Source organism: Dipteris shenzhenensis, chromosome 11 (assembly GCF_047967505.1).
Source record: "Dipteris shenzhenensis isolate YYH24624 ecotype China chromosome 11, Dip_SZ_1.0, whole genome shotgun sequence".
In the NCBI taxonomy this organism is placed as follows: Eukaryota; Viridiplantae; Streptophyta; class Polypodiopsida; order Gleicheniales; family Dipteridaceae; genus Dipteris; species Dipteris shenzhenensis.
In genome coordinates this window covers 8,346,445-8,418,533 of record NC_141606.1, presented here as the reverse complement: position 1 = coordinate 8,418,533, position 72,089 = coordinate 8,346,445, and the positions used below count along the sequence as shown (strand labels likewise).

The following is a 72,089-nucleotide window of genomic DNA, read 5'->3' as shown; positions in this document are numbered from 1 at the left end:
TTGCACACATACCTAATGCATGCACATACATACATACATCTACCCACATGCATTGCATACATATCTACTGCATGCACATACATACATACATCCACCCACATGCATTGTATACATACCTAATGGGCCAATTTTGTATTTCTTTAATATTGCAAGCTTGAGCAATATATTTAAGAGAGGACATAAATCAATTTTGGGCCCAAAGAGGTTGTGTACAACAAATCCCTTCTTTTGGAAGAGGGACAATTTTGGCTCCTTGTGCTTTTATGAAATATTATAAATACTCTAGATGAGGAAGCGTGAGCCACTCATCTAGGGGGGGGAGATTGTACCCAATTTGCTGTTGCTACCATGGTGTGGTTTGTGTTCTTCTCCTCCGATTGATCAAGTGGTGAATATTGTGTGGAAAGATCTCCCTTTTGGTTTCAGTGGTATCAGAGCTTTGGTGAAGCTCTCATGGAGGAAAAAAGAAAAGAGAGAAGCTCCCTCATGTGGAATTGGAAGAGAGGTCTTAGGGAGGACTACTCAAGTCTCGACCCTTGTGCTATACCTGTGAGGCTGTGACTTCTTTACTGCGTTGCACCACGGAATTTTCTCTCTTCCCGTGTGTTGCATGCCATCTTTCTCTGTCCATGGCGTGTACAGTCCAGTGCTCACCAAACCCAGTTGAGCATATAAAATTCCCGGCTGAAATTGAAAAATCCCGGTTGGCATTGACGGTTGCCTTTAATTTTAAGGACCAGGATTTACATATTTTAGTTATAAATCCTGGTAACACTATAAATTTTTATGGACTTTTATAATTTCACCCTGGTTAGATCTTCGTGGTACCTTTAATTTTCAAGGCTAAAAAAAACATTCTTGTCGAGCACTGGTACAGTCCACTTAAGCGCATCAAGCCTGAGACAGTCGTCATATGCCAGCGCTGTCATCCACCATCGCCTATGTATCCTCTGCCCATAGGCTATAGCCTTATATTAAACAGGCCCTTCCTTTACTTCTCCACCCGCACTATGCAGCCCTTGATCACTGTCAATCATCCCTACAGTCTTTCTGCAGCCCTCTCGCCGCATGCCGTCCATTCGACTCCATTGTATTGCCTGAAGCCCAAAGCGTTGTCATGCGCACTGTATTTCGTGCCTAAAAATTCCTCCTGGTGGCAGCTGGCTGATTCTGGACTTCAATCCGTGCATCGGCTCCCATCGCCTCTGCGGCCTTACCAAAAGGATAACTCTGAAATTGCCCTTCAAAATGAAATTCTAGGGTACCCTTCAAATTTGAGGGTTACCTCTGCCCACTAGACTCAGCCCTCAAATCTGCGAGGCTTTGCCCACTAGAGTGTCTTTGCCCACGTGCCTTTCTCCTCCATCTTCGCGCTTAGCATAGCCTGCAGCAGCGCTCGACAAAAATGTTTTTCTGAGCCTTGAAAATTAAAGGTACCACCAAGATCGAACCCGGGTGAAATTATAAAAGTCCATAAAAATTTATACTCTTACCGGGATTTATAACTAAAATATGTAGATCCTGGCCCTTAAAATTAAAGGCAACCTTCAACTCCAACCAGGATTTTTCAATTTCAACAGGAAATTTTATATGCTCAACCGGGTTTGGTGAGCACTGGCCTGTAGCAACCGACGCGTGCGCAAAATCCAGAGGAGTTTAGGGACTTGCCCCATCGAAGCAGCCCCAGCACATAGAGGCTGCTTTTATTACTCTACTAGCTGTCTGTACTAGCCTGTATCGTCGCCCGTGCCTATCAAGTCTTGATCTCCGTGCCCGCGTTGAGCCAATAGTCTTTAGTACCTACAATCTTTAGTTTGGCAAGATCACAACTATGCATCTTGCCAAGTCAAAGATCCCTTTGACTTCATACAAAGGAAGGGTAAAGGAATCAAAGATCTATATTTAAAGAGAGCCCCAAGGTTCAAAAAAGGCTCTTTAAAGGAAAATTTTCTCCAAGGAAATTCAACAAGCTACCAGGCCACTCCAAAGATAAAAATTTCCCAACAAGGCGAAGACCACAACCAAATCTGAACGCTCGAATCAAGGAGGGGATTTGGAACCACAAAGACACCTCGCAATTAATTGGAGAGCGTTTGAGCACAAAGATGATTTCAAGCAACATCATCGGTCACATATCTCCCACTCTAGTCCTTTCTATGTTTGATCAAAGAGCGAGAAGTGATTTCTTTTTCTTTATATTTCATACACTTAGTATCATCCGCCATCCGTTTCTTACAATACAGTCAAATTACACTTTTCATTCGTTTAAATTTTCATACACTTAGTATTCCTATTTCCCTCCGCTCCGCTTTATTTGTATTTATTGCATTATCATGGGAGATCAGCCACAACCACCCATGCTCCAAGAGAAGTTGGACGCACTTCAAGCACACTTGGTAGATGAGCGTGAACAAAGGGAGAGATTGGAAAAGAAAGTCAATAGTAAGAAAAGGAGGCATCATTTGACGATGATTCCAAAGATGATCCTATTATTAAGATAGTCAAAGCTACACTGAGAGCACATAATTCGAAAAAGGGGAGTAAGATAAGTAGAAAAGCTTTCTCATTTCAAAATTTTGATGGAAAGAAAGATGCACGCACTATCTTTTCTTGGATAAGTTAGTTAGATGATTACATTTTCAAGGGAGAAATTCTCTGAAAAAGATAAAATTAAATGTGCTACAAATCATTTAGTTGAGAGTGTTGTACTTTGGTGGAACATTACTAAGGATAGTAAAAGACGACCCAAATCATGGAAGTCTTTTCAAAGGCTTATCAAGAGAGATTTCCTTCCCTCACACTGCAAAGCAAAAGCCAGACAACAGTGATACTTTCAGGCAATTCAATAAAGAAACAATCTCCACATACATTGATAGGTTTTGGCAAACATTGATTTAATTACAATCCTTAGAGAAAGTGAGTGAGTGAGATCAACAAAGAAAGTATGTGGCAGGTCTAAAATCTAATTTGAGAGCTGATATTAATATGTTCCATCCTCGTTCACTGAACGCTGCAATTTCTCTTGCAATGAATTGTTTGTGAAAGGAAAAATGGAATCCCAAAAGAAGGGAAGACCTTGGAACAACTTGTACCCTTCTATAAGAAGAGGAGGTTTGATAAAAACAAAGTGAGTGAGTGAGATCAACAAAGAAAGTATGTGGCAGGTCTAAAATCTAATTTGAGAGCTAATATTAATATGTTCCATCCTCGTTTACTGAACGCTGCGATTTCATTTGCAATGAATTGTTTGTGAAAGGAAAAATGGAATCCCAAAAGAAGGGAAGAGCTTGGAACAACTTGTACCCTTCTAGAAGAAGAGGAGGTTTGATAAAAAGCCTTTCTTCAAATCTAAATTTGAACAAAGCAGCCAAGCAAGAGGGAGATACGATGCCAAGCCACTCCTAAGGTGGAGATAAGTATAATTGTCATGCTCTTTTGAAAATGAAAGGTTTCATTGATGTGGTAAAGAGGTTGTTATTCTACATGACGATGGTAGTACACATGATTTCATTTCAGAATGATCTTTAGCAAAGCTAAACCTAGAGTCATTCCCATCTCAGTACTATAAAGTTAAAGCTACTTTCACCAAGACGAAGTATAATTGCACTAGAGAAGTCAAGGATCTAGAAATTTCAATCAAACCTTACAAGGATAGATGAGACTTCCTAGTGGAACCCCTACAAGGAGTTGACATCATCTTAGGATTGCCATGGAGACATCAGTATAACCCTAAGATAGATTATGACTCGCATTAGATGTGGATTGAGAAGGAAAAACAAGAAATATGTTTGAAAATTTATATGAAACTAAAATCAGTCCTTTACTCAACCATCCCAAGCCAAGAGAGCAAAGCAATTAGGAAACGCAAGAAAACATATTTGATTTTGGTGAATACGGTAACGGCTACTCAGCCAAACACTAAGCCTACACCAAAAGTTTCTTTCTCAAATTTTTGATTGTTTCTTAGAGGATTTACCACCCAGATTACCATGTTCTCAACTTGAAGATCGTAGGAAAGAAATCCTACCGGGTAATACTCCACCTTGCAAGACTCCTTATAGAGTCAACCAGCTAGAACAAAAGGAAATTCAAAAGCAAGTGGAGGAACTAATACAAAGAGGATTGATAAGACCCAGTAGTTCTCCTTATGGAGCACCTATCTTATTAGTCAAAAAGAACAATGGAACCTATCGAATGTGCATAGACTACTGTGCACTAAACAAAATCACAGTGAAGAACAAATATCCAATCCCTAGAATTGATGATCTTTTGGATAAATTGAAAGGGCCAAGGTATTTAGTAAGATTGATCTTAAATACGGATATCATCAAGTCTGTATATATATACAAGACTACATTTAGAACTTAAACGAGACATTATGAATTCCTAGTTATGCTTTTCGGGCTAACTAATGTCTAGCTGCTTTCAGTAGGATGATGAATCGAATAGTTCTTAAACACCAAGATTTTGTGGTAATTTGGTGTTTCGCAAAGACATTGAGGAGCATAAGGAACATCTAAAGTTAGTCTTTTCACTCTTGAAAGAAAATAAATTGTACATAAATCCTGAAAAGAGTAGTTTCTTTCAAGATCAAATAGAGTATTTGGGTCACATTATATCCATTGCTGCAGATGGGATCTGAGTAGATCCAAAGAAGATTGAATGTATAGTCACATGGCCTAAATCCTGAGACACATCAATCAAGATCATTCTTAGGATTGTGTAGCTTTTATAGGAAGTTCATCAAGAATTTCGCATTCGTTACACATAAATTGATAGACCTTCTTAGAAAAGATAAGCATTTCTTATGGATCGAGCATCAAGATAAATCTTTTGTAGCTTTGAAAGAAGCTCACTCAAGCTCCTGTATTACAACTATCAATTTCTCTAGATCATTCTTTGTAGTTGTAAATTGATGATTCAATATCATCCTAGAAAAGAGAATGTAATTGCTGATGTTCTTAGCAGAAAGCCAAGTATTAATCACATCACTTCTGTAGAGACCCAAAAGGGATAAAGAATTCTTACCAAGAGGATCCAGACTTTTTGCCCTTTAGACAAATTGTAATGAAGAAATGCACCAATCACCATACATGGGACATAGGGGATTGACTGCCATTTTACAAGTGATAGCAAGAGAATTTCATAAGCCTACTATAAGAAAAGATGTGGCTAAGTTTGTAGCCAAATGCATCACTTGTCATAGAAGATCAAGAGTTACAAAGGAAAGCCTCCTGGATTTCTAATGCCTTTGCCTATTCCTACGCAACCCTGGGAACAAATATCCATGGATTTCATAACATGTTTTCCTACTTCATCAAATCAAAATGATATGATATGGACGATAGTAGATCGCTTTAGTAAGCAAGCCTATTTCATCCCATGCAAGAATAATTTCACAGCTCAGCAAGCTGCACAAAGCATATCTTTGTCCATCATGACTTGCCAAAGATCATAGTGTCTGATCGAGATTCGAAGTTTTGCACTAATTTTTGGACTGCATTATTTCATTATCTAGGCACTAAGTTAGATTTCTCCTCAGCTTTTCATCCAGAATCCAATGGTCAAACTGAAGTCACAAATAGTACTATTTTGGATATGCTAAGAGCTTGTATGGGAAGTCAACCAAAGACTTGGGACAAATATCTTCACCTCTTACAGTTTGCTTATAACCCGCTTATAATAATACTCCTCATTATGCAACTGGAAGAGCACCCTTTGAGATCATCTATGGGAAAGTCTTTACCTATTCCTATCACACGATTGATCCATAGAGTTGAGGCAGCAGATGCATTTACCCATGACTATCAAAATATTCTCAAAGAGGTTCGAGAATCCATTACATTCGCTCAAGAGAAGCACACAAGACAAGCTAATAAGAAACAGAAACACATTCTTTTAAATGAAGGTGATTATGTACTTCTACATATTGAGAAAATAAGATTGAAGAGCAATGAGAAATAGCCAGTAATCAAGATGTCCCAACGTTTTTATGGACTTTTCAAGGTGATTGTTTGGATTTTAGTACCTCAAGCTGCACTGTTATTGAGGTGTTGCCTCTTTTGAAGTTGTACGTGAGGTGAAATTCATTGATCGTTGGGAATTGCCCCAAGATTGGGGGTACATTTTGAGGATTTGTTGCTTGATTCCCGTTCACAAACTTGCATTGTTCGACTACTATGTTGCACAGTTGGGTCAGTTCCTCCTAGGCGAATAAGACATGTGAAAAGTGAGTCTTTTCTAGTGAATTCTTCCAAGCAGTTGACAAAATGTCAGAATATAGTTGTTCATCTAACACTTTCCGTTTGAAGGTCAAGAAGAAAAAGGCATTCAAGATGTTATGTCCTCGGAACCCATTTGTTCCTAACCAACCTTTTGTTCCTCACCATGAACTTCATGTGGTAATCCTGTTTGGACACAAAGTGAATTTTCACCAGAAAATTGTGAACTTGTTCATCCCAGAACGCCTTGCTAAGGTTTTAGCTTCCCCTCATCCACTCATCCTCCCAATCCTAGATTATCAAGAGACTTGGGACATATGTGTCTTGGTGCTCATATGACATCGGCTTGGGTCTTACACTTTGATGGTGCCTATAGACCTTCGACAAAAGCGGCAGGGGTAGGAATGACGTTGACTTCACCCCACGTAGAAAAGTTTTTGTACGACAGCCCCGTGGCAGTAGACACTTGCAATCAGGCCAAGTATTCCACTTTCATTTTTGTCTTATAAAAAGCCAAAGAACATCAAATCACTCAGTTGGAGGTACAAGGTGACTCACAACTGGTATGCCGACAAGTGAGTGGTGAGTGGAAAGTGAGAAGTGAAACCTTGACAAGCCACTATCAATAGGCCACTCAACTTTGCCAAGACTTTGAAGAGATTCAAGTGAAGCATATTCTAAGAACTCAGAATAGCATCACGACTCACTAGCACGAGCGTCTTGTGAATCAAAAGGAGACACCTCTTCAAAGGAGTAGAAATGCAAAACCACACCCCGCTAGAAGAAATCTCATGGAGACAACAAGAGCTCGAGGATGCTGAAGGTGATGTGCAAGCCCTGCATCTTCTTACCATGGTAATGGCTTTCCTCTTTGCCTTGATGAAAAACTTAATGCGACACCGTACCCCCAATCTTTTGCAATGATGTTAGATGTAAAGTTGTTTACAAACTCTTCTTCGCCATCGACTCTTCTCGTACAAAATATCACACCGCTCCCGATGCTCAATTTTTGGCTTACATTTGCTTTCTAGAAGTTTCATCCCCACACTTCCATTTTAAAATTCCACTATCTATTGTCAATAAATAATCTTGTATATCCTTACCTTGTCCACCATGTTCTTCAATCCCCTCCTCTTTTCCAAGCATGGCTGACATTCTTGTATTTTGTGGTCAGATTGAAGAAAATCCAAACAATTATGTTGTGGCCTTCAAGCGCCATTGTGCTTCTCTCAAATTTCTTACTTAAGATAGATGGTTGTTGGTTCTTCCCACATTTCTAGAGGGTTTGGCTCAAGTGTGGGTATGAGAAGCAGCCTGAGGCCATTCGCCAAAGTTGGCTGAGGTTGATAGTAGCAGCTATGATAGAGTATTTTGGCAAAGAAGAGAAGCCGAAGAATGTGTACCTGCAGGTGGCTAACCTGAAGCAGTCAAAAGCTGAGACGGTGCATCGATACATGGATCGAGCGGCCGTGCTCCTAGACTGTTTGATTGCCATGCAGGAGGACAATGTTGGATTCCGAACTAGAATGACTGAGCATGTGATGGGCTACCTCGTAGCAGGAGCAAGTGATGAATTTTGCCTCAAGCTTAAATGGGAGAATCCAAAGACCATGGTGTGAACACGAGATTTCTTAAAGGTTTGACAAAGTTCAGTCCGACCTCGCTTCAAAGAAGACAATTGTCCCTTCGCAACCCCCTCAATTCTTGTAACAACCATCAGGAGTGTCCATCTGAGGGGCATACCCCCATCCCCCGCCAGGGACGTATCCACCGCCTCCACTTGGAATGTATGGTCCTCTCTTAGGTGATTACCCTCAACAAGGTGTATATCCTCACCCTTTGCCTAGAGGGTTTCCCCAGACTTGCCCATGAGCCCCTCTCCTTCCTACTCCCCCGGCCCTTGTTGCTGAAGAACCCGGTGTCAATGACCTTGCTAAGGCCTTGAATGATCTTTGGCTTGAGATGGTGGGCATTAGAAATCAAGCCAATTGTCCTCCAAGAGAACGCGCCAATGTTGTGTGTTTCGAGTGCCACCAGAAGGGACATTATTGCACCGAATGCCCTAATGTTCCAAGGGTGAAATCTCCTAGGTGAATTAGGCACTACAGATTCTAATGTAGAGGTCCTTGACCTCGGGAAGAGAAGTCGTACAACCTTGGACCCCTCTCCAAACCGTGGACCGGGCCGCCCTGAGAAGAAGGTGTCCTTCTTAGAGCCCCCAACCGCTGAGATGACAGAGCCACCAATAGAGAAGGCTTAAAGATCTTGCACGAGTAAGTGGTTGCACTTGGATTTCCCTATCGACTCAAAGCAAGAAGACTATTCGGTTGTTCAGGACATCACCCATCGGTCTCTGAGCATCACGCTTTCTAAACCTATAGCATTAAGCCCTAAGGTGAGACATGAGCTGCAACAAGGGCTCTCAATACGGAGGAACAAGAAAAAGGGGAAGGTAATGACACATGAAAGGAGGAAACCGGCGGATCTCATATTGATCAAAGGTATATAGTCGTAACATCAAATACTATTTCCCAAATCCTAGAAATCTAGAATTTTCTCATCCTCAGTGGGCTTCTTAGAGGTCTCATCACCATTTGCCCCGATATCTTGAGCAGTGACCTCTTCAGGTGTTGTTTTTTTAAACAGCCCTGCCATCTCAGATTCTTCTTTCTTGTATGTAGGCTAGCGGTCTTTGGCAATTGCACTACAACACTCTCATGACTATATTTTGCTCCAACTTCTTGATCAACATTAGGAAGATCATTAGTGCACATATCCTTTGCGTTATGAATGGTGCTTTCAAAGTGTCCTTCTCAACTACCACATAGTTTCTATGCTTCTGTAGAGCGCTTATAGTGGTTGTTCTTGCTCCAGCAAAAAAGTCACATATATAATCTTCTTATATTGTAAAAGGTGTATAAACTCATTGATTAAGGATTGCCACTTTTGGTACGAGTTAATGATTATTGCTATCAGCATAACACAACTTTTGGGTCACCGTAGGGAAATGAAAAGCATTATTGACAGTTTTGTGACAATGCATAAGGCTTTTGTAGTTCTTTGCTTCAGAGAAGTAACCTATGGTCATCAGTCTCTCTCACATTTACGGTCTTTCATTTTTTACTTCACTCAATGGACAACTCACCTCTCTAAATTTATGATCTTGATTTGCCCTCGTTACACCGAGCATCATTGCCCAACACACCAAGGCTCACCCCCAAAGCCAATCTAAAAGTGTCAAGAATAAACCATGGGTCTTGGCATTAGGAAACCCTTGTGGATGAAGATCGACAGTCTTATACAGGATGTTCATAATTTGGGTGATCCAGTAGAAAATAGTCAAATGACTCCTAACTTCAGTTGTGAAGTCCACCTCATGCACTAGATTCCAACATCATGTATCACTGGATGTGACTACCATGGATAATGCTATCATCTTGTTTCTTGGTACATGATTTAGATTATTCCTTACCCTCTCAACCATATCAATGTAAAAAATCATTATAATATATTCAAAAGTGTTGCAATAATATCAATAATAAATTGGAAATGATAGACAAAGTTATATAAAATTTACCACATAATGTTCTCTATTGAGTGGGTATGGTCAATCAATGCTTTTGCCAATGGATGTTGCCTGGGGGTGTAATGAAAAGTAATAAATCTCCAAACAAGATCTGGGTTGTGCACCTTCAAAGAAGACACCAGGGCATCAATTTGGTTCTGTCCAAGGGCAACATCATTTATACTTCCCTTTAGTTTAAGACCATTTGGAATATCAACAATGGCTAGCTTTTAGCCATGTTTGGGGATATTATTCCATAATCTCTCAGATTGTAGCAATAGACATTGTAATAATTAATCCGTAAGGGGTCAGAGAGAGAGGTTGAAGCTTTTCATATTATCATCTTTATCTATAAGTTGTAGACCATGTCTACTCTCTTTCTCAAGTCTTTCCCCTCCGAAATGAGACAAAAACTTATTTGGACAAGGGAAGTACAAGTTCTTAGATTTTGCTCTTCTTTTCTATATCCCAAATAAAAGAAAAAAGTTGGTACATCAAATTTAAAAGCAAGCATTTTGTTGATTTAGGATACATAAGCCCAACGTAGGCCATATTCTCTACTACAAAATTAAAGGGGAAGACTCACCATTTCCCTTTTGTATGTGGATGATCTAATTGTGACAGGATGCAATGAGATGTTCATCAACCACTTGAAACGAGACCTATTTGCAAAATTTGACTTGAGAGATCTTGGCTCAGTCTTGGAATTATACATTATTGTTTGGCATTGAGTTTTGGAGACACTCAAAACCTTCATGAGCCAATAGAAATATGTGTAGTCTCCAAAGAAGTTTCATATGGTAGATTGTAAGATTGTTGCCACTCCCATGAAGGAACATTTGAAAGTTACCAAAGATTCAAAAAAACGTACAGTCAATCACAAGTACAATTGGTAGCTCATCAAATCTCTTATATATATGAGCATTGCAAGGCCAACTATTTATTATGTCATTAATTCTCTAGCACAATTCATGGAAAATCTAATATAGCCTCATTGGAATGTAGCCAAGAGAGTATGGAGTACATTAGAGGTATAAGGCAACTTGTAATAGAATATAGATGAAATCATATAAGGTTGCATGGATATTGTGATAGCAACTATGTAGGAGATCATTCGACCACGAGATCCACACAAGGATATTTATTTTTCCTTGGTCAATGAGCTATATCATGGTTGTCAAAAAAAGAAGAAGAACAAACTACTTCTTTGTCCTCAACAAACTAGAATATATGGCACTCTCAACAGGTGCATGTGAGGCTATATGGCTTAGAAGACTACTCTAAAAAACATACTACTTTGACGAGAAAAACTCAAAAAGAATTTTCTATGATAATCTATCAGCTCAAGTATTTGCCAATAGCTTACTTTAATGAGACAAAGCTAACAACGATATACTATGATAATCTATTAGCTCAAGCATTAGCCAAGAATCCCAAGAGTCCCATATATCATTCTAGGACAAAGCACATTGATGTCATTCATTATGGAAATGAAGTACTTAAATAATACATTTCATCACACCCCTTTAATAGGAAAGTCCTTCATTTGAGTGAAATGAATAGTGTGTTACTATTTCTCAAAAGATCTTTCCCAAGCAGTTTGACAATGATATTTGCAACATTCTCTTTGCTATCGCAATTTTGCAATGTAATATCACCAAGTAGCACCTTTTTTTTAATGCAATGCTCTCTATCTTGAGGAAAGGCCTACTTCATGATCTTGGTCTTAAGGGAAGGTGTGGAATATTCATCTCAACATCATGCTTGTAATGTGCATAGCACTAACATAAAAGAGTGCTAAAAATGTACAATGTTAAAAACCCTACCTAACCCTAAATGTGTTTGTATATATTCATTATTTTAAAACATGGTGTGCTCTATAGCTATGTCCTCTCTCCTCATTTCCACTCACTGCAAGCCATACAAAACACATTATAAAATGGAAAAGAAAACTTTCAGATCCTAGTCCAATCAATGCCAAGGGATAAGGCACATGCAATCCACAAATAAAGAGTAATCAACAAGACAAATAAGGTGGAGATACATCATCAACCATGTTCTTGGGAATATGAGTTTAAAAAAAAGGGAAAGGGAAGAAAGACCCAAGGCACATATCATGAATTAGTTATGTGCTATAGATTCTCATTAAAATAAAAGATTATGTTATCAAGGATAGTAATAGAATGATAAACATAGTAGTGGTAAAAATGTGAAAGCATATTAAGAAGTAAGTTAGCAAGCCTTACGAAGTTTATATATAGTCCAATCAAGATCAAAAGTGATACAATTAAGGAAGCAAGCAAGTCATAACCGAAATACTCACAAGAAATCTTAGTTGATTATCCAAGTATGTCATAACCAAGTGAATTGGGGAATAACAAACCCATTAACATGATGAAGGGTTATATAAAAGTTTTTTGCTTTTGCATTTTTTATTTTTCAATGATCTAGAGGATTAATTTTATCTCCCATGTCATAATTTTTGGGATGGAGACTACTCTACCACCTTGTTGTTATGGTCTTATTTTGAATAAACAAAACTATCTAGAAACAACCCATTCATATGCATCATCAAGGTCAGCAAATGCCCTATTGGTTGACAAGGGATGACCATAGTTTAAAAAGACCTATTCAAGACATGGGAAAGCTACTTATTACAAAAGATCATTTTGTAAATGGGATGATAATGAAACTAAAGCATAAAAAATGAGCCTAAAAGTGATGCAACAAATAATTAGCCACTACCTTCTGAACACACATGATACTAAACCTTATGTTAGTAGCCTTTTTTGGGAGCCATAGTAACAAGCAAGGCTGAATCATGAAAAGTCTATATAAACACTCGAGAAAGAATGGCATACCCACGAGCTTACTGAATTATAGGACAAAAGAGAGCCTGTACCAAAACATAGTGCATCGTCATAATACATAAAGTAAGCTAAAGCAATAATGAAGAAAATAGTAAGTCGTCGCCTTCTCAACATACAAGATACTAAATCTTATGCATATGTTGGTAGAGTTCAATAACAAACAAGGCTCCCTCATGCAAAGCACCACTAGAAGCCCCAATAAAAATTAGAGAAAGGATAGCATACCCAACAACTTACTGAATTATAGCAGAAAAAGAGAACCCATATTAGAACTTGATGCAATGTAAATTGATAAATAATTTTTAAAGCAAAGATTAGATTTAGATTTGTTTTGTTCGAATGAAGCCAGGATTATTTGCATCTTTGCAAGCATTGGTTATTAAATGGAGGCTTACTTCTGGTCTAATGGATTGGAGAAGGTAGACTCTCGTATGCAATGCAATTTTGCAAATCGTAATGATGACAGAATCTATGTGGAGTCATGCTATGGAAACCGAGTTTACTCCTAATTTTGCAAAAAGATTGTTTGTAGGACGTAGTTCAAATTCATAAGATAGTTTGATGACACAAAAATGTAAAAGCATAGAATCTAGCTATAGGTATGATGAAAGTTTTTAAGCAATTATTGATGCTTTATAGGTTTATCAAGTCGAGAACTGCTACCACTCAGAGTGAGCCTCAAATTAGGTAATGAGTAAAGAATAGGAAAATATTGTTAGAAATATCTTAAGAGCTTCTTATTTATATGTGTAGCATGTGGAAGCGCACGATAAAGAGTACTTGATTAGAGGGAATGATGACCCAAAATGTTGAGGGTGATACGACTAATTGGATAACCATGGTCTCTTAGATAGGGTAAATTGAGAGATGAAAGCAAAGGTTGTTTAGAGAGGTTCATCAAGGATGCAAATGAATGCCGAGTCAACCCCTCAAGTGAAGCTATAGCTCAATGGAGCACTCTGTGAATTATTGTAAATAGGACATCTGAAATGACGCAATTGAGAAAAATACACTTTTGATGACATTCAAAGACATTGACATTGCAAAAAAGAAGGCCAAGCTAGCTACTTTTGGTTTGAAGCTACCTTCACTGCCATGTTTGTAGATGTTTCATACCCACTGTTGATCATGCGTGTGCTGAAGACAAGCTCAACAATGGTTACTAGTAGGACAAAGTGCAATGCAATACCATGGCAAATTGCAGGAGGAGTTCGGGAGAACATACCTTGCCCACATCCAAAAGAGACTTGTCATGCCACATCACACTCCATCTGCCATCATCATTCTCTTGTGATCATAATTTGGCTATCCTTCCAGGGGCCGTATATTTTGATCCAGACGGAATTTCGTGGTGCTCCAAAAAGCAAAATTGCATGGCAACTCCCACTCTACGCAATTGTCACCTTAGATTTCAAATTAGTGATTTCCACATGCCAACATCATTGCATCGTTATCATCGAAACCACCTCTTGCTTCATTCCAATGTACCTAGTACTTAAAATGAATCAATATAAAATTCATTTGCTACATTTTGTGCTTTGACGTGTAGTCTAGCTGTAGACTAGCACTGCCATAGAGGAGATCCATAGCATGCACCATAATTATCATGTCTTTTAGCCTAAGGCTCCATCACCAAGGCTCCCCAAGAGGCTTATTGCTAACAATCCCCCCCATAAGCCGAATGGGGGAGGCCAACAAAGGCATACTGAAAGAATTGTGCCACAAAACTTCGAACAAGCAAAGCTAAAAACAGATGATTTGCTCAATAAGAGCCAAAATCATCATAAAGGATAGTCACCCACAAAGAGCTAGACTATCATAGAAGATGTACACCCACAAAGAGCCAGTGCAAAATAATATTTTCATGCTCGAATTCTAGAAAGCCCAATCCTGTTCATCGACATCACCTTCAACCAACCCTGCAACTTCATTTTTTGTAGAGGAGCCCTCGATTGCACAAGCTTTTTCTTTGGAATTATCTAACTGTTTATCTCTTTGTCTCTTATAGCAGCAACGCTCGATATGTCCCTCTTTCCCACAATAGTGACATATACGTGGATCCTTCTTTGATTCTACAACTATTTTTATTTTCTGTTTAATCAAATAAGCGGGCTCACGGATAGGCACGTTCAACTCCATGAGCCTCTCTTCACTTCACTCATCAATAAAGCAATCAATTCCAAAAACATCAAAATTCTCTGAGTTTACTCTAAGGATCTGAACTAAATCGAGATACCTTTGAGATAAAGCAGAGAAGAATTGATTTAGCGTCTTCATCTCAACAACTGTTCCTAGTGCCAGCAGTTGTCTCAGAATAGCTTGCATGTGATTTAGACAGGTGCCAAGGCCTTCAGTCTCTCCCATATGAAATCCAAACAATTCTTGCTTTAAAAGAGCTTTCGAGTTCTTCATCTTGGTTCCAAACAATGATTCGAGTAGTGTCCAGTTATCCACTACAGATTTCGATACACTGTGTCATGGAAGTATTCTTGCCCTAACGCTCTTCCTAGACTGCCAATCGCCTTTTCATTCTTGTGTTCCCAAGCAATAATTTTGTCAGTTTTGTTAGCCAAACTTTTGGGCTGCTTCTCTATTCCTGCGACTACTCCCCACAAGCCTTTTTTCATGAGATATAGAAGGGTACTGAGCTGCCATGAAGCGAAATTCTGATCGTTAAATTGTAGCAAAGAACCCTCCATAGATTTGTTCTTCTTCCAAGGATCCATAGTGCTTGGGCGTACACAGACGACTACCAGCTATTTCTCACAGAGAAGATCCTTTCCCGAACAACCACTCAGACGTAAAACTCTCACCCTCCTGGACCGCAGTGCTCTGATACCAATTATTGGAAATCGGACTTAGATTGCTATGTTATCACACCCCTTCTCTAAAGATTTCACTAGCTCATACAATAATGATACAATAATGAAACTGTAGGAAACCTGTGATGAGAAATATCAAACTATTATAGAGAGAATTGACCGCCTTGTATTGAAAATCTAGAGGGACGAAACTCCAATGGAATGACTCAGACACGGCTCACTCTTACCATATATTTTGCCTTATACAACTGATAAAATGATTTGAAGAATCGACTCTACTGACGACCAAGCCAAGCTTGCTTTACATCAATCGACTCTCATCTATATCTACCACACAAGAGAGCAAGCTCGCAGGCTGAAAGAAGGAAATAAACCGCCATGAACCCGAATTCATCATAACCTTCATTCTCCTACTGGCTAGCCACGTCAAGCAGCTTCCAGGACCAATCACTGACCTACAAATGAACATCCGTCTTTCCACCAATCACCATGCACCATAATTATCACGTCTTCTAGCCTAAGGCTACATCACCAAGGCTCCCCAAGAGGCTTATTGCTAACGATACGTCATTCTTGGAAAGTTTGTCAAATGAGATAACTTTTCTTTCAAAAACCCAAAACCAAACATGGCATATAGTAAGCGAAGTAGTCCGTGACGTGTGTGTTAACTTATAGGCATGTCTATCCTCGGCCTCCAAAGATATTCAATATAGTTGTTTGGTTGTCATTGTGTTTTGTCATTAGTGCTTTGAATCAAAAGTCCATTGAGGGACTTGAGCATAGGTATTAAGGGAACTTGGACCTAAATCATCGAGGAAACCTGACCCTGCATAACTAGGGGTCTCAGCCCTACATAATCAAGGGGACCCTATTAGTACATAATCAAGGAAACTTGGACCTACATCATTGAGGAACCCAACCTATTTTGATTATCTACCAATGCAACACCAAGGAAAGTTGCCTATCATGAAGGAACTGGAAGAAGAAATGCGAAAGAGATCTGAAGAGAGTATGAGTGGCTCAAGATGAACTTGAGACCTTGCCCACAACAAAAAAAGAATTGCATCTTACAACTGCATGACCCTTTGCATGTGTAAATCTAGTGTGATCAAGTATCCAACCAATGGGAGGGAGTGTTCTTTATATAAATCAGAATTAAGACTCAAGAGCCACTATAAATAGCAGGAAAGGTTCCAACGTATGCTAAGTGAATGTGTCTAAGGCCTGGCAATACTCAATGCCTAGATGCTACATGTTTACTAGATATATCCAACAAAGAAGAAAGACTTCACTTGCCCTAAGGACCTCGACAACATTGTAGCCCAACAAGCACTCCAAGCCGATTCGATAATAATCTATTAGGTGCTATATTGTGAATCCACTTAAACATACTCATATTTCATTTAATATTGGAACTTGATGCTATAAGCCAATAGTTTTGTGGCAAGGTCACACAAGGCAAAACTTGCTGCACTCATCATGTGGAACATCCAAGCTAATTGTTAATTTGTGAGTACCTCAACATTAGGAGAGCTAACTATTCCTTCCTTGCATCTTTACTTTGCCATCTTGTTCATGCAAATGAAAATTTCATTCAGGTAGGTAGTTGGCTCACACCACCTTCGAAATGTTGAACATGACCCCTGCTTTGCAAAGATCTTGTGCCTTATCCCACCACTACCTCAAGTAGTACTGCATACATGCCTTCATTGAAGGGACCATCCTGCCGTGTATTCCTCATAGTAAGGCTCTTTTTAGTTGAGCATCAAGCCATGTATTCCTTGCTAATGTTGGGACTCTTGTCTCTTACACTAGCATGTTTCATGACCTTAAAATTACATTTGCACTTCCTAACTTTAAGGAGGATGAAGCTAATTTTGGCATTGTGGGCTGCAACCACATCTTTAACTATAATCCTTGCTCCAAATTCCATGTGCTAGAGGCATTAGAGTCAAAAATCTCGATGGCATGGCCTCGACCTTTTTCTAATGATTCTAAAGCATATAAGTTTGAGCAAGATTCTCAATGCAACCACATCTTTAACTATGATCCTTGCTCCAACTTCCATGTCCTAATGGCCTAGACCTTTTTCTAATGATTCTAAAGCATACAAGAAAGCTTCACAATAGCCCAATCTTAGGCAACTTCAAGATAAACTTCACAATGTAGTGCAAATCTCCAATTCTTTTTGTGAATCAAGTCATGTCACAACTTATACCAATCATTAACATTTCGCCATAACGTTTCATAGGCCCCAACTCACGTAACACCTTTATAGAATCCCTACAATAGTCATCTAATTTAATCCTCAGTTTCATCTATAAATCTATGAAAGGCCTCCCCTCTGAAAGTGGCAGACATTACCATCATTCATTGATTAAAGGACGTCATCACATGTTGGTCCATCTCATTTGACACAATTGTACAGCCCATGTCATCTAACAATTTTACATCCCATAACATCTAACAATCACAAAATACAACAAAGTGATGCTGTAAACATTTTTATACACCTTGCCAAGTATGTTGTGACAGGTGGTACATCATCATAGCATATTTCCACTCATCATCATTCACAATGCTCATGGGAGCTTCGGAGAGAGATGGCTTATGGCACCCTAGATCGTGTGTTACAAGCTATTGTGTCAACAATTGTTAATCACATGAGACAGTTTAATTTGAGTATCATGATTGAATTACAATTAACTTGCTCAAGAGTAGTAGTTGTACTCTCATCTAACTTAGCTCTTGAATTATTGACAATACTCTCAGAAGTCTTCAGTATCATAGCTTTGAGAACATGCCTTCTATTTCGGTAAATTCTCACTCTTCTCTCATAATGCTTTTGCTACTTCTATTGCACCCAGACCCCCACACACTGTGATTTGCTTCCAACGAAATCTTAAGCAAGGTGTGTCACCCGATTTCTCTTTCCCATTGTATTTGCACCTTCAACCTATAAAGTCTTATACATTAACAACATAGTCTCATTCACTACATTTTTCAGTCTCCAGCAATGTGGGGTTTACTCACTTAGTAGATTGGCTACTAGATCCAATATTTATTCCCATTGCAACTGCTCTTAAAAAGGATGAGTACACTTGGTAATTGTAATGTCTGCATGTTAATACATTTTGAATTACACATACATGAGATCCAACCTAAAAAACATTTCGGACATCTTTTTGAAATGGTCTGGCAACAGATATATATAAAAACAATCATCGTGTGATAAATATCAGGTCGATCAGAATGGTCACCCTCCGCGTCTCAATTATTGATGCCATTGAAAGCTTGTTCATGAGTTTATGTTCCTGTTTTGCTCCTTGGCAAGTAAAGCACTGCTTCTGTCCTTAGGTTGCATGTTTCCTCATCTTTTAATGCAACATATTTTCGACATAAAATGTACTTGTCAGAGCTTTCTTCCAAAAAGAGAGTTTCATTCTTCGATCACACCCCAGACGATCAAGAAACTTGCCCTTCCCCGTAGGCAACCCATCTGCCAGCCTCCAATAATTATGAATTTTGCCAAAACTAATTTCGTTGTCCTGTCTTTATAATTCATCTGTGAGGGTGATTTTCATACTTGCACTGTAACCACAGCATACATCAGTACCATCCCTTGTGAAGCACTGTAAACACAACAGACATCAGTAACCATTCCTAGAGCTTTGCTTTGAGAAACTGTCCATGCAGCAGAAAATGTTTTTACACAGATCACAGTAGCACCATAGTATACCTGCAGGAGTGCCACCCACCCTAGACATTTTCACTTCCACCAGTATTGCTTTTTGAGATGTTATATTTGCAGAGTGGACATGTAGAATTCATACGCAACCATCGATCAATACATGCACAATGAAAATGATGACCACACGGGAGTTCCCGAAGCTCTACCCCATCATCATAACAAGAAAGGCAGATACAACATTCCTGCAGCAAAATGTCTCAGTTAGTACCAGAAGACATGACACAGGCATCAACTTATAAGTTGAAGGGTGCTGAACTTAGCACGCATAGACCCAAATTTCACACTGATGCACATGTACATGCACACACATGCATGCACCCTTCCCCCAGTCCCCAGACACATGTAAAGATTCAATGCTAAATTTTAAGCTAAAAGCGATAGCCATATCATGAAAACCACCATGAACAAATCTGCACCATTCCTGATATTGCATTTGAAACACTTGCCATAACAAAAACAATTTCAAGAGCAAAGTCGGAGTAACCAAGAGAAAGTGATTGTTCCTGTGTTTGGTTCTTTACTTTTCTATCTACTCAGGATGTTCGATGGACCTTAACATTATGCCGCTGAGTCTATAAAAAAAAAGAAGAGTGACTTCGCAGTCTGAGTCTCATATCCATGTTGGAAGTCACTGTCACCTTTGAAGGAAAGTAACTGCACACGTCATGACTGTTCTCAGTGTAACTTTTCTCTCCATGCAGACAACAATTCCGGGATCAAACTAAAAACAGGAAAAGGCGCCATCCACATGTACCAAAACTGACAAAACACAGCTAGGAGGATGCAGCTAGCAGCCGCAACAACAAAACATGTAACAGGCAATCACGACAAGGCCTGGAAAAGGCCTACTGGTCAGTCAGATTACACACTTCTTTAAAGGAAATGCCTGCAAAAGAAAGAAAGACTTTGTCATCCTCATACCAGTACGAAGCTTGCTACCAACAAGCACTTTTGTTTGTGGTCTCTCCCACAACCCCCTGATGATGCTATGCGTTGAGAACCGAGGATGCTTCAAAGATTAGGAGGATCAACTTAGACAAACTCAGGAGGGTCCCAAGGGCTCTCTCTTTGTAACAGTGTCTTCCCTCCCTTCCAGTCAATTCCCCTTTCTTTTTTCAAAAACAAGAAGCCCTACAATTAAATTGGCAAAAATAAATCTGCCAGCACTTTCCCAGCACTGCGTGCTTACCCCGAGAGCAGAATCAATTGCCAAGCTCCACCTGGTCTTACCCTTTGGTGCCTTTGCCTTTTCTCCCTCAACAAACTGCTTTAAAATTAAAAAACAAACCTTGTTGGCAAAGCCGATGCAAGTACCTCCAATGCTAAATCGTTTTCATTGAACCCGAAAAGAAAATACCAAATGATTTCAAGAACCCCTTTTGGTAGCTATTTATTCCAATTGCTCCTTGTGACCTTGTGGAACCTTGGTAAGTAGCAGTCGCACATATGATGCAAGGAATACATGACTAACACCATGACGTTTTGTAATCATTATCCTGATCTCTGTATATACCTAGATGAATCCAAGAATATTCCCAAACTCATCCTCTAAAAACACAACATAGTGCAGTTTCAATCTCACGATAGTCACTCATAAGATTGAAAACCATAAACTCCATCACGCAAAGCAGGGACTAGCTACTATGACATCCTTGAAGAGATCTAGTAGCTAGCTAGGAACGGAATGGAAATGTGGAAAGCATAATGAAAAGCAAAATGGAAAGAAAAATGAAAGAACAAGTGCTAGGCAATGATAACCAAAATACTCACATGTAGATAGCTTGATGTTGACTGATATCAAAAGACTCACAAGTACAACACTATATAGTGTGACACTAGACTCTAGAAAGCCATAGTGTATATGGGATAACTCCCAATATGACACGTGGCATGTCTAGGAATCACTAGACTATAAAACACCCCCTAGACACCTAGTACACTCATTTTTGACTCACTTTGGCTTCATATTCCAACACCCCCTCATGAAGGCAAGGTGAGAGACTGCTGGAATGGAACCAAGAACAGAACATGACAATGACGGTCATCAGAGCTGTGCATGCCGGTCTAGAACTCGACATGGTTCTCACACAATCTTAGAGGCAAGTGAGCATGGCTCAGAGGCTAGTGAGCATAACATAGAAATCTCATCTAGCATGGCTCAGAGGCTCATCATGCATGGATGCATGACCAACTCAGAGGTCTAGGAGACCAATGCATCAACATCTTGGAACTCTCAAGCTAAGCCTAATAAACAAATAGACCTATCAAAGCCAATACATATGGCTCCCACAGTACATCCCCCCTTGGCTTCATAACAAGACATGTTAGGAAGCCACACACCAAAAAAATAGAAAAACCAATACATCTTTGTAGGAGGACTATCCAAGGCAGAGGACCTTTAGACTCAATGAAAACCAAACACTCAATACATATCATTTCAAGGGGACTACCCAAGGCAAAGGACCCCAAAATACATCAAGCGTGTAGTAATAAATAAAAATATCTCTTTGTGAAAGAGATGTCCTTCAAGTAGCTAATGCACATGTGTGCACATCCCTAAAGGTCGATGACGATGTCAATGAAGCGCTAGGCAGAAATGCCCCAAAATATGTGTCGGTGAAGTCCATGGGTAGCTACATGGAGCAATTACATGATGACTCTCAAAATGCAATGTCTAAGTAGAAGCCTCAGGTACCACGACCAATAGGAAAGTCAATCAATGCGAAGTACCTCAGGCACCGATCGAATAAGCAATGTTGAAGAAGTCACTTGTTAACGTAGAGTGGTCCACATCAAGCTCGATGTAATACACTAATCAGAGAGATCACTGTAGTGGAGTGTGTCAGAGTAGTATCGGAGAACTCACATTTAGCTCGGGAAGTCTTCACCAAAGTTTGGAGTAGTCACGTGAAGGAGTCACCGCAATGTAATGTCAAGAGCTCACATCAAGTGACGGGCAGAGAAGATAGAGGCAACGTGGACAGCAGCTCCAAGAGAATGATGAGTAGAATGCGGGCACGAACTTACGGGCAGCAGCTCCAAGAGAATCTCGGGCAGAAGGAGCAAATGGCGGGTTGGAGCAAAGGTCAACGATGAAGAGGATGGACAGCTCCATGTTGAGTTGGTTGCATCATGCTTGGGCTATCAAATGATTGAGCTCCATAACAAAATTCGCGCGCAGAAACAAATTTCGTCACTTCTTACAAGGACTATAACTTTTCATAGAAAACTCGGATTGCAATGATGTAAAAACGAAATTTGTAGTACTCAAGGTCCTCTACAACTTTGCTGAAGACACAAAGCCGTGATTCTGCTTCTAGCTGAAGGAAGGAGAAGAGAGGTGGCAGATCATGGCGTGGAGAAGAGAGCTCAAGGAAGGATAGAAGAGAACAGCCTTCAAAAGACTCAAGACAAGTACAACACTATATAGTGTGACACTAGACTCTAGAAAGCCATAGTCTATATAGGATAACTCCCAATATGACACGTGGCATGTCTAGGACTCGCTAGACTATAAAACACCCCCTAGACACCTAGTACACTCATTTTTGACTCACTTTGGCTTCATATTCCAACAATCCCCACTGACGTCATCAGTGCCCAACAGTGGGTGTAGACCATAGTATAAAAATATTCTCTCACACATACAAATCCACACACCCACACATACTTGAGCATCCATTTATACAAAGTCTTCGTACTGAGTTTCTGTCGGCACTCCGGAGGTGAAGGGCAAACTCAGCCATGACGAAGGCTAGCACTAAAGGAGAAGGCTAATCAAAAAGTAGTCCAAATCTCTTCATTCAAGCTACAACTGCTTGTGAAGTCTAAACAATTTCATTTTAGTCTCTCCCAAACGAAAATCTAAATCTAAATCTAGTTGATAGGGCAACGCAGAATTTAAGATAGAAAGAAATATTGCAATACCAGCGGGCCGCAACTTGGACGAAAACCTCACAAGGTGAAATTTGCATGTCCGCTAATTCTGATCTGTGTACCATAGATGTTGGTTCACACACCATGTCATTTCCATTACCGAAGAAATTCCATTCCTGAAAGAGTGGTTCATGGAGCTACTATAGAGATTATTCAGACCACTTTTCCTAGTCTCCTTCTGAGGTTTATTTTGTTGTTCTACTTTTGCTCTATCACATCCAATGGGACAGGGTAGTAGATCCATCCATTACTATCAAAGCTATTGGACATCAACGGTATCGGAGTGTTATTTCTATGCAGCAAGACCTTATATTGAACAGAAGCATGGATTTCTATATGAAGTTCGTCTATAGTAGAACCAAAAAGTCACTGCTGCTGTAAAAGTCGTCACCAGCTGCACTAGCATTGATCCCAGAATAGTTGAGCAGATTACGAATGTGCAAGTTTTCCCACTCCCAAGTCCGAAGTGTAAGACCAAGATCAGGTAGTTAAAATGCTTGAAATTATCCCTGCTTTCTGCATCAGGTCCCAAAATATAGCAGAAGGTAGATAAGGGGGTGCAGCAATGAGCATTGAATGACTATGGCCAGCCAGTGGCACTGTCCTAGAAGCCATAACACTCTCAGATCAATCTGAGGGAGAAACATCTCTCTGTAAGCAGGCAATGAAGAAGGATCAAGGACAAAGACATTCCAGCAGATCTCAGTTCCTAACCTCACCTTCAGTGTCCAAGGTACAAAGGGAGGAAATATAAGCTAATAGCCTGTGTATAATTGAAATATAAAGAGACAGTAGTATCTACTCGGGCTCTTAGCAGCTGACTATAACATGATCCAATAAGTGAAACATGAATGGAGGTGCAAACAGGCCGATATGCAGTGCTCCAAATTTTAGCAAATTGCCAAGCAAGATCTTAAGCACCACTAAACTTTGCATCCTTCATTGAAAGACTAGGCCCCTTGCAATTTGTCAAACATGATCATCTTAATAAATCTACAACTCATCTGCCCACTTGCTCTAAACCTATTAATTTTTTATCATAGCTCCAGGTTGTCAGGGAGCAAGCTGTTATGGAGATGGAGATGGATGGAGAAGTCTGGCAAAAGCAACAGTCTTCAACTGTTAAGTCATCGCATCCCACACCTGTGATAATTTCATACATCATCAAAAAACCTTATTCAAGAATCTCCCATATCCTCCTCGTACATAAACCACTTATTTGTGAGTCCTTCCTTGACTTTCGCGGAGTCAATTTGATCCTCCCAAGGAATCACTAGTAGATTTTGGAAACTCATATATATTCAGCATGCAAAAGAATCTTTCCTTTCTAAATGTTGCACCTCAATGGCTCATCTTACATTGTCTTTCTTCTTTAAAACCAGCTTGTTTCCTTGGAACCAACAACAATTGTCACAAATATATTGCGACTTATCTACTTTGCCAAACATTCAGCTTCATGAAAAGGCTGGATAATAAAACAATTGAGCGGATTTTTGGAAGCGACTACAAGTTTCTAATAGATTGTGCAGGTCGATCGTGAATGATAGAACATCGGAATGGTATTGATAAGTCTAGCTTAACGTTGGCTCAGGTCATTGGTGTGTAAATTCTGCCACATAAATTCTTGTTAGGGATTAAGGCACTATCAGTATCAAATTCACCTTGGTCTTTAGCACTTTTAAATCCATTTCCATCATTCACTACTAGATTTTGGAAAGTTCTATATATTCAGGATGCAAAAGCATCTCTCCTTTCTAAAAGTTGCACCTCATTGGCTCATCTTAGATTGTCTGCTTCTTTAAAACTAGCTCTTTTCCTTGGAGCCAACAACAATTGTCACAAAGATATTGTGACATATCTAAGAAAGCCTAAGCTGAAATTGACGTGGCAGAATTTACACACCAATAACCTTGGTATATATGTGATATCTTATTCCAAGTTGCCATTAAATGACTACTAGGTTGGTTCTGCAAGAGCCAACCTTGATCTAGACTGGCTTTAACCCATTCTGAAGTTCTATCACTCATGATCCACACCTGCACAATTTATTAGAAACTTGCGAAGACAATTGATGGGCTTTTTTGAAGCGACAACTCTCCAGCCTTTACATTTAATTTCTTGAAGATGAATTTTTTGCAAAATAAGGTACTATTAGTATCAAGTTCACCTTACTCTTCAGCTCTTTTAAACCCATTTTCATCATTTGCAGTCCAAGAGCACTACCACCATAAGAACGAATATCCCATTTCCAGGCTTCAAATGTGGCTACAGGAAAGGCACCACACCAAATCCTGTTTATCACATCTGTGGATTCTAAAACCTCTAGAAACCCCAAACCAAACATGATCAGTTCTAAATTAAATGGCATGCTCGATCCTGTAACCCACTTTGTTTAATTTGTTCCTAATGATTTTCCAAAGCTCAAAGGAACCCAAGTGAGCTTCCATCTACAAGCTTATGATATTGCTACATTTTGAATAAAAATCTATGCATCAATTCTCGGACGTTTCAATAGGAAGGAGCTCATCTTAATTGTTTGTTTCCCAATGCTTGCAATAGGAACACAAGGAACAATCAGGAGCAATATTTACGCAAGTATGAGACATTGCGCATTTCACGTTACCCCTTGCATGATCAGTTCAAAATGGAATGCTCAATCCTCATGAGCATTGTAGATTTTCAAAAGCTCAAAGCAACCCATGTGGGCTTCCATCTACAAGTCCAATATCATATTGCTGATTTTTTATTAAAAATCTATGCATCGAATATCGGATGTTTCAAATCCATGCATCAAATCTCAGATGTTTCAATAGGAAGGAGCTCATTTTAATTGTTGGTTTCCCATGCTCATGCAATAGGAACACAAGGAACAATCAGGATGAAGACTAATGCAAGAACAACGTTATGCATTTCATAATACCCCTTGCATGATCAGTTTAAAATGGCATGCTCAATTCTGCAACCCACTTTGCTTCTCATGAACCCTGTAGATTTTCCAATGCTCAAAGGAACCACGTGGGATCCATCTACAAGCTTAATATGATATTAGCTAGTTTTTGAATAAAAATCTACACATCAATTCTCAGATGTTTCAGTAGGAAGGCACTCATTTTATTTGATTATATCATGCATTAGGAACACAAGGAACAATCAGGACCAAGATTGATGCAAGAACAAAACATTATGGATTTCATTTTACCCCTTTGAGCAAAACATTGGAAACAAAACTATTTTAGCTTGTAAAATGTAGGAAACAAACAAGAGATTTTCTTGCAAAACAAGGGTGGAAAGAAGAGAAATAAGTAGGGGACAAACAGAGGAAGGGAGGGCCAGCACAACACACACACACAGAGGAAAAGATTGATTTTAGAAAAGAGCCTAAGAGAGAAGATCTTTAGAAGGACAGGAAACAAATCTAAGTGCAGAAGAGGAGACTACTTAGTGGGCAAGTTAAGCTTACGCTCTCATAGTTCCAAAGCATAAGCTCAGTTTGAATATGCATGTCCGTCCTTAATGGTATTTTCTGTCATGAAACAAGTAAAGTTGTGTGCTGGAATTTGAGGCTCTCCTGCAATTTGGTTTCTCAGTGACAAGAGATGTTCCTGAGAGATGGAAGTGACAGCCGGGGCTGAAGAAAACCTCAGCAATCTGATGCTCCAGATCTTCACATTGCTTTGCACAAACACTTGCAGCTTTCTTTCTGAGTGTGCTTGATGGCATGCTCCAACCACTAAAAACCGTGCAGTGCCATCTTTAACAACCGGGAGTTCATAAAGGTTCCTCCTCCCTAAACCTACATATCAAGGATCCACACGTTCTGAACTTATTTGCAGGCTAGCATCAAACATGGGTTTGGACATATAAACTCAGTCTAGCTGGTCTTGTCTGTGGAAATCCCCAATCTGATTATTTGACCAGGTGTAGACTCTGTTATCAATGACATCAATCACTCAGAGAGTTCCTTAACACCTTCCTGAATCCCAAGCGACCAATTTAGACTGAAATCTTGTACATCCACATGTCAGCAATCTCTTCCAGGATTGCCAGGGCCAATATTCCTATAAAAGTGACCATCCTGACAGGCAAAACTAATTGAGCTGCAATCCAATAGTTCTCATTATCTTTCTCCTATATTTACAGAGTGACTACCGATACCTACAGCAGTACCTCCTCTCTAAATAGTATAGTACCAAGTCCTCCTGCCAATTTCATTAAGTTCCTTTGGTAACTCGTCTCCTCCTACTTTCACCTCTTGAAGAGCGAATATTAAGAGGGATAACGAAGATAATCTTAAACATCTACCGAGGCACCAGCCTTTATGGGATCCGTAAGCCCTCCTAACATTGAAGGTCATCAAGCTTAGATTTTCATTGCATTACGGGACTTTTTCTTGCTCTTCCCTTGAGGGCTACTAACCAGGTCTCAGGATTCCACAAACACAATAGCCGAAGTGCTATCTGCCAGAGCTGCATCACTAAACAAAACTCTGTCTGCATGTTCAAGCTCTGTTTCCATCCTTTTACTATTTTTTACAAATGTGCACATCAAACTTGGGATCAAGTTGTTTTTAAGTACTCATTGAAGTTCCATCACTCCACTCACAGTTCCAAACATAAATGTGTAGTATCAAACATTTGCAAGTAGGATACGCTGGCAAACATTTGTTATTTTTTATAGGTTGATAACATATGTGGCTCAAACCCAACCCCCCTAAACTCCCCACCCTAGGGTGCAAAAGTCCGTATAATACATGTCATGTTCAATTTCGAAGTACCCAAAAACATTGATGCACTGATGCATGTGAGCATGGGAGAGGTTAAAGTATGTCCTAACCTAGTAATTGGTACAAATTGCCTCTATAAAATGAGGTGAACGACAGCAAAAGTAGAAATTGGCCATTTTTCCGAATCAAAAAATATTTTTACAGGTGGTGAATGTTTGCAGCATAACAAAGTCCATATTTCCAATATTTGCCCTACCAAACATACGTATACGTTAGTGTTTCCAAGAATTTCATCTAATTCCTCAGCAAACTGTTGCAATAACTGAAAAGTGTTTTACAGGCAGCTCTTTCCTGACTTATTTGCTTTGAGTAGGACTACTGCTAAAGATATTATGTGTTTCCTTACTATCTCAGATCCTACATCTGCAACAGAAGAATGTCGTTTCAAGATAATCTTTCCTTGTTTATCGACACTGGACAGGCCTTCAGATGTGAGTGGGTGGAGGCGGTTGTTTCATAGTAGTCTCTTGGGGATCCAGGGACTTGCCTTCCCTTTTCAAAGGGCAATCCTTAACCAAGTGTGTGCCTGCCCATAGAGGAAGCAGGACTCTAGGAGGTTCTTATATATGAAAGGCTGCACTTTTGGACCAGCAGATGACTTCGAGTAGATTAGAATGTTGTTAGGAAGTTTCTCTACTATGTCCAACGTTATGCAAAACTAGCAGTAGGCTCAAGAAGTAGTAAATTGTTCCTTCTCTACCCTCATCACAATTCCCAGACTTGAACAAATATGATCTGGTTGGCTAGAAAAAGCCAAAGCAAGGTCTTGCAATTGTACCAAGACAGGTCACAGGGGCCGTAGTAGAGTTGGGCACGGATCCAAGTCAAAACAATGGACCACCTCTCGAGGTAGAGAGGTTGATTTCTAATGGTCCACAAGCCCTGACTCCTTACAGCTAAAGCCATATCAGGTTCTTGAACAAAAAGATTAGATAACCTTTACATAAGAGTTAATTATTAGCCCTTTCTAAAACCAATTCTTTCTCATCCAAGTACTATTGAAATGTCACATAAAAATACTTCGGTTGCGACAAATGAAGAAAGTTGCAACTCACGTTGCGAGTTGTGATTGCTTTGACTGTAACCCAAACCAGATAAAAATTGCAATTCACTTCGGCACCGTGGAGCAATTCGCAAATGACGTGGGACTCCTCTGGAGCTGAAATCGCAGTACCCGGGATAGGATTCCTGGCGCTGGAAATTCAGTACACTTCTCGAGATATGTGCTGGAGCTGTAGAAATTGAATCGCCAATAAGATGAGTGCTCGGAGAGAAGGGTAAGGGGAAAAACACAGCACTAGGACCTAGAAATAAGGGCTGGACCCCTGAAGGTCTTTATCGCAATAGAATAATCTTTGTACAACTAGCTTTTGAAAGAGCATAGAACTGAGTACAATTCTGAATGAATCTGGGAGGCCAGAGGCCTTTCGTTTATAGACTAGGCCTAGCAAAAAGCTAGGGCCTGCTTTCGGAAAGCTACTTTTATTTATTTTTCCAAGAAAAGTACTTCATTAAGTATGAATAAAAACCGCAGAGCAAGCTCAAGTGCGGGAGTACATCATGTCAAGCATGAGAAAAAACAGCTCAAAATGAGCAAACAAAAATCCAAGGTGGTGGCTGAAAATGCCACCTCATCCCTGAAGGAGAGTCAAAGAAGAAAGGACAATCCTTCCAGACTCTGAGAAAAGCAACCCTCCTAGTAGTAGCAGTCTTGTAGGTTCCCTGTATGTTTGCCCAAATGGCCATCAAAGTGTGTATAGTATCTGCCTAGATACTGGCCATAGTCTGAGAAGGGTGAACTTGGGAGTCCTCCAAAGCCTCTGTACATCTGGCTCTCCAAATATGCCATGCAGTGATACTAGCCACAATCTCCCAAGATGTGTCTACAGAAGCGTGGGGAGCTCTGAATGGAGTAAACGGAACATCTCGGAGGGAGCATGACTCCACAAGATGTCGTTGAAAAAAGAAAGTTGTGTCCGTGTCATGTCCCTCGAAAAAAGCATGTGGACCAGTGAGTGATAACCAAGCAACTGATCCCCAGGTCATGAAGAAGGGTGCTCTATGAAAAGTGCAAAGTATCCTAGCAACACCCTTCCAAACCATCCTCGCCTGAGTGCACTCCCAAACACTTGACTGCTGAGTGGCATTGAGGACAAGTAGGGTCAGCCCCGGACCTCGATCTCGACAGGTTCACTGCAATCCCTCCATGAATAGTAAGCCAAATTAATAACGTGACTTTCCTATTCCTGAGGGATTTCCAAAGTCTCATCCAAAAGTTTTTTTGCATCTTTGTAGAAATCTGAAAAGTATCCCAATGAGGAGCTCTTGAGGGCCTCTAGCCTCTACAACTGAGCTAGAATCTCCTGGCATTTCTAATAGTGTAACGAAAGAAGGGAATGCTCTTCTCTCGGTGCCCTTCAACTATCCACTCTCATTCCCCTGGATATCCCACTGCAAGGATCTAATAGGGAAACATCCCTACAACCAAAGCCTCCAAGATCCAATAGCCAAGAGAACAGGGTCTAGATCCAGATACCACTGTGAGTCTCTACCCATCTCCATGTATCTTGCAATCCTGACAGGCTGAAAAGGAGCCTCTAAAAGAATGTCCTCTGAAGATCTGTGGAATCTGCGTCCTGCAAGAACCTGAAAGACAAGGGTATCCTCATGTGCATCCCGCAAGGCTATAACCTGCAGAGGGATACCTACCCTTGAAAAAGCCCCCAACCAGGTGGACTCAGAAATAGGCAAATGATCTGTATCCATCCACTCCACTAGTATGATTGCATCTATCTGCTGCATCCTGGCTGCACTTCCTCTGAGGTGACTAACTAAACGAGCTCTCTGATCCTCTTGAAGCATCCTGAAAGCTTTCCAAGCACCCACCATGGATGCAGGTCCCAACTCCCATCCAGACCACTTATAACGTGACATGCCTAGTGATCTGCCATGCTCATCTAGTATATATGACTAGCTACCTGTCAATTTCTTCACGATAGGAGGTTGGAACTCTCCGAAGAGTACTTCTGAAGCTGTTCCAAGCTTTCAGAATGACAACCATGAGAAGGGAAGTAGAAGATCTGAGACGAGCTGACATAAAGATCCATCTAAAGCTGTCCATCCAATCTCCTCCCTGAGAAGGTGTGCATGTCTGTATACTGCGTAAGAAAAAATCCTTCCAAGGCTCCTGACCAGGCATCAAACCTCTGACCACTATCTTGCAGAGCAAGGCTCTACACTGCAAGTCTGGATCAATAATATTGATGACCCCTTCCTCACTGGGTAGAATGAGAGTCTCCCAAGCCACCCTGGCTATCACATCTGAAGTGTCATCTAATCCACTCCACAAAAAATTCCTGATAGGTCTCTTGAGCTGAGTGATACTGCTTGCAGATCGGCACCAGCAAGAGCAAATAAACCAAGCTGTAGCCAACAGTACCTAGTTTACAACCACCACTCTGGATGCAAGATCAAGTCTGGCCGAACTCCAAAATAGGAGTTTCCTCTTGATGCTCTCTAACACGGGAGCGAACTGATGTGTTGGAGAAATGCCCACCCCAACCTGGCATCCAAGATACCTAACGGAGACACCCCTCTGAATCCAAGTAAAGCCAATATCAGCACCCCAATCTGGAGTGTCCTCATCACTAATCCAGAAACCATTGGATTTGTTCTAGTTAATGTGAGCCCCTGCTCCAATGCAAAATAAATCCAAGGTTGTCCTAAAAGAGTTGAGTGTTTGTGGAGTGGCATCTAAAAAAATAGCTGTGTCATCTGCCAACTCATTGTCCAGCAACTCCTCTTCCTGTCTCAACGGAAGTCTCAGCCCAAAAATATCAGCTTGAGCTCTAATATAGAGGCTCATAGCTTCAGCCACAAATAAGAATAGAAAGGGGGCTAGAGGGCAGCCTTCTCAGACTGATCTGGATATCTGAAACCTGTCTCCCCTGACTCCACCAATGAGTACCTGGCTATGGGCTGACCTGTAAAGAGCAAAAATCCCTCTAATTCACAAATCTGAAATCCAAAGTGAAGAAGGGTTCCCTCTAGAAAACCCCAATCTACTATGTCATATGCTTTTTCAAAATCCAGGAGTAGAAATGCCAGTATATGGCCCTCATGCATAGCCCACTCGGAAGCCTCCCAAAATGAGAATATGTTATAAAAAATGCTACTGCCATAGACAAAGCCTGTCTGTGTGTCATGTATAAGATCTGGCAGGATGGGCTGCAATCGCAGGTTGATGGCTTTTGCCAAGATCTTATACAAAGTGCCCAGTAAGGTGATCACTCTCCACTGAGACACTAAATTTCTGCAACCTCCTTTTGGGATAAGATGAATGAGACCCTCTGAGAGTGAGTCCGACATCTCACCTGAGTCCCAAACACCCTGCAAGGCTGAGGTGATGTAATCCCAATCTGATCCCAAAAAATAATAAAGAAAGGTGTAAGCCCATTTGACCCTGGACAACTACCTTCGGTGCCTCGCACCCCCCGTGAGGGGGGCGGAAGGTTTATCATGCAGCCCCATGCCGAGGCAGCAAAGAGTGAGGTGGCATACTCCTACTCTGAGTCTATCTTGAGCTGTTGAAGCTCGCCTTTGAAAAAGGTAACTGTTTTTGCAGCCGGTGGAAGTAGTCGAGGATTGGCTGAATGGGAACCCATTCGTCAATCAAGGTGGAATGGCCGACACGAACACAAAGATGCTCTTACGTCCGACAACCTGCTGCCAGAGAGAGAAAATCTCTCTTGTTCCATCAAGGTTGAAGAGGGGGGGGACGAAGGAGGGAGGTGGTGATGCAGAGGCTGAGAAAGGGGCAAAGGGAGGGGCAGAAGGAAGGGGCAGGGGAGGGGAAGGGAGGCGGGGTAGGGGGAGCGGGGGGTAGAGGGAGAAGGGGGATAGGAAGGAGGGGCAGCGGGGGGGTAGGGAGAGGAGGGGAGAGGACAGCGGGATAGTGAGGTAGGCACGGGTAGGGGGAGCAAGGGGTAAGGAGAAAAGGGCAGGGGGGTTAGGGAGAGGCGAGGAGAGCAGCAAGGCAGAGGGGAAGGGAGTGGGGTAGGGAGGGAGAGCTAGCGGGGTAGGGAGGGAGAGGTAGCGGAGTAGGGAGGGGGAGGTAGCGGGGGTAGGGAGGGAGAGCTAGGCAGCAAGAGAGGGAGGGAGGGGAGCGGGAGAGGCAGCGGGGGGGGGACAGCAAAGGGAGAGGGAGGGAAGGGAGCGGGAGAGGCAGCAGCGGGTGAGGGGGCAGCAGCCCGGGAGGGGGGCTGGCAGGGAGAGGAGGGAGGGGAAGGGAAGGGCTGGGAGGGAGGGGAGAGGGGTGCAAGACGGAGGGCAACAAGGAGCAGTAGGACGGGGAGCTCAGCAGCTCATCGAGAGTAAAAGCTACTTTCACGAAAAGCCAAGCTTTTAGTCCTTTCCCTTCTATATCTGGTGCTCTGGAGCTTTTGGGCGCCTTTTTAATCTTTGGGCCCTCTTTTAAACCTTGCTTGAGAACCATGTGGGACCTACTTTTTGTGCTTTTCTCCCCAATCTTGGCTCTTTTTTGCACTCTCTTGGGTCTTGCACATTACACAAACAAATTCCAACACTTTAACCCATTAGAGGTTAGCGAAATGCATGCATTCCTGGTTCTTGGACTATTTCTAGTCCCTTGCGGGCGTCCCCATAGTTCTCTTTTTACCAATGCAAGACAAAAGTAAAAACAATAATACTTATTCTTGGTTAACCAACTTCACCATTCTTTGACCAAAGTCAAATCTAATGAAGATTACTCTTTATTTTCTTAGGAGAAGTCCCAAATGGTGACATCTAAACAGCTGTCCTCAATTGAAAAGCTTCTTGATACAATTGTAGAACTTGAGGATACTCTGAGAAGAACTCCTCATCTACCCACTTGGCATCAAGTGCCAAATAATTCTTAAACTTGACAAGGTATCTATGGATAACCTTGCCTCTGGGTCCTTTCTTCTCTGTATAATATACAAATTTGTTCTAGTTGGAGGATCTCTTCCACCTCAAGTGGCTCTTCTTGAACTAGTTCTGTGGGTTTTGGTCCTTGATACTTCTTTAGAAGACTCACATGAAAAGCATTGTGAATCTTCCAAGTCTCAGGCAGCTCTAGTTGAAAAGCGGCTTTATTTCTGGCCTCACTAACTCTGAATCGTCCATAATACTTGGGAGACAACTTTGGGAATACTTCTTTTCCTTTCATCTTTCAAAGTCGTGCTTTTTCAAACTTTAGTAAGACCCAATCTCCGTCTTGGAGATTCATCTCCCTCCGGTGCTTGTCTGCTGCTTTCTTTTGCTTTTGTTGAGATCTTTCAATTGCTGTCCATACTTGAGAGAAAGATGTATCTAAGTCTCAAACATACTGGTCGGCTACAAATATCTCGTCCTTTGTTCTGAGGATAGGTGGTTGAATCACCTTTCCATAAATAACTCCGAATGGGGCTTTTCTTGTGGAGCTATGAACAGTGTTATTGTATGCAAATTCCACGAGAGGAAGATACTTTTCCCATTCGATATTCTGCTCAGATGCATGACACTTGAGAAGATCCAATACCATGGAATTGGCATTCTCACCTTGTCTGTTTGACTGAGGATGAAAAGAAAATGAAAAGTCCAGCTTTGTCTCCATATTATCAAATAATGCTCTCAAGAATAAACTAGTCATCCTGGGATCTCAACAACTAACAATCGACTTAGGCATCCCATGGTGCTTGAAGATCTGTGCCAAAAACAATCTGGCCATGTGGTCTGCCTTAATAGTTTTTCTTACTTGAATGAAATGGGCCTGCTTCCTTAACCTGTCAATGATGGTCCATATCCCATCATTCCCGTATCTAGATCTAGAAAGATCAAAGATGAAATCCATGCATGCTTTCCCATGGTCCTTGTGTTAGAATTATTATTATATTCTAGGCAGTGGCCAATGTAATATAATAAGTGGGTTAGGGGCACTTTCTCCTCTTGGAGGTTTTTCCCCCTAACCACAGTCTAATCTCTAACTATGGTTAGTGATTAGATAGGGTTGTCACTTAGGCAAAACCCTCATCTCTTGTTTCGTACTTCACTTCATTTCAATACACTCTGGGAGTGACCTACGTTCAGCTTGCTCTCCATCTTGCTCACTCTTGTTCTCTTCCATTTTAATCACATTTGGTATCAAAGCAGCTCTCCTTCCCAGACCTCCTCCTTGCTCCCAGCTCCCGCATTTCAGCTCCTGTCCGTGCAGCTTCATTGTCAAGCTTGCAGCACATCGTTCGTACAATGTACGGATTGTCAATCTATACTGTGATGCCGCACGTGCGAACTACAACAATGCCAACCGTACATCTCCGCACCCGTTGTCCGTACAAGCGTACGATTTTCGTATGATTTCGCCGTACAATCCATACGATTTCGACCGTACAAGCTGTGCCATACAATTCCGTACTGTCCTGCAATCCGTACACTTTTGTTGGAGCGCCGTACTATCTTGATGTTTTCGTATAGCCCTGCCGTACAAATTCCATCCATACATCCGTACAAGTGTACGGATTTCGACCGTACACTGTCCGTACCATTGTATGGAACCTGTACTGACAGTTCCGTACTGTCAGTTCCGTACAAGCTGAAGGTGTTCGTACACTTCTTTTGCAGGGCCTTCTACGCAGGTTTCATTCCTGCAGGGATTCTTGCAGTTGGTTTTTTGGCAGGCATTTTTTGCAGGTAGCCATTGTTTGGCTTGCATTCTGGGAGCGCATTTTGGCATTTCGTTGTAGCAGGTGGAAATTTGGCACTGTTTGCAGAAGACTTGACATTTGAGTGACATTTGCTTAATTTCACCCCAAAAATTGGGGCTTTTGCAAGTAGACTGCAAATTGTACAACATTTGGAGCTTTCACACCATTTGCCCTCTTTCGTACACAATTTCCCACAAGAAATTGGGGCTTTTGCATTTGGGTTGCAATTTTGTAGGTAAAAGAGCATTTTGGAAGTTTGCAAGCATTTATGGACTCAGTATGAGTCAATTTGAAGACTTTTGCCACTTTTTGCAGATTCTATTTGCAGATTTTTGGGCATTCAGCAGAGAATTGTGGTACATTTTGAGCCTTTGATAGGCTGTGATAGTATTTGTCACTGTGGGTAGATTTTCTTTGGCAGATTTTACTTGTGCATTTTGCATCCCAAGAAGGGATTTTACTTGTTCAGTTTGCTGTATTTTTGAGTTTATCTGGCAAAATTGGCTGAGAACAACCCCAATGAGGTGTTCGGAGTCCTCACACAGGAGGATAAGTTGGATGGCACCAACTACTCCTTGTGGAGTTTCATGATTCGCAATATCTTGGTTGGCAGACATCTTTGGGATTATGTCAATGGAGATGAAGCAAGACCAGATACAGTGGCCACACCTGTCACTCCTACAGCTAGAGGCAGGGGTAGAGGTCAAAATGCAGCACAAGTAGTTGGAGCTGCCGCTCCAGGAGCTCACACAGGAGAGCAGAAAAGATGGGATTCTAGAGATGCACAAGCTCTATCAGTGATTTCTCTCTCTGTCAAGAGGTTCATTATACCTCACATTCGGTCATGCAAGACATCAAAGGCAGCTTGGGAGATACTAAAGTGTATGTCTGCATCAAGAAATGATGCTAGAGTTTCCTTTCTGAAGTGAGAACTTTCTCATACGCATATGGATGAGGGAGATTCCATGAATTCTCACCTCACTAAGCTTCAAGATTGAGGGAGTAATTGCTGAATATTGATGAAGTCATTCCGGATTCAGAGATGATTACCACCACTTTGAATTCTCTTCCCGAGTCCTATCTCGGTTTCCACACCTCGCTGAATTTGTCATTGGGGGGGGGGGGGGGGTAGCAATCCTCTGTTCTTTCACGAGTTGGTAGGACTTCTGTTGCAGGAGGAGCTGACACGAAGAAATATGGCAATCCGGGCTGGCGAGCATGCCATGGTTTCCAAGTTCAAGCCCAAAGGAAAAGGGCAGCAAAAGCAACATGCCAATCAGCCCACACATCAGCATAAAGCTGATTCACGACAGCCCTCTTATAAGGCTAAGGGTGATGCAGATAAGCAAAAAAAGAAGGGCATTTGTCACTATTGCAAGAAGCCAGGTCATTATATTGGAGAATGCAACAAGCGCATAGCTAAAGAGAAGAAAAGGGATTCCGGTATGGCTGTGTCAGATGCATCAGCTCCTCATGCTCATGATGAGGGAGATGTTACAGCCAACTTTGTGGACGAGTACTATGCCTTTCTATCTTGCACTTATGATTTTCCAGCGGGTAGTTCAGTTGCTACAGCCACTAATGATGATGATCCTTATGCTTTCTTGACTTGCAGTTATGATCCTTTAAAGGATGCATGCTCTCTCAGTGTCAATGTGACACTGAATACTTGGTATTTTTACAGTGGTGCTTCAAAGCACATCACTTCCAAGAAGAGTCTTTTTGCATCTCTGCATCTACCACCTACTAAAAAGAAGATGACTTGCGCAAATAATTCTTCTTATTCAGTGTGTGGAGTGGGGGACATTATTGTGACATCCACTGATGGCACAAATTTCAGAATTTCAGATGTTCTCTATGTGCCAAGCATAAAGAAGAATTTGCTTTCAGTGTCCTCTCTTAATAGAGGAGGATTTCAGGTTGTATTTGATGATGCTAAGTGTGCAGTCAGAGACAAAGAGAATGACTATGCTTTGATGTTGTCTGGTACTTTGTATCGGGATCTTTTTCAGCTTCATTTATATGAGAAAAGATCCGATCATGCATTTTCAGTGAGCACTCCCACTGCTGCAATGCAGAATGCGGAGTTATGGCATGCCAGGTATGGGCACATGAGCTATGATAGCTTAATGACACTACAGAAGCATGATATGGTTGATGCATTGCCTCCTTAAGAGTCAGCTCCTCCTCATGCATGTAAAGGTTGCATCCTTGGCAAGATGCATAGATTTCCTTTCAAAAAGGATGGTGCACTGAAAGCTACACGAAAATTACAGCTTATTCACAGTGATGTCTGCAGTCCCATGAGGACACCTACTTTTGCAGGTTATCTTTATTATGTTACATTCATAGATGACTTCACCAACTACACTTGGGCCTATGGTCTCAAGGCAAAATCAAAAGTGTTTATGCATTTCAAACACTTTGTGGCTATGGTTGAGAATGAGACAGGACTCAAGGTGCAGACACTTTGCACAGATCGAGGGGGGGAGTATATGTCTCATGAGTTTGAGGCATTTTTGAAGAAGAAAGGCATCACGCATTAGCTTACAATGAGGCTTACACCTCATTAGAATGGCAAAGCTCAACACAAGAATCACTCTCTTATGGAGATGGATAGATGCATGCTTACCAGTAAAAAGTTGCCTCACAAGTTTTGGCTTGAAGGCCTCATGTGTGCCAACTATGTTTTGAATCGGGCTCCCAGAAAGGCTTTGAAGACAATCACTCCCTATAAGGCATGGCATGGGAGAAAGCCTTCAGTGGACCATTTCAGAGTTTTTGGTTGTGTTGCATATGCCCACGTGCCTATGGAGTTTCGACACAAGTTGTCAGATAAGGCACTTCAATGCATTTTTGTGGGGTAGAGTTTAGAAAGCAAAGGCTATCTCATCTCTACAATCCTGCTTCACGCAAGATTTTTGTTAGTAGAGATGTTATATTCTCTGAAAATTCAGCACATACACATGCTGAATTTCAGCTTCCAGCTTCTTCAGATGATGTTTTTGAGGGGATGCTTCCTATAGCATTTGGTTCCCCCGCTGAGGTTCATGCTGAAAATCAAAATTTACAGCAACCTCCTCCTGATCCGATTCAACCACCGGCTGATTTTGTACCTCCACAGGGTGTGGATTAAGTTGTCAAGCAAGAGATTCAAGATATACACGCAGCCAAAACAGTCCCGAATTGGTTGCTACAAACTCTCAGGGAGAGTAGGCTTGAGGCCCTATTGCCTGGCAAGACTCATAGTGCAGTAAGGCACGCAGGAGGGGCTCTTTCAGTTGAGACAGCTTATGCAGGGACTCTTCTTGATGAAGAGGGGCCTGACTCTTTTGAAGAAGCAAAGGATAATGTGCATTGGATGCATGCCATGCACAATGAGTTGCAGTCCATTGAGAAAAATCAGACTTGGGATGTTGTGGATTTGCCACCAGGTAAGCATGCCATTGGTACCAAGTGGGTTTTCAAGGTGAAAAGGAAGCCAGATGGGTCTATTGATAGGTACAAGGCAAGGTTGATTGCCAAAGGCTATGGACAGAAGAAAGGCATACATTATGAGGAGACTTTTGCTCCTACATCCCGGATGACCACCATATGGTCAGTTATTGCAATGGCTGCAAATTTTGTGTGGAATGTCCATCAGTTGAACATAAAAACAGCTTTCCTTAATGGGGACTTGCAGGAAGAGATTCATGTCAAACAACCTCCTCGATTTGAACTTTCTGGCAATGCACTTCAGGTTTGTAAGCTTAACAAAGCTTTATATGGGCTAAAACAAGCCCCACGTGCACAGTATGCCAAGATTGATGCATTCCTGGCAAGTAAGTGTTAGAAAAGACCCAACAGAGGGTACACGCAGCGGAAGACTTATAGTAATGCCCAGGAGCTCACACAGTGTGCGGTGTGGGTGTGGAATCACAGACTTCTTTACTTATGTGCATACAATAGGTGTGCAAACTCATAAATAGACAATGAACCAACCAGATAGAGAAACCATCAAAATATATATTTCCGTCCACAAATATGGACACAATACAAAAGAGACAGATCCAGAGTCCCACCAATGGTGTGGTCCTCTAATCTTACCACAAGATACTTCTCCTATCTGCTGGCTATCTCTAGACTCGAGTCCGCGTGCTCCACCTCGAGCTTCTGTAGACTTTCCGTCTAGATCCCTTCCACCTTGCTGTCTTTGCACCAGCCTAGGTGGGCAGCACTCTTTGCTAAGTCTGCAGCTCCTGTGTGCTCCCTTTACCTCCAGTGATGAGGCCTAAGGCAAGCTCCCTGCTGCTCCTTTCTGCTGGTACTTGTGCTGCTCCAAGTGATGTGAAATGAGGCCCAGGGCCTCTCCTTTTATAGGCCCTAAGGCCTGACCAAAAATACCGACCAGTCTGCCCTGACTGGGCCGACTGGACAGACTGGGTTGGCTGGCCCAACCGACCTGGTTGGCTCAGCCCAACCAGCCCTATATAAGGGCCCTTTGCTGGCTCTTTGTTCCATGCAGGGTCCAGCTCCTTTGCTGCTGTCCTGCCACCTGCAGCCCTGCTTGCAAGCCATAGACCTGCCCATAGACCCCCACTATACTGCGCCTTGCTGCAGCCCTTTGCCGGCACCTTGTCCTGGCCATAACTCTTCCGTACACTGCCCTGCAGCAGCCCGTACAGATCTGTACAGCTTTGTACCCTGCTCCGTACACATGCTGATGTCAGCGCGCCTTTCATAGGGTCCTGCTGCAGTCCACTGAGTGCCTCATGCCAGGCCTGATCCAAGACACTGTGTCCTCGCCATCTTCTTGCACATGAGCTGCTCCTGATGCAGCCTTTCATCCTTGGGATACCCCTCCAACCAAGAATGCTCCAGATCTGTCCCAGATCCACACATCCAGGTAATCTCTCTTTGGGCACATCCTGCCCTAGGTCTCCCTCCCCCACGCTCTCCTCATTTGGGGGCTTACAGATGGGGAGGTGACCTTTCCAACACCCCCTCTCATCGAGACATCTCAGCCCAATGCCAACACGTCGATGAAGATGCTCTAGTAACTTCCTGGTCGTAGTCCTCTAGAACCTTTCGGTGTCAAAATCTTTTCCTGGCTTTTCATCCAGTGGCTCCTGCTCCACCAAGTCCGGTTCCACTTCCGCACACCATCTTGGTACACAGGTCCATCTTTGGTAGCACCTCCTGGCACCACCTCCTTCAGTCACGTTCCCGCCTCTGAACTCGAGCAATCCAGCCGTCACGATCTTCTAGTCGTCCCCCTCATAATGAGTGAACAACCTGGAGTCTTCCAGGCACCATGCTCTGAGGGTCTCTTTCAACCCGTCCTTCCTTTGACAAGGTCTGTAACAAAAGTACATCTCCAGACCACCTGGACTGCGAACTTTAAACGCACCTGATTGAACCTGAGTCACCCTCCTTCTCGCAAGAGCACAATCCTCCAGTCGTGGAAGTCGATTCCCTAGAGCTTCTGAATCAGGGTCGTCCTTCAGCAATGTAAGAAATCCTAGATTTACTATATTTAGAAATGTGCTAAGGAACAGAAAAGAGACTGAGATAGCAGAGAACAAGGAATAATTGTATTGCTTGAATATCTGTAGGGTGGATGTGATTGTCATCCATACAATTTGGCCTCTCTTATATAGAGAGTGAAGAGTCACACATGAAAAGGTGTGTACTCCAAAGGGTATGTGCATGAAGAGGTGTGTACCCCTTGTGAAGGGTGTGACCCTTGATGAGAGGGTACATTACAATAGGAATGTCTCTTCATTAGAATGTCTCTTGTGAAGGGTTGTGCCTCATTAAGAAGTGTCCCGTCGAAAGGGCAAGAGTTCTGCCTCTTAGGAAGTGTCCCGTCGAAAGGGCATACCCTTCCACAAGTGTCCATTCATCAAACCATCCATAAGTCTAGAAAAAGAAAGGAATACGTCACAGATCGTGACATCCCCTCCCACTCAAAAGAAGACCCTGGTGGAGATAATGAACTGATGGGTATCATGGTAGATGCTGAAAATACTGCTGTAAAAGATCAGGGTACTGCTGTAAGTCTTCATCAGACTGCCAAGTAGCGTCGGAGTCGTCCAGATCTCGCCAAAGAACAAGGAATTCCGTGATAAGTCGATGTCGAGTCTCACGCTGTCGATGGTCCAGAATACGCTCAGGAATAAGGAGAACATAATCGTCGTCAATTTCTGGGACATAATCACCTGCAGGAGGAACTGCTTCATCGCCTGGAATGTACGTCTTTAGCCAAGAAATATGAAATGTTGGATGGATTTTACCCCATGATGGTGGTAATTCCAATTTATAACTTAAAGGTGAATTTTTCTTGACGATCCGGAAAGGTCCATAGTATCTTGGTCACAACTTAGGAAACACAGACTTAACCGTCTTATAGCGATGTGGGGCTACAAATAAGAGCACCATGTCACCAGTGTTAAATTCCAGGTGACGTCTATGTTTGTTGGCAGACCGTTGATACTGCTCTTGCGCTTTTCGCATATGATCCCTGACTTGCAGTAGAATGTCTTGCATTTCTTGAACCAGTTGATCAGCTAGGGCCACTCGATGTTGAAGGACAAAATTTGTTGGTACAATCGGAGTGTGTCCATAAGCTGCTTGGAATGGAGTCATGTTGATGGCACTATGGAAAGAGTTATTATAAGCAAACTCAAGGAGTGGTAGATACTCTTCCCAGGCTGCGAGGCGTGACTGAACATAATGTCGAAGCATTTCTTCCAGAACTTGGTTGACTCTTTCAGTCTGTCCATCTGATTCTGGGTGGTAGGCTGAACTGAACAGTAGAGTTGTACCCAAAGATTCGAACAGTGAAATCCAAAAGTGACTGGTAAACTTAGGATCTCTTGTCGGATATGATATTCTTGGGCAATCCATGGTGTCGGAAGATGTGTTGTATGAAAAGTTTGGCTATGTCCGGGGCCTGTGCACTGCTTTTGCAAGCAACAAAGTGTGCCATTTTGGACAAGCGATCAACAATTACCATAATCTGAGTGTTACCTTGGGAAGATCGTGGTAGTGTTGTAATGAAATCCATGGAAATACTTTCCCACCTTTCAGTTGGAACTGGAAGAGGCTGAAGAAGTCCTGTTGGAAGTCGTCGATTTGCTTTCATTTGTTGACATGATAGACAAGATGTAACCATGTTGATGACATCTCTTTTCATCTGAGGCCAGTAGTATGTTGCACTGAGTAACCGATAAGTCTTATTGATGCTTGGATGGGCAGCATAAGGAACTACATGATGCTCTTTTAACAAAAGACGTCGAACATCCTTGTCATGTGGTACGCAGACGCGATCTTGATAATACAGAAGGTCGTCCGTATAAGAATAGGATGAGAAAATCTTTTGTTCGGAAGTCGAAGGTTGATCTTTTGAAAGAACCTGTACTGCGGTGCCGAAGTCTTTATCATTGAAATACTTTCCTTTGAATGAATTCGGAACATCCACAGATAATGTAGAGATTACCATGGCTGATGCTAGAGGTAACCTGCTGAGAGCATCTGCAACTACATTGCGTAGTCCTGGTATGTACTCAATGGTCATGTGAAAGTTGGCCAGAAACTCAACCCAGCGTGCTTGTCGAGCGTTCATGACTGGCTGAGTAAAGATATACTTGAGAGAGTGGTGGTCTGTTTTGACCACAGAGTCGGCACCCATGAGATAATGTTTCCAAGAGCGATAAGCATGTACAACAGCAAGAAACTCCTTATCATAGACTGGATATCGGGTTTGGATATCAGAATGTTTATGGCTGTCAAAAGCAATAACTTTGCCTTCTTGCATCAAGACTGCTCCTGTAGCGATGTCGGAAGCGTCGGTCATGACCTCAAATGATTTGGGTCAGCAATAGCCATAACTGGTGTGGTAGTGAGTGCTTGCTTGAGTTGTTGGAAACTATACTCTGTTTCGGGAAGCCACTGAAAAATTGCTGTGCTTTTCAATAATTCGGACATAGGAGCTGCGATTTCGGAAAACTGATAGACCTTTGTATGGTAAAAGTTTGCCAATCCGAGAAAAGAGCGGACATCATGAACATTCTTAGGAGTAGGCCAGTTTCGGATTACCTCGACCTTCTTGGGATCCACAGAGATACCTTGAGCTGAAATAACATGTCCCAAATATTCAAGTTGGGTCTTGAAGAACTCACTCTTCTCAATGTTGATGTAGAGAGAATTTGCACGGAGAACTTCAAAAACTTGGTGAAGATGTTGTTTGTGCTCAAGTAGGGATCTGCTGAAAACGAGAATGTCATCGAGGTAAACGATGACGAACTTATCGAGGAAAGGCCTGAAGATGTCGTTCATTAATGTCATGAATGTGGCCGGGGCATTGTTTAACCCAAAAGGCATGACCAAACATTCATAGTGTCCATACTTTGTTCGAAAAGCTGTCTTGTACTCATCGCCTGCTCGTATACGAATTTGATGATAACCGGAACAAAGATCAATCTTGGAGAATTGTGTTGCATGTAGAAGTTGATCGAAGAGGTCATCAATGCGAGGCAATGGATACTTGTTTTTGATAGTGAGCTTGTTGAGGGCTCGGTAGTCGATGCAGAGGCGCATAGACTTGTTCTTTTTTTCCACAAGTAGTACAGGAGATCCGAAAGGGCTGCGACTGGGCCGAATGTGACCTTTGTCGAGTAGCTCGGTGACCTGTCGTTGGATTTCTTCATTTTGAGTGTGAGAAACCCGATAAGGAGGCTTCGACGGTGGATTACTGCCGGGAATAAGTTCGATTGGGTGATCCACTGGTCGTCGAGGTGGTAACTGCTTTGGCAATTCCTGTGGAAAAATATCCAGGTAAGGCTGGAAAAAAGGTTGGTTGAGGTATTCAAGAGGATCCTTTGTTGGTGTCTCCTCGACTGCTGTAACCAACAGAAGTGAAGTCTTTGCTTGGCGTTTACGAACCCACTTCTTTACTTGTAGGGCAGAGGCAACTGGGGTTGAAGGAGAATCCCTAGAACCAGTTAGCTCAATAAGTTTTCCCTGGTGGATAAACTGGATAGTATGGCTGCGAAAACTGATTGATGGATCATAGTCGTAGAGCCACTGTTGTCCGAGTATGACATCATACCGAGAAAGAGGCATAATGTCGAAGTTTAACTTGTCCGTATAATGTTGGATGCGAAAAGACAAGTTTTTGATCCTGGTGTTGCACAAGAAAGTTGTTCCATTTGCCAGTTCAATCTGATAGTCCATGAGGCTAGGACTGGTGGTCAACCGAAGTTTATCGACCACAGAACTGGCTAGGAAATTATGAGAACAGCCACTGTCGATGAGGATGGTGACCGTTGTTCCACGAATCGATCCTTGAACACAAAGTACTTGAGTGGCCAGGGAAGGTTCGGGGTTGTTGGCAAGGCTCAGGTGGATGGTATTCGCCATTCGAACAGCTTTGCCTTTCTTGTCTTGTGCTGAGGTAGCATCTTCTTTTGGGGAAGTGCTAAGTTCCATATTAGAATTTTGCTTTGGTCGCTTGGGACAATCGAACCATCTATGGTCGCCTGTACAGATGGTACAAAGTCCTTTTGAGCTGGAGTTGTTCTTCTTGTCAGTGGCCGCACCTTTATGTTGGGGCTGTCGGTAATGACTTTGTGAAGAAGAAGAAACACGATCCTTGGGGGAATGCTTCTGTTGGAATCCAGCAAATGATTTCTGAGGCTTCTGGGAATCTTGAGACTGTCGCTGACCTTGATTACCGAAGTTTTTGCGAAACCTGGTGTTTTCTTGAGGGCGAGCACCTTTGGCCATAGGAGAGTTCTGTGTGCGATTAGCACTCTGCTTCCCTGTGTTGAGGAAATCTGTAATGCGCTCTGCGTAAGCAATAGCGCCATCTGTGGTGGTGATATTGGCTTTAAGAACATCAATGCGTAACGAGGGTTGTAGGCCTGAGATGAAAGCATGAAGGCGATCATCCTCAGTTAAACCATCAATCTCTAGCACCAATGTGCTGAACTGAGAGATATAAGAAGACAGGGAACCCGTTAGCTCCAACTGTCGAAGTTTTGATCGTGCTTGGAAGTCCGCATTGGCAGGTACAAACTGCTTACGGAGCACGTGTTCAAAACGTTCCCAAGTTAACACACTTTTTCCGTCCTTTAAGCGTCTTTGCCACCATAGAAATGCTGTATCCTTCAGGAGGGAGGCTGCCAAGGCGATCTTTTTGCCTTCCGTGAGGTCAACAGTGTCAAAATACATGCGCATTTTAGCGAGCCATTGGTCAACAGTTCGGCGATTACGTTGACCAGTGTAGGCTTCCGGAAGTTTGACGTCAAGTCGTTTTGTTTTGGAAGCTTGAAGTAATCGGTAGAGAGTACGCAGTTCAGTATTTTCTACCTCGGGGGGGAAAGAGTCCGCATCGTCGTCGGGTTGCGTCACGTCGTCCTCTGTATGTGCTGGACTTCGAGAATCTTGGAGTTGTTGAACTTTTTGAACCAGGTCGGAGACGCTGTCCTGAAGCTGAGATATTTGAAGTTGCAATAGAGATTCACTTTGGGTGTTGCCTTCAGGGGTCTTTTTGGGACTTGATTCTTTAATCTCGGGAGAGGCTTCACGCGAGCGGTGCGACATGTCGGAAATCCCTGTGAGAGAGGCGCGAACTTGCGCTCTAGTTTGTACCATCCCTGAAAGAGGATTCGGGCTGCTCCTTGAGGTTGCTCATATTGGAGGGGGCAGGCGAGGCAGGATGGAACCACCCGTGGAAATCTGGTAAGGGAGGTCCTGTCGGAGGTAACACTGGAGATTCTAAAAAGGTGTTACTGCTCGTGATAAGACAGGGGTAGGTAGCAGAGTCCACGGATCTGAAAAAGGGTAAGGAGCTGCTGTCGGAAGAGGAGGATATCCAGGGGAGGGAGTGCCTTCAGGATGTAAATACTGACTTGGAGAAGGTACACCCTGTAGAGGAGGATATCGAGGAGCTGAAGGAGGTGGAGAGTACCCTGGGGATGCCGAAGGTGAAGGGTAAAACTCTCTCCAGAAATGAACAGCCAACTCTTGAGGAATATCGTGTTCTGGATATCTTCGTGTCTCGTGGAACACAACCTGTACTGTGCTGAGGAAATAATGTAACTGAGGTGCCTCACGCAAAAGGTAGAGGATGTGATCCAAGTCACTTGGAGGGCACGTGACACAGAAGACCCAAGATGCAAAGGCTCCAAAATGGGCTGGCTGTGCAATTTGAACACGATATTGTGTAGTAGCAGGTGCCGGAGGTGTCCTTGAATGGCCGGGTGAATTACCAGGGGTTTCCATGCTTTAATGTGGATTCTTTCATTTGCTGTAATTTGTTAAAAAGAATCCTGAAAAAGCAGATTGGAAAGACTCCACCTGGCAATACTTTAATCTGCCAAGTGATTGCGTAGAAGAAGGCTGCAAATCGTTGTCCGGAGGTCCATGTTGCCGTGTTTTGCGAGGAGTGCTAGAGGCTGGTCTGGTCCGGGCTGTCAACGGGCTGTCTTCATTGCAAGAAATGTGGCAACTGGTGCTGAATTGGCAGGGTGTAAATGGCGAAACAAGGAGAGGGCAGTAGACTGTCAGGAAATCTGGTATGCAGGGCTGCAAATAAGGAGTGGTCTGTCAGCGAAAAAGGGCGAGGCAAGGCTGGCAGGAAACAGGGACTGGCAGCGCAAATGTCGAAACAGGGCTGGGCAGCGTAGGCTGAAGGAATGTACTGTACTGTCCGTACGGTGTGTACGGACCAGGCTTGTACGGCCTGTACGGCAGGCTGTACGGCCTGTACAGACTGCCTGCACCAAAATCGTACGGACTGCCTGCGCGAAATGTACGGCTGAATGGCGCTGTGTACGGCTGGCTGCGAAAGGGGCGCAGGACGAGATGACGCAGGAGGGTACGGCCGTACGGCTGACGTAATCTTTGCGCAGGCTGGCTGTCCGGGATTCGTACGTTGCAGTTTTCTTGTTTTGGCTGAATGTTGCGACGATTCGTTGGGCTGCCTAAAGGGTTATTTGCCCCAAATTAATTTGGGGGTTTAGTTAACCCTAGGGTAGTTAGGGCAAACCTAGGGGTAGGGGATGGGTTTAATTTTTGTCCCTTTTTACCCCTCTAGGTACCCTTTTGTAGGTACTTGGGCCTTGGAGGTGTGCCTATTCGAAGGGGTGTGACCCTTGGAATAGGTGCACCTGTTCATGAGGGGATGTGTCCCTATTGTTAAAAGGGGTGCGACCCTGCATGAATAGGTATGTCCCTTTGCCCACGATGGGGTATGTCCCATGAGTGAGGAGTCGAGACTCGTCACCAAAAGGTGTGTCCCATGGTGGAAAAGGCGCGTCCCTTGGTTTTGGGACAGCCCAAGCACCTGAAAGGACACGATTTTGGTCGTGTCCATTCACATCAACTTGTGATGTGAGGGAGATGGAGAGGCCAGGATGACTTTAGGCGTTTAAAAATTTTACGCTCATCCTCTCCATCTCTTCCATGCACTATGTGCACGGATGTCCTTCTAGCGGCAAAAATGTATCAGATCAGCGCTAGAAGGTGGGGGGCATTTCCTACAGGCAGGAGCGAATTTTGCTCTGATACCACTGTAAGAAATCCTAGATTTACTATATTTAGAAATGTGCTAAGGAACAGAAAAGAGACTGAGATAGCAGAGAACAAGGAATAATTGTATTGCTTGAATATCTGTAGGGTGGATGTGATTGTCATCCATACAATTTGGCCTCTCTTATATAGAGAGTGAAGAGTCACACATGAAAAGGTGTGTACTCCAAAGGGTATGTGCATGAAGAGGTGTGTACCCCTTGTGAAGGGTGTGACCCTTGATGAGAGGGTACATTACAATAGGAATGTCTCTTCATTAGAATGTCTCTTGTGAAGGGTTGTGCCTCATTAAGAAGTGTCCCGTCGAAAGGGCAAGAGTTCTGCCTCTTAGGAAGTGTCCCGTCGAAAGGGTCAGGCTCCCACACCTGTGAGCCTCCTACTTGGGCTCTGATACCATGTTAGAAAAGACCCAACAGAGGGTACACGCAACGGAAGACTTATAGTAATGCCTAGGAGCTCACACAGTGTGCGGTGTGGGTGTGGAATCACATACTTCTTTACTTATGTGCATACAATAGGTGTGCAGACTCATCAATAGACAATGAACCAACCAGATAGAGAAACCACCAAAATATATATTTCCGTCCACAAATATGGACACAATACAAAAGAGACAGATCCAGAGTCCCACCAATGGTGTGGTCCTCTGATCTTACCACAAGATACTTCTCCTATCTGCTGGCTATCTCTAGACTCGAGTCCGCGTGCTCCACCTTGAGCTTCTGTAGACTTTCCGTCCAGATCCCTTCCACCTTGCTGTCTTTGCACCAGCCTAGGTGGGCAGCACTCTTTGCTAAGTCTGCAGCTCCTGTGTGCTCCCCTTACCTCCAGTGATGAGGCCTAAGGCAAGCTCCCTGCTGCTCCTTTCTGCTGGTACTTGTGCTGCTCCAAGTGATGTGAAATGAGGCCCAGGGCCTCTCCTTTTATAGGCCCTAAGGCCTGACCAAAAATACCGACCAGTCTGCCCTGACTGGGCCGACTGGACAGACTGGGTTGGCTGGCCCAACCGACCTGGTTGGCTCAGCCCAACCAGCCCTATATAAGGGCCCTTTGCTGGCTCTTTGTTCCATGCAGGGTCCAGCTCCTTTGCTGCTGTCCTGCCACCTGCAGCCCTGCTTGCAAGCCATAGACCTGCCCATAGACCCCCACTATACTGGGGTGACTTGCAGATGTATGCTTACAGCGATTCAAATTGGGCTGGAGACTATGATACCAGGCAGTCCACTATTGGTACTTGTTCCTTTTTGGACAAACCTTGCATTTCTTGGCTGAGCAAGAAGCAATCTACAATGGCTACTTCCTCATGTGAAGCTAAGTACAGGGCAGCTTTCACAGCGACAGTTGAGTGTGTTTGACTGCGACGTTTGTTTGTTGATCTTCGTCTTTTATTGGAGGATCCTTCTCCAATTCTCACTGATAGTCAGAGTGCTATAGCAGTGGCAAAGAATCATGTGTTTCATGCTCGCATGAAGCACATTGAGGTTCATTATCATTATGTCAGGGACAAGTTGCATGCAGGGGACATTAGTATGATCTATGTGTCAACACATGACAATGTTGCAGACATCTTCACCAAAGCACTTCCACGTGAGGTTTGAGGCATTTCGCAGTGCCCTAAACTTATCTCCTTTTGGTGATTGATCACTACCTTGTACACCACATTGGCACTGCACGGGGGTGTTAAACTTCTTATTATATTCTAGGCAGTGGCCAATGTAATGTAATAAGTGGGTTAGGGGCACTTTTCCCTCTTAGAGGTTTTTCCCCCTAACCACAATCTAATCTCTAACTACGGTTAGTGATTAGATAGGGTTTTGTCACTTAGACAAAACCCTCATCTCTTGTTTTGTACTTCACTTCATTCTAGTACACTTTGGGAGTAACCTACGTTCAACTCACTCTCCATCTTGCTCACTCTTGCTCTCTTCCATTTTTCTCGCACCCTGCGGTATGGGCAGCGACATGAGAAGTCTTAGCGTCTTGTGCATATCATAATTTACCTTTTGGCATGTAAGACATTTAGTTGCAGAGTTGTGAATGTCTCTCCGCATCCCTGGCCAAAAGAAACATCTATCAATGGCCTGTGTAGTAGACAGAATACCTCGATGCCCTGCATAAGGAGGAGCATGACATTCTTCGAAAACTTTGGCTCGCATGTCAAGGGTCACACAAAGACGATCATCTTTCATGACAAATCCATCTTTCAGTTTATATTGGCTGGAGGATACTCCTTGCTGAATATTTCTCATGGTCTCTCCGAAATCTGGATCCTGTAAATAAAGCTCCTTCATGGCCTCCAAGTCCCAGTGATGTGCTATGGTGACATTATTCACTTTAGGCCTTCTAGATAAAGCATCCACAACCCTGTTCCGAGCTCCTGGAGTATAAACAATCTAAAAATGAAACATGGACAGAAAGGCAATCATAGGGTCTTTGGTGATCCCACCTTTCCCAAGTTTCATTTCTTCCAGATGTCATTACAAAGGCATTTTATGATTGTCTATGTGCTCGTTAGCTAGATTCTCCTGCCTACTTGTCTTATAATGCCATCTTCTGATGCATTTGCATGTTCCCCTTTCTAGGAACTACTTCTTGAATATAAAGTTACACGGATTTCACCTAAGACCAAAAGAGAGTGTGTGTGCGTGCAAATTTTAGTTTCACCAACACACAAAAATGTGTGTGCAAATGTCAAAATGACAAAATACGAGGCATATTTCAAGTGCTCACCACAAAATGTACTAAGAATCATGTTTCAAGTCTAGATATAAGTCCATGCATGTTTACATTCAATGTGAAAAAACGTTTAATTTTTCAAGCAAGCAAAATTTAGAGGGGGGAAAAAAGATATATGGATAGATAGAAAATGTTTGCAACTATGAAAATAACAAAAAGATATAAAAATTAAAAAGACACTAATAATGTGAGAGCATGCAATACATAGAATTCAGCATATCTTACTTATCTTACTATCCATAAGTTTATCATAGACTCTCTAAGGGACATCATACTACATTGATCCATGTTTATAACCCTCTATTTGACCGCTCATGTCTCACCGCATCTTCAGCAGGCAAAACACGCTCCGTCAGAGCTCCAGATGTAGCAAGCATCATCATAGTTCCTCCGGATGGCCCTGCCAAATTCCCACTACCTTTATTCCCTGTGCGTTGAAATTTGAATTTTGGCAAAGTGCTGATGTCATCTTCTGTAGCACCTTCCTGTTGAGTTTAAGAGTAAAAAGCAATTAATGATTAGATTATTTAAGATACAAGATGTTAATGAAATCATCAAATTCAGCCATTTGATCAACATCAAGTCCATAGACAAGTTGAAAGTGTATTGTAAAAATTAATGTCATCTCAAGCACTCCGTGCTTTCAATGCTAGCATTATTTTAAAATCCATAGGTGTACTTATCAGTTCATTATTTCCACAAAAATACATAGTTAATATTTCTATGTAGCACATCCTATAGGCCCACTAGAAACAAATCCATCATGCTCATAGTTATGTTTTATGAAGAAAGACATCACTGCCACTGATATGATTCGCAATCAAAACCGAACCGCAAGTGGCCAATTTAGCATTGAGTATCTAAAGAAACAAAACTTATATTGTTTTCCCAAAAAGAAACAATCAGGTTACTTTTTAGAGCAAAAGATAAAAGTTTCATAACAACGTGAGTGACAGTAATGACTTTTTAATGCACAACTCCATGTCACATGGAAGTCCTCAAGATGTTACCTCACCTAGCTCACTCATATCAAAACATGGAAATTTAACCCCTAGACAAAACCCGACAAATGCAAAGGGATGCAAGAAGGTTCAAGAAAGTCTCTATCAAGCAACAGAACTCAATGATAGCATGGAGGAAAGTTTGTTCACAATTCACTACAATAGAATTGGGCATGTTTAATCCAAAGGGACTATGAACTCCAATTCCTCACCAACATGACCTTGGTAGATGAGTTTCACGACTTACCGACATTCTAGATACACATGTGTTTAACCTTGCAATTTGCCACAGCTTCCCACCAGCATGAAGCACCACTACTATCGTACCGATACACAAAGAAGGAGACCCCATGGACACCGGGAACTATCGTACCCTCATGATTGGCCACACACTGGCCAAGATCTATGGATCGGTGCTCGAGAGAGAGATCAGCAGTCACACAGAAGCACGAGGGCAACGAGCACTAGGGCAAGCAGGATTCAGGAGGTAGCACTCTACTCTGGACCACATTTTTACTCTGAGGGCTATCATTGAGGAGGCGAGGTCCAGACATCAGAAAATCTACACATGCTTCATAGACTTTCGAAAGGCCTTCGACATTGTTCCACGATCCCGCATGATCAAGAGACTACAGGAGATGCAGATCCCAGAGATACTAATTTGGGGTGTGATGAGCTTATATGAGTCAGTCAGAGGTAGGGTCCGTGCCCCATGCGGCCTTCGGAGTGGGTCGAGAGCGCCATTGGGGTGACGCAGGGCTGCCCTCTCTCACCGACTCTTTTTCGACTCTACATTAATGAGATCACATCTTTCATAGATCACATAGGTGGTGAGGACTCATCACTAGGGAATCTCCTCATACAGATACTGTTATATGCTGATGATATAGTCCTCATATCCTCTTCAGCGGAGGGACTACAGAGAGATCTGGAGGCCTTAGAGGTGTTTTGCAGAGAGAGAGATCTGACGGTCAACCTTGGGAAAACTAAGGTTATGATCTTCAACACCTCACGAGCAGTGACTAACCGACTCACTTTCACCTATTGTGGTGTTGAACCAGTGGAGATAGTGCCATATCTGGGAGAAGTCTTCACAGGACCCATCTTCACGATGAAACATGCAGCCCAGGCACGACTCACACGAGGGCGTAGTGCGCCACTGTTTCCAGACGGAAGGGGATGATGAGGGCGAGAAGTGGTACCTCCCTTAATCCTAAGCATGGAGTGAACCGGTTGGGAGTCCTAGAAGGCAATCGAAAGAATCGGGTCTGCAAGAAGATAGAAGAAGACCTCCCCCTCAAGTGTCTTTGTTCGCCCCTTAGGCTATTCGAATCAGACTCAAGGGAGGCAGAGACGGAGGAGTAGGGAAGGTGACGAGAGCGGAGAAACGGGGTCAAATAAGGGGAAGAGGAGGAGAAGGCGGGGGGTGGTGCGAAGCAGACGCCAAGAGAGACAAAGAGGCAAACAGGAGGGGGCATGTGCGAGGACAAAAGCGGAGGGGAATTGGGGGAGGCGGAGAGGGGAGCGTCAGCTCACGGGCAGGGGAGGAGGTGACAAGAGGCAGCCAATGCGTGAGGGTGAAGGCGGAGGCAGTGGAGCTAGTAGGGGCAACCGGGAGTGTGCTTTTCTGACAATGCACCCTTTGGAACCGTCTACAGACTACAATGCATATGTTTAATCTTATGATCTACACCCGCCATTGTGCAGTGGCGATGTCATAGTAGCTAGTCCTGCTATTGGTGGGGATGTCATAGTAGTTAGCCCTACTATGCCTGCTGGAGTTTGTGGCTTTTCAACCTTGTGACTATCATGAGATTGAATCAGCAATGTGTTGTGTTTTCAGAGGATGAGTATGGGCATGTTCCTAGATTCATCTAGATATATATAATTTTATAGCTAAGGAGTTGTTGATAGATAGCTCTAGACTCTTTAGATCTAAAAGTTCAAGTGATTTGTTTCGGTAGGCAAAGTTTAAAACCGTTTCGTTTTTGCCATTTCGAAAAACATCTACTTTCGGAAATAAAATGGTTATAGGTAACGCTGGTATGATTGTATGTACCTTTGTAAGGCTAGAATATATTATCGTACAAATTCAGATTTTTGTTGTTCTAGAGTACAGCCAAAGTACACACCGCCAGCAGTCCTAGGAAAGACGGTGCAACTAAGGCCTAAAACACAAACTACAAATACAGAGAGATTAAGTTCACTATTGGGAACCAACCTGTTCAGCCACAGCGTACAATATTGCAATGATGCAAGGTAAACAGCAACAAACAGCAATGCCGATGATGCAAGCCAAAGAAACACAAAAGACTACAAAGAAGACATCAAATGCCAAGAATATGACGCAAAGCCTGTCAAAGACGAAAACATATGTCAGTGGAGTTGAAAACTTGTATATGAAACTTAAGAAATATACTTTTCAGAAACATGTGCAACGTACCACTACAAATCAAAAGATAAGTTTTAAACGTATTATCATCCACCACGCATAACTACAATCATAATGACTAACTATACGTACCAAAAAAGAAGAGGTGCATTCTCAGCTTGACTTCCAGTTGTGGCCCAATAAAAGCCAATTACCCACCACACAAACGAAAATGATGTATTGACCGACTCAATCCGTTTAGCAATACTGCCATTTGAAAAAACTTGTCAGACCAAAGCATTTGAACCACCTGGGTCTGTACAACCCAAAGGGATAACAAGACATTATATGAAAGAATGATCATCAATTCAAGAACTTCTCCCCTGCAAAAATCCCTGGACAAATTGAATTCAAAACTTACGCTATGAGTGAAATTTGTGACAAATCATCAATGCTTCTATATACACAACAGGTCTACAATGTGTTGCAGAAGAAAACATAACACGAAATACATCCACAAGTTTGGTGGGAGAGCAATGACCTTTAAAACTATATGTGCCTGCATGCGCATGTGCACATGACGCACACATGAATGAAGTAAATCATGACATTTAAAAAAAATTAAGATTACAATTCTTACCCTATTATCAGATTAAAAGCAAGCACTGCATCAAGAATAAAGTTTGATTTCAACTTCCCCCCACAAGCTATAGACAACTGTGGTCTTTGAAAACCTTTTGGTATCTCTATTACACTTAGCCTAATGCATATTCGAGCTAAGAAATACTAACCAAGAGATCACATGAAGATGAAGAACATTGCAATTCAATAAGGTAGACAAATAGCATTCAAAGAAATTAAGCATTAGACATGACTGCACAGAAGTGTCAACGAAAGAGACCAAAACGTGTAAGTACTTGTGTGTGTGTGTGTGTGTATGTGTGTAGAGAGAGAAATTTCACCCCCAAAAAAAAGTGTGTAGAGAGAAAGAGAGAGAGAGACATGTCCAATCTCATTATCTAAGAGCACAACACATATTGTAGTTTAATCTCAAGCTAAACTCCATCACACTAGCTACTATGACATCCCCACAGACATCATTAGTGCCCAATGGTGGGTGTAGATCATCGTCTAAATATATGCTCTCACACATACAACGCAAAAGAAGGAAACAATTATCATCATTATTTTTTATAATTGGTTATTTATTTCTTTATTTATTTTAAAATTTAAAGAATAATAATTAATAATAAAATAAGGGGGTGTTGGAAAAACCAAACTAACAGTTGTATTCAGCCCATTGGGCAAGACATTCTTTCAGTTATTATTTCCCTCTTCAGGGGCCCATTGTATTTCCTCCCTTAGAGTCCCACACTCACTCCACAGTTCCAATTTTGCTTTGAGTGCATTATTCTATCAGTTCAGGTACTAGTGAGCAAGAGAGAGTTCGTTCGGCTTTCTCCCTGTTATGTGGAGCCAGGCTTACAGATAGCCCCAGCCCCCCAGTAGCTTCTTTTGTCCTGCAGCAATCATGTACCTGCTCCAGCCTACCATCATGCATCCGCACAGCCTATGTACATCCCTGCTGTACTTTGCAACAATTATTGTAGCAGCTATGCTCAATGTAGACTCTCAAATCTGAGCCCCTGTCAGTCCACGTGGCCTCTAACCTATGCTGATGGTATAATTCCCCGATGTCCTCATTTTTAAGGGCTCGCAGGTGGGGAGGTGACCCCTACAATACAAACAATAGAACAACTAGCATATGTCTTTGTTGCAGTGTTAACCTCTCCTAGTAGAGATTGCAAATAAAGCCTTTTAAAAGTGAAGATAAAATTACTTGAGCATTTGTCTACATAAGAAATAATGAAATCTTGCAGAGAACAATATCTTTTCCTCTATAGAGAGAGTGGTGATAGGAAGGTGAAAACATGCTCCTCATAGTAATTATACTCAAAAAACTCTACTACATTTTGCAGCCTCCGTTGATGACAAAGCTGGCTGCTTCTTGTCACTCCATGAGATTGCTCCCAGATCATGGTTACAAATGTCCTCTAATGTAGAGCTCCTCGTGCCTAGATCTCCTCCCCAATTTGAGTCGCACTTTGAGGCTTCACGTCCACTCCACCATCTCGAGAATGCCACAAATCATAGATAAGTGAAGAGAGCATGGGGAGTTCGTAGATCCTGTTGTCAACTGCTCCTTCCCAAACTACCCAACCTTTCATTTTGTCCCGAATGGCCAATGACTCAGCTTCAACATCACGCGCTTGCCAATCTTGCAAACTTCATAGACTAACAACAAGTGGTAACCAAGAGTCGGAACATCAGGAACTTGGAAGCTATGCTTCCCCATTCTGCCATTTGGAATGATGTTCAACTTGCCCTCACCTTGAGGTATAGTGAACTTATCACCAATGCCAATATCACCTGACCGCTACCAAAGGTCCTGGATCTGCTGTCAAGAAGGGTTCATGTGCCTGGAAGCAACACTGTCTACGATCCACTCCCAAGACTCACCAACAGTGTGACCTACAGCTCCCTACTCGTAGAAAATGAACTCCACTGTCCATGATCTCCACGTGTACAAACCCCAGGGGGGGCGGCGACGACGGCGACGGCGGCAACAGCGGCTTGCTCTTGTAAAAGGGAGGCGGGGGGGGAAGAAGAGAAGACAAGGTAGGTGGGAAAGAAGAGAAGAGAGGGTGGCTGCAAAAGAGAGAGAAAGAAGAGGCTTCTCTAGCGACGCCTCCTACTACAAAGCTGTCCACACTTTGTGGCACGCCTCCTTCAAAGGCTCGCCTTCTTCTCAAGCTGTCCACGCCTACAGAATGCCTCCTCCAAAGGTTCTCCTTCTTCCTTAACTATCCACGCTTGTAGCAATCAGAAGCAGCAACCTCCTAGTGAAGGATCGTTTGAAAAGAGAGAGTGCAAGTTGCAAAAGAGTCGATGGATTAGCCATCACGTCAAACTAGGATAATGTTAGAATTATTATTATAATTCAGCGTGACCAATGTAATGTAATAAGTAGGTTAGGGGCACTGTTCCCTCATTTAGAGGTTTTCCCCCCTAACCACAGTTAGTCCACTAACTACGGTTAGTGAAGGATAAGGTTTTGTCACTTAGACAAAACCCATCCCACTCTTTGTATTAGTCACTTCTTCTATTGCAAGCACTACGTTCAGCTTTCTTGCTTCCTACTCTCTCACTATCTCTCGTTTCTAACATTTGGTATCAAAGCAGCAAGACCCTGCTCCCTGCTCCTTGCCCGCAAGCTCTCCCAGCTACAAGCTCCTTGCTCGCAGATCACGTCCGTACAGCTCCTACGTCACTTCGTCCGTACTGCTCCCGTACCAACCTACGCAGACATCCTGTACAAGTACTTGAGAATCATTCCGTACAGCTATAGCTGGCTGTTCCGTACCAACAACTTCCGTACTACAGCTCGTCGTCAGTATGCTGCTCTTTGCGCTGCTGTCCATACAAGTCGTACGGACTGTTCCGTACAGCCGTACATACTCCGTACCTGTGCAGTACTACTAGTTCCGTGCAGATTTGCATCGATTGTCTGTACATGAATCCGTACATCCGTACATTTCATCCGTACACAGAGCTCCATACAAGTCGCCGTACAGCAGAGCTGACAGGCCCTGTATAGCACACTATGTACAAGTTCAGTGCCATCCGTACAAATTCGCCGTACACATCCGTACGGACATTTCCATACTGTCAGTTCCGTACAAGTTGAGGAGCTCGTACTTCGTGCAGAGTTTTTCTTTGCAGGTGGACTTTGGAAGGTGTTTTTTGGTAGACATTTGCGCAGAGAACCATTGTTTGGTTTGCATTTTGGGAGCTTTTGCATTTTTTTGCAGAGAATTGCAGAAATTTGGGGCTTTTAGTTGATTTGCCCCTTTCAGGTGCAATTTCTTGCAGAAATTTGGGGCTTTTGCAGGCAGAGTGCAATTTGTGAAACATTTGGGGCTTTCAAACCATTTGCCCTCTTTTGTATGCAATCTTCCACAAGAAATTGGGGCTTTTGCATTTAAATTTCAATTTTGTAGGTAAAAGAAACAGTTTAGAAGTTTGCAGACAGTTTTGGACTCAGTACGAGTCAAATTGCAGACTTTTGCCACCTTTTGCAGATTCTATTTGCAGATTTTTGGGCATTGCACAGAGCATTGTGGTGCATTTTGAGACTTTGACAGGCTGTGACAATATTTGTCACTGTGGGCATATCTTTCTTTGCACATTTTATTTGTGCATCTTAAATCCCAGGAAGGGATTTTACTTGTTCAGTTTGCTGTATTTCTGAGTTTATCTAGCAAAAATGGCACAGAACAACTCAAATGAGGTGTTCGGGGTTCTCACATAGGAGGATAAGTTGGATGGCACCAACTACTCCTTGTGGAGTTTCATGGTTCGAAATATCTTAGTTGGCAGAAATCTTTGGGATTATGTCAATGGAGATGAAGAAAGACCAGATACAAAGCCCATACCTGTCACTCCTACAGCTGGAGGCAGGGGTAGAGGTACAAATACAGCACAAGTAATTGGAGCAGCCGCTCCAGGAGCTCCCACAACAGAGCAGAAAAGATGGGACTCTAGAGATGCACATTCTCCCTCAGTAGTTTCTCTTTCTGTCAAGAGGTTCATTATACCTCATATTCGGTCATGCAAGACATCTATGGCAGCTTGGGTAATACTGGAGAGTATGTTTGCAGCAAGAAACGATGCTAGAGTTTCCTTTCTGAAGCGAGAACTTTCCCATACACATATGGAGGAGGGAGATTCCATGAATTCTCACCTCACGAAGCTTCAGGATCTCAGGGAACAATTGCTGAACATTGATGAAGTCATTCCGGATTCAGAGATGATCTCCACCACTCTGAACTCTCTTCCTGAATCCTATCTTGGTTTCCACACCTCGCTGAATTTGTCATTGAGGGGGGGCAGCAATCCTCTCTCCTTTCACAAGTTGGTAGGACTTCTGTTGCAGGAGGAACAAACACGCAAGAATATGGCAACCCGGGCTGGCGAGCATGCTATGCTCTCTAAGTTCAAGACCAAGGGTAAAGGGCAGCATAAGCCACATGCACATCAGCCCACACATCAGCATAAAGCCGATTCTGGACAGCCTTCTTATAAGGCACAAGGTGATATAAACAAGCAAAAAAAGAAGGGCATCTGTCATTACTGCAAGAAGCCAGGTCATTATATTGGAGAGTGCGAGAGCCAGAGAAAAGTGCTTCCTGCTCTCTCACTATCTCTCGTTTCTAACAGATAATAGGAAAAAGAGAAGTACAAGGTACAAGTACCTAGACCTAGGATAAGTGTCCTAAGTGTCACATAGGACTAAGTGTCCTATGTGGCCTAAAAGGCACTAACACCACAACTGGAAATGTCTTTGAATACCTGGTATTTTCTGGTCATGGTGGCACATGTTCATCCAAAAGGATATAGCCACTTATGAATGTACAAGGGATGTTAAATCATGTAACAAAGGGAACCAAGTATAAAGCCTGTCGAAAGACTTCGAACTTGGGACGAGGAAGTGCCTTTGTAAACATATCTGCTATGTTGTCCTCTGTGGGAAGATAGGACAACTCTATGTCTCCTACTGACAACCGCTCCCGAACATAATGATAATAAACTTCAATATGCTTGGTACGCGCATGAAACACTGGGTTACGCGCAATGGCCAAAGCACTCTGGCTGTCAGTGTAGACAATAGTGGAGGATGTCTGGCAAATACCAAGATTTGTAAGTAACTGTCTAAGCCAAACACACTCTACTGTAGCAGTGAAAGCTGCCCTGTACTCAGCCTCACAGCTAGATGTGGCAACTGTTGGTTGCTTCTTCCTGAGCCAAGAGATACATGAATTGCCAAGCAAAAAACAATTGCCAGTATGTGACACTCTGGTGTCGGAACATCCTGCCCAATCACTGTCCGTGTAAGCATGCATGGTAAGTGAACCCTAATCACCATAGAAGAGGGCTAAATCTGAGTGCCTCTGAGATATCTGAAGACTCTCTTCACTGCCTGCCAATGCTGTGAACTCATGTGCATGAATCTGCTGAGCTGAGATACTGCATACTGTAAGTCAGGTCTGGTGTGACATAAATAAATAAGGCATCCAACAGCCTGCTAATAAAGAGTGATATCACATGGTGGGCTCCCATCATGAGCTGAGAATTTGAAGCTGGGGTCCACTGGAGTAGAAATTGGCTTGCAATCCTCAAACTGAAAACGATCAAGGAGCTGTCCAATATACTTGGACTGAGACATCATGATACCCCCCTCAACATGAGCAAACTGAATGCCCAAATAATAGTGGAGCTGTCCCATGTCTGACATTTCAAAAATCTGCTGCAAATCAGCCTTGAAAGCTGCAAAATTTTTAGGATCCATCAGCTTTATGCAAAAGCCAGCAAATGCTTGCTGCAAATCAGCCTTGAAAGCTGCAAAATTTTTAGGATGCATCAGCTTTATGCAAAAGCCAGCAAATGCACTTTTATGGCAAAGGAGGTTGAGTACCTGGGGCATATTGTGAGTAGACGTGGCATTTGGGTGGATCCTGCAAAGGTGAAATGCATCAAAGATTGGCCACAGCCACAAAATCCCACCGAGTTGAGAGGATTTTTAGGTCTTGCTTACTTCTACAGGCGCTTTATTTGCAAATTTGCCAAGAGGGCGGCTCCTCTTACTGACCTCTTAACGAAGGATCCTTTTGGGTGGTCAAAGGAAGCACAACACAGCTTTGAGGACCTGAAATTTGCTCTCACTCATGCACCTATCTTGGTATGCCCTGATTTTTCGTGTCCTCTCATTGTGGAGGCAGATGCTAGTGGCAAAGGATTGGGGGCCGTTCTGAGGCAAGAACACGGGGTAATAGCCTTTGAAAGCACGAAGTTTGATGCTAAAGAACTCAATTTGCATATTTATGATCAAGAGATGCTGACTATCTTGCATGCTTTCAAGAAATGGCACCACTATCTGTATAGAAGTAAAATTAAGGTGAAAACAGATCATAGGACACTTAGATTCTTCGTCATATAAGCAAAAGAGATGGTTGGCTGTAGTCCAATCCTATGATTTCGACATTAAGTATAGAAAAGGGAAGGAAAATGTGGTTGCACATGCCTTGTCCAAGATGTGGGCTTGCAATTTGTCTCCTATCTCTACCATATATCAGGAGTGGATTCATGGCATTCAAGAAGAGTATATGCAGAATTCTAAGGCAGGTCTCATATTTTCAGATTTGTAGAAGCCTTCTAGCCAGGGTCATCCGGATTTCAAATTGCATAATGGGCTATTGTGGTGCCAAGACACGATTTATTTAGTGCCAGACTCAAAATACCACCAGTTGGTTTTGCAAGAAATGCACTCCTCTCTCATGGCTGGACATGCGGGTATCACTAAAACATATGAAAGAATCAAGCAAAGCTTTACCTGGGAAGGCATGTGGAGAGATGTGGTTTTATACATGGCTGAATGTTTGCCTTGCCAACATAAGAAAGTGGACAGCAAAACCCGCAGGTCTCTTGCAGCCATTACCCATTCCAAAGGGCACAGAATTGCCTTCTGTAGGGAAGGCATTTTTGTTATGGTGGAAAGAATGACAAAACAAGCCCATTTCATACCCACTAAGACCTGGTATTCAGCATCACAAGTTGCTTGGCAATTCATTGAACATGTCTTTAAGCATCATGGTTTACCTCAAGAAATTGTCAGTGACAAAGATGCAAAGTTTATGGGTCACTTGAGGCAAGAGATATTTACTACTTTATTCACACCTAGCACTACTTACCATCCTGAGACTGATGGATAGTCGGAAAGGGTGAACAAATGGGTGGAGGAATATTTGAGGCATGTTTGTCATGATACTCAGAAGTCTTGGGATAAATGGTTCACTTGCTGAATTTTGCTACAACAGTACCAAGCATCTCTCCATTATCTGAGACAATGTACGGATGCAAGTTGGGATGCCTTCTTCGATTGCTGACATGGCTGTGAAAAATCAGCAAGCACGGGATGACTTGGAAAGGATGGATGCCCTTCTACAGTTGGTAAAAAGGAATATGCAGGATGTGCAAGCCAAGCAGAAGAAATATGTGGATGAACATAGGAGATATTTGATGAACGTAGGAGATATTTGTCTTTCAAAGAGGGAGATTATGTACATTTGCGTCTCCATAAGAACCATTATGCCTCGCTGAAAGGTAATACCAACACAAAGCTTGCTCATAGGTATTATGGTCCTTACACGATCATCCGCAAGGTTGGAGAGGTAGCATATCAGTTGGAGCTACCCAATACCTCCAAGATCTATGATGTTTTCCATGTGTCTTTGCTGACTTTGCTGAAACCACATGTTGGACAGCATGTCCATGTTCTTCCAGAGTTGCCACCTATGGATGAAGAGGGCCACATCCTCTATGTTCCGGAGCGCATCGTGGGTTTCAAAAACCATGTACTCCGAAACAAGGCCTACGTAATATCTTATCAAGTGGCTGAGACTCCCTGAGGATGAAAATTCATGGCAGCCAGAAAGCATTGTCCAGGACCGCCCCTATCTCCTACCGGATTGATTAGTAGTGGCTGTTTGCTGCACTTTTGGACAGCCATGCTGTGAAATTTTGAGGCAAAATTCTATGGGAAGGGATGGCTGTAATGAAGGGAAAAAGGGCCACGTTAGAGGTCCTTTAGAAGGAAAATGTGGAGGGACTATATAAGTCCCCATCCACCCCCTACTATGTACTTTTTTATGTGACTTCTAATTCCTATCTACTCCCTTCTTCTCCCTCCTACGTGCTGCCTACACTCTCTCTCCCAATCTCTCTCTATCTCTCCCTCTTTCCTTCTCTCCCAATCTCTCTCTTCCTCTCCCTCTTCCCCCATTCCACCCTTCTCTCTCCTTTTCCCCCCTTCCTATCTCTCCCTCCTCCAATCTGCCCCCCTTCATTGCAATATCGCTGGACAAGGGAGGAACATGCAGATGAAAATCAATGCATGCAACCTGAGCAAGCCAGATTTTTCCAAATCAGAGAACAGACTGTGAAAGTTGTTCAACTCAGAAGCATTGTACATACAAGTTGGATGAATACAAATCACCAAAGGGATGACAAGCTGAGTCAGTGCATCAGAGGTAACACAAATGAGATACTGACACTTCAAGACAGGTGACATGACTGACCGTCCAACCAAAAGCATTCATGAATATAAATGTATTTCCCTTAGCTCTGTTGTTTGCTAGTGCAGATTATTGTGTTGTGCTACCATGCAAGCTCTAAAACTTTTCATTCCTATCGGTCTTCTATTTGTCATGTTCATTCTATCACTCTTCTATTTATCACTGTCGGTCTTGGAGCAGGATGAGTTCACAGAACGGAATCCTACTTAACCCGGGACATCCGCTTGAGTGATTAGCAATCAGGTTTGTTACTTGTTTATTTGTTCATTTGTTTCTTCTGAGGTTGGTTGGTTGTTCATTCCTCTTTTTTCGAATTCCACTGAGGTCCTCTTTATTTGTTCACCTTCTCTAGAGACTGAGGACTGAGGGTTGCAAACAGTCGACTCTGCTATCCGAGTGTTAACTCTAGCAAGAGTTTCTTAAATCGAATTTTTGCATCCCCTCTCAAATTTTGCACATCTAACACAGCTGGTTGTTCTGTTGACGTTAGACAAATCAAAAGGGTGATGCTCAGATGGAAAAGGCGAAAGCGGTTCACATCCTGAAGGCTAAATTTGAATAGGCATGGAAATTGACTATGTAAAACACTAAAGCAATAGAGGAAGGATGATCCCCCTGGTGGAACAATTAACCCAATAACAAGAGTGCATAAAAAATGTTCCAGACGATTTCCATGGCGGTAGATTTTGGAAAACCCATGGCGGTTGTCCTCATGGTTGAATTTCCCTTTAGCAACCGTCCTTACAAAGGAATTAGGTCGTGCGGCGTTTGTTATTGCTCGGAAATTTGTGAAGATGTATGGTGAATCCAGTACGAGTAAGTATCTTTAACCAACCCTGAAGAAATTGGCATTAAGCAACGCGAAACGATAAGGGTCCAAAGCAATTTCACCTTGTGCGATGTGAAGTGGCTTCGTCGAGCGTTAGGTCGGATTCCCTGTCTGTGTGGGAGGTCTCAGAAGGCAAGCCCAAGCTAGAGCTAGAGAATGCGCCAGAAGTTTGGGGACTGCCCTGCGCTAGTTGTCGATGACGCCGTCGATATTCCAACCACACGCAAATCATGTGAATGCAGCATTGTGCTGCATATCCTACGATCCATACTCTCAGCGGATTGTCCGGGTGCTCTCGCCTGCTCAATATCAACACAGACGCGGCCACCGTCACGAAAACCAAGTTCCAGATGAGGTCAAGGATGACAACAGGCCTCGAATAAGCCCAATCGCTCTGGCGCTCCTCTAGTTGTTCGGCCGCCGTCTCCCTGACAAGCACCGAAGGCTCTCTCATTATCCTGCCGCTGCTTCTTCGACGCAGCAACCGAAATACGCGCGACAGGTTCCCTCTTCTTGTAACAAGCCTCCCACTGTCAGACGCATTGGCGACCTCGTTCGCGCTTCCCAGGAGAGGGGAAGTATCTACAGATAAATCGGATGTCGAAGAATTTTGGCGTCCCTCCATGTTTGCCAGGCCTGCAAAGGCGATGAAAGCAGGCAAACAAGTGGAGGAGCTATGGAATGCAGGTGTGTAATTCCGATTTCAAGCAGATGCGTTCCGGAATCGGAAAGAACTGCACGATGCTTACCAAAAGGAAGGAGATGAAAATCACGGATTCTTCCCGCAAGATGAGGAGAGAGCTAAAGAGGTTAGAGAAGTGCACCGATTGTTCCGGCACAACGAAGGAGATGAACCATCTGCTGCGGGAACGCGATTGACTATCATGAGAGGCTGAATTAAAAGGGTGACAAGTAAAAATGACGAGGGAAAGTGCAATTTGTATACGCTCCTTCCACTTCCAAACCTTTTGGGCAATCCTACAAATGAATGAGAGGAATACCCGGTGAAGCTTTTAATAAAGGGTGAAGCTTTTTGGCACAAGGAGAAATTTGCTTCTTGGCTTTTTAGAGGATCAAGTGCTCTTAAGAGAGCACAAGAGTACATGGAGCACATGGAGTACATGGAGCACAAGAGTACATGGAGCCACACACACATGTACACAAACATAGAAACACCTATGAGCTTGCTCATTTTGGGGTTTTCGGGAAACACACATAGATACACAACACATTTACAGAAACATGGACCTTGCACTCTGTGAATTTGACATCTTTTCGTTTTCATTCAGGTGTTCCTTTGTCAATTACCAACAATGAAAAAGGAGAAATGCACAAACCTTTCCTTTTTCCATGTATGAAGTAGATGTATTTTTTGTTGAATGAACATTTATGACACAATAGAGCTACAAGGCTCATTTTATATTTCAGGCACTTCAAGGAAGATTGTTGGAAGCCCAAATTTCAAAACATCATAAGTTTGCAGGCTCCAAATCCAAGAAATAACCAGCATTCGTGTGACGTAATGGAGAGGAGCATTAATGAGACTGCTAGCTCATCCATGGTTAGATGCCATGGGAAAACTTTCTCACACTCTAATGTGCCTAAATTTGACAGCTACTTCATTGTCATTTGGTCCAAGAGAGGTCCCTCGTGGAGGGCTACATGCTAAATGGAAAGCATCTTTGGTCTCGATAAGCCCTGACAATGGGCAAGGGGTCGTCAACGTGCAATTGTTGCTGTTGCTTGAAGCTAGTAAAACCCAAGCAAAAATATAAAGAGTTGAATTGCAACTGGAAGATTTGAAGTTTGCAATTGGCAAGAGTGAAGTCCGGCAATCCATATAAGGGAAGATGTAGGGAAGGTGGTCTGGGGGTACCCTTGAGCACCCCATACATCCAGGATGGTCTGACAAAGGAGTCGATGGTGCAAGTTTTCTATGTCTTCAATGCCTTGGACCGTGGTGGGAAGCTAGTATAGATGGCCTCTAAGACTCTAAGGAAAGTACTAGGTTCTTTGGCTAATCCCGGTTGAGGGTTCGTTTTCCTTTTTTTTTGGGGTCAAGGTGACTATATTAGAAAGTAGCTTAGCATTTAATTTTGTGTTAGTTGTTATGAGCATAAAAGGTTGCCTTTCTTCAGTGCTACCTCAACTACTCTTCTTTTCATTAAAGGGCCATAATGCTTTGTTCCAGTTATAAATTTTAATAGGACTACTTTTTTCATTGTGAAAAGTGAGGTCATTATGAGATTTAGGGGCATCTTATCGGAGGATAGAAACATTGCCCATCTAAACTAGCCCTTTCAAGTGCCCAAAAGTTTGATGCATGCTCTCAATTGTTTCAAGGCTTTTCTTTTAACTTCTTCGTTTTTGAAATAAAAAATTAGAGGCTCATCCCTCTTGGAGTGTGGTCCAAGGCTTCTCGAATGACTCATCAACCTTTAACACTTTCGATATTCAATGCAAATGAGAAGGATTATATTGAGGGGATGAGGTGCCCAGAGCGTGCCACAACCACCATGCACAAAACGAAGAAAGTAGAAGTAGAAACTCCAGAATACACCATGCACATGTTGAAGTTAGAACTCTAGAAAGCAATTTGCAACCTATTAAATATCTCCATGGAGCTAGAGTCATTAAGTCAGGCCTTAAGGAAACCAAAATGTTTCCAATAGTGTCCCCTTAGGGCAATCCTAGCAATATTCAAACTCTCTTATTACTTGAAATGTTGCCCAAGCCGTTTAGTGAATCGCTATTGTTATCACGATCATATGTAGTTAAATGCTTATAAAGGATTTATAAACTCTTTGACTAACTGAGTGTCCACATTTACTATCAACAAAAATCAATTCAATGTGTCAACATATTACCAAAGCCTCCATAAATGTTTTTCAAGCTCCTTTGGACCTTTTACTTGATACAAACAAATAAGAAATGGCCACACCAACCAATACGTGGCATGACATAAACTACCCAACCATCTCACCTTGAGGTGCCTAATCACCTTGTAGTGTCCAATCATGTCCTTGCTTTTAGAATATCCTCACTCTTCTTGAATACTTTCTTCCAACCATGAGATCCCCCCCACCAAAATGTCTTGAAGACCGTTATTCCCACCACTCCACTCGTCTATTGTGCACACAAATCTTATACTCTACCTATATGTGCCACCTTTACCTTCTTATTCAACTCTTAATCAATGCAGAGGTTCCAACTTTAAAGCAAGCTCCCACGTGAAATAGCATTGATATTTGATTGATGAGAGACCCCATTCCTATGACAAGTCCAATGAAACTTCATGGAAACTCTCAAAGCCTAGGGGAGTCTTTATTAGCCATGGCAAATGGGGCAACATACCTAGGATTTCAATATATGGTCCCACCTCCTCAAAACAAGTAATCATTAATTGTCCTTTCATGCTTTATGTAGGTGCATTAGCAGTGATATTGAAATCCAAGGCGATGGTCAGCTTGCAACGTAGCTTTACTATCATAGGGTGCTTAGCATGACATATGATCTATGATTGATAAAAGGTGTTGCATCGTCTACAAAAGCATCCATATCCATTGATCCACATAGAGGCGATAACCACATAGCTCACATAGTTAGCTTGCTCACAACATCTACAAACTCTATTTGCCAATGACAAAAACTATGGAGAATCAAAGGAATTTTAATTATCAACTATTGCTAGTTCAACATTTGTAATCAGTTGTGTGATTTTACAATTCTACCTCTCAAAGATAGATAGCTAATATAAATGTATGTACATAAGCTTGCCATGGTTTTTACATACACTCTCAACAAAGTCATGTGCAGAAGCTTGCCATTTTTTTTGTGCATTCATACAAGCTCGGCAAAGTCATTTTTCTTCTTTTACACAATCTGTCTACAACGAGGTAGGGGCCTCCCTCCAAAGCCTTTAATTTCAAGAAAAAGATTTTAGGTTTTAGTTATAAGTCTCTACATTTAATGCTTTTTAGGAGATTTTTATTTTGGATCTCAGTTAATCCTTTGCATTGCTTTTAGTTGGGGAAAACAATTCTTGTAGCATGGCATGCATGTGTATGTAGGGCATATATATTTATTTTTGAAAAAACTAGTTTACAAAAACAAAAAAAACCTTTAACACACACACACACACACACACACACACACACACACAGAGTTCCCCTTGGGGATCCTTGCCTTCATGGATCATGTAATAGATGAGCGATGCCCCTTGGTCCAAGATGAGGAGCGTATAGAAAAATATACTGTGAACTGAGCAATTACATCTTACCGCTAATGGTAACTATGATGATGTTTATAGCGGCATCTACCAAGCTTCGTACTATACTATTTGGTCTTGAATTATTTATGATAATTCTCTAAGTAATGCATTCTAATCCCTAATATTGTGAAAGTATGGTGATTTTCTATAGGGGCATTTTTATATGATTAAGATTTTACATTTACCTATGGAAAAGGTATAGTACGGACTTATCTGGCAATAATATTATTGGAAATAGAAAAAGGGGAGATGAAAAGAAAAATTAAGAAATGCATGAGTTCGTTGCTTTTAGTTATACTAATTAGAAATGAGAGTGCTCTCCATACTACTAATGGGACCACTATATGTAGGGGATTATACCTTGATTAAACATGTGAATTTTATCTATGAAGGGTTGAGTATAGAATTATTAAAAGAGATACCCATGAGATATACCATTGATTATACATAGGGTTATATCTTGAAGTTGTCACATATAATAGCATTTGTAACATGAGCATCAAATGGAGACCTACGAATACCCCTAGATCCCAATATTACCCAAGGGACCCAAGGAGGGGACGAAAAGGAGAAGGTAGGAATTAACGTCCCTATTTGAATTTTGCGTTAGTAACACTCCATATCCCACCAAAGTGATGAATGGAACCACCATGAGTAAAGGCATGTACCATGACTGTGAGTGAGAAGTATGTCGAATATACAATGGACTATAAGTTGGAGTTGTTAGGCAACATCGATGATTCCATGGATAATGGAAAGAGACCTACAAGTACCCCTAGGGGTCGATTTTGTCCAAAGGATCTCGAGAAAGGAAGGAAGGATAAAAGGAGGACTAAACGTCCTAATTTGAAATTTTATATTACGATAAATCCATATCCCTCCTTAACATTAGATATATGTACACAAAAGGGGAGAATGGACAATATCTACTAGATCCAACTTAGGATAGTGATACTCGGTGATTCTTACTGGATCCCCTAATGCCCCAAACCAATTGGACCACCAAAGGTCCCCAACAAATTGCGCAAATAAGAAGATGGATAATAATTGGAAGCTAAGGGGGGACGATTTTGGAGTAATGGAGAAGATTTGAACCGAGGATATGGGCAAACTGAGGAACGGCGATAATACAGCCAAACTGGGGAAAACAATTCTTGTAGCATTGCATGCATGTGTATGTAGGGCATATATATTTATTTTTGAAAAACCTAGTTTACAAAAACAAAAAAAAACCTGTAACACACACACACACACACACACACACACACACACACACTTCCCCTTGGGGATCCTTGCCTTCATGGATCACGTAATAGATGAGCCATGCCCCTTGGTCCAAGATGAGGAGCGTAGAGAAAAATATACTATGAACTGAGCAATTACATCTTACCGCTAATGGTAACTATGATGATGTTTATAGCGGCATCTACCAAGCTTCGTACTATACTATTTGGTCTTGAATTATTTATGATAATTCTCTAAGTAATGCATTCTGATCCCTAATATTGTGAAAGTATGGTGATTTTCTATAGGCATTTTGGACATGAATTTACAAGGAGAATTAATTCATGAAGTCCACCACTAATAGGTATTAGACAATTGGGAAAAGGCAGAATCTTACCCCCTATAAATAAGTGATTGATGGAGTTGGGTAGATGGATGGTATAATCCAAAGACACTACTTGTGACTAGAATCTTGGGATGTGACAAGTAGGGACAGGACCAAAAACGGAAGTGGTAGTGAGATTGTAAAATCTTTAATGGCCATTCATGGCATCAGATATTTGGAGATCTTAATAGGTGAGAGTTTTCAAAGGAGGAGGGCATGAATGATATATGGGGGATTGAAGCGTCCCCATCGTACATGGCTCATAAAAAAAGAGTGTAAAGGATCCTCACATGTCTGTTGGGATTAATGAGCCTAAATACATCCCTGAAAACATGGGCATCCAATGTCGATTGATAAGAAAAGAAAGGCGGAAAACTAATATATACACTCTTCGAGGTTGGATAGTCAAGTACTCCTAAGTGTGTGACTTGTGAGGATCAAGGCCCCTTGCATATCATGGGAGGCATCATGTTTGGTAGAAGGATTGTTGCTCAAGTTTCACAGACAATGTAGCCCCCACCCCAGGTGTGGCAATGATCATTTTTCTTCTTGCTCACTTGTTTAATTTGGCCAACAGCGTCTTCGTTACCCTTCGACTCTATGTAGCGAGGTTCCTCTGTGTCCTTACTGAATTGGTTCATTTAGAGACCCTGAGTGGGAGAAGTGTCATCAAACGACTCTGCTACCATCAAACACTTCATGATATTTTGATTGAGGGGACCCTGTGTGGATTCAACTCGCTAGAGTTCCAGAGTGACTTATACATTTGGTTCGTACTACCTGTAGTAGAGACTTTGGATCCACTAGATGTTCGTGGGGACACGGTTGAGAATGGCGGTGATGACCCTCAATCTTTTGCTCGTTTTACCTCTGACTATTTCAACCCACATCAATTGTTCTTCCATAATGAAAGGCATAGGATTTCTCTTTTGCAAAAAATGCACGAGAGGCTCAAGGCCAATTGGTGTTGTAGCTCCCACTGAGACCGCTTGTGTGATTGTTTGTGGGTGTGTGTGCTCATTGGTGTGTTTGTTTGTTTGTTTGTTATCATGTGAGGCATCTTCGCTCGTATTTGGGTGTGTGTGGTGTCCAGCAGTAGGAGTATTTAACGTTGGCTCTTGAGCTGCAACTCTTAGATAAGCTGTGGCAATAGACCAGTTATATATGGTAGCATCTTTGGGGACGGTGCCACTCCGATGTTGTATACTTTCCTTACTTTGTACACTACTGGTTGTTAAATGAAGTACTGAGATGACCCGTTCCTTCCTTGCGATGAAATTCTTGCACCAACTTCTTCTCTGTGTTCATGTGGCTAATGAATTGATCATGAGCTTCTACAGCTCCATGCTTGGCAACTAATACAACATCTTGCATAGCTACAATTTACTCAACCTTGCAAATAGCACACTAGGCATGACCAAAAAGGTTTGGTACGCTTCTAATATTTGGTATGTTTTGACTAGACATTCATGACCTCGTGCTTCTCTCCAATAAGTTGACACTCTATGAAATATAGATCAATTGGAAGGTGATGAAGTGCTCATTCTTAAGCAACACTTAGGCCCCATGGTTTCAGGGTTGCACCCTTAACCTCCAAGAGCTTTTCCTTGAGTTCTCTTTACGCGCATGACATAACGTATTGAAGCATTTGTCAATGCACTATAGCTTACGGTCAATGGGACACTATGGTATATACTATTGTCATAAATTTGGGCTGACTCCATGTCTACGTAAGGTAGAACTTTGCCTCTATGTGACTCCACAAAATCACAAATGTATGGATCGATTTGCCAGCCCAAATAAAAAGGCAATGCAACGTCTACTAGATTTATAACTA

General features: G+C 42.4%; 1 protein-coding gene across 3 annotated transcripts; it reads right to left on the bottom strand.

Moving 5' to 3' along the window:
* Positions 1-18,509: 18,509 nt before the first annotated feature.
* LOC147896578 (E3 ubiquitin-protein ligase At1g63170-like) lies at positions 18,510-65,391 on the bottom strand. 3 transcript variants are annotated; one of them, XM_087381288.1, is made up of 7 exons: positions 65,123-65,391; positions 64,436-65,009; positions 54,507-54,620; positions 54,204-54,336; positions 51,305-51,466; positions 19,218-19,411; positions 18,510-19,110 (listed from the first exon to the last, which is right to left on the bottom strand). In XM_087381288.1, exons 2-6 carry the CDS (start codon positions 64,996-64,998, stop codon positions 19,238-19,240), a joined length of 1,146 nt encoding a protein of 381 aa, XP_087237414.1. In that variant the 5' UTR covers positions 64,999-65,009; positions 65,123-65,391; the 3' UTR covers positions 18,510-19,110; positions 19,218-19,237. The 3 variants fall into 3 exon arrangements, with proteins under 3 accessions (XP_087237414.1, XP_087237415.1, XP_087237413.1); XM_087381289.1 differs by lacking the exon at positions 65,123-65,391 and having other exon boundaries at positions 64,436-65,075; XM_087381287.1 differs by having other exon boundaries at positions 18,512-19,069; positions 64,436-65,390.
* Between the last annotated feature and the right edge of the window lie 6,698 nt (positions 65,392-72,089).

Coding starts and splice junctions, on each gene's coding strand:
- LOC147896578 (XM_087381288.1), bottom strand. CDS start 64,998: ATGGAGGGACGCCAAAATTCTTCGACATCCGATTTATCTGTAGATACT. Junction 54,621..64,435: donor GCCACTTCACATCGCACAAG/GTGAAATTGCTT, acceptor TTCAAATGGCAG/TATTGCTAAACGGATTGAGT. Junction 51,467..54,203: donor TGTACGCTGTGGCTGAACAG/GTTGGTTCCCAA, acceptor TAAACTCAACAG/GAAGGTGCTACAGAAGATGA.